Genomic DNA, 72,089 nt, shown 5'->3' with positions numbered 1-72,089 from the left:
GTGGACCGATAGCGGTCCTTACAGAACAGCAGACTGTACTGCACTCAGGCCTATGTACCGTAGCACCCTATACCAAGTTACCAGTCCTTATAAAAACTTTTGTGGACCAAGCAGGTTGTGTGTTAGTGTTTAGCAGACTGTGCGTCAGTCCCTATACCGCTGAAGGACTGCTGCAGTATAGGGCAGCGGTCAGCAGTAGTGCACGGCAACCCTATGTATTGTGGACCGATAGCGGTCCTTACAGAACAGCAGACTGTAACGCACTCAGGCCTATGTACCGTAGCACCCTATACCAAGTTACCAGTCCTTATAAGAACTTTTGTGGACCAAGCAGGTTGTGTGTTAGTGATTAGCAGACTGTACGTCAGTCCCTATACCAATGAAGGACTGCTGCAGTATAGGGCAGCGGTCAGCAGTAGTGCACGGCAACCCTATGTATTGTGGACCGATAGCGGTCCTTACAGAACAGCAGACTGTACTGCACTCAGGCCTATGTACCGTAGCACCCTATACCAAGTTACCAGTCCTTATAAGAACTTTTGTGGACCAAGCAGGTTGTGTGTTAGTGATTAGCAGACTGTACGTCAGTCCCTATACCAATGAAGGACTGCTGCAGTATAGGGCAGCGGTCAGCAGTAGTGCACGGCAACCCTATGTATTGTGGACCGATAGCGGTCCTTACAGAACAGCAGACTGTACTGCACTCAGGCCTATGTACCGTAGCACCCTATACCAAGTTACCAGTCCTTATAAGAACTTTTGTGGACCAAGCAGGTTGTGTATTAGTGTTTAGCAGACTGTGCGTCAGTCCCTATACCGCTGAAGGACTGCTGCAGTATAGGGCAGCGGTCAGCAGTAGTGCACGGCAACCCTATGTATTGTGGACCGATAGCGGTCCTTACAGAACAGCAGACTGTACCGCACCCAAGCCTATGTACCGTAGCACCCTAGACAGACCAAGTTACCAGTCCTGATAAAGAGCTTTGTGGAACAAGTGAGTTGTGAATGATTAGCAGACTGCAGCAGAAGGGCAGCAGTCAAGTATAATATTCTTTCTATATTTGGAAGAAAGAATATTATACGTGTACAAGCCTATTACCGTACCACTGATACCAGTCCTGAAAAGAACCTTTGTGGAACTAATAGTAACAGCAAGTCTTTAAAATTATCCTCACTGCCTGACACACTGCTTCCTGCCTGTCCCTATACAAATTGGCAAAAAAGAGTAGGCTGGAACGATTAGCTGGAACAGCTCTTTTGTGGACCTGATAGTAACAGCTAATGATGATGATGATGATGATGATGAAGAAAGACTAATCTGGCTGAGCTGTCCCTAAAATAGCAGCATACAGCGCTCTGTCCCTTTATCTAAACTGACAAAAGAAACTCAGGCTGCTGACCTAACACCTATACCAGTCCTGAAAAGAACTTTTGTGTACCAAATAGCTAGCGTTTTCTCTGTCCCTACTCCACACAGGATCCTTTCCCTACAGTGACAGAAGAAAGAATGTAAAATGGCCACCGGATCGGGTGTATTTATAGGTTAGGGGGAATGTCCAAGTGTCCATGAGCTGTCATGTCTCAATTGGTTGTCCTGTAACACATGATAAACGTGTCACGAAAGGTTAAAGTTCTTGTATACATTAAACACGTAAGTCCGCCGGGGCGAACGACGGAAAAAGGCGTTCGAACCCGCGGACGGCGAAAGTCGGAAATTCGCCGCGAAACGACCGCCGGGCGAACCGTTCGGCCATCACTATTACAGAATGCACCGGCAACATTCCAGCGGAAAATGGATAAGATTCTGAGGCCCCATCAGAAATATGCTGCAGCTTACCTGGATGATGTGATTATCCATAGCACAGACTGGGTCTCACATTTACCAAAAGTACAAGCAGTCCTAGACTCTATCTGGGAAGCTGGGTTTACGGCCAATCCAAAGAAGTGTACCATTGGACAGGAGGAGGCCAAATATCTTGGGTACACTATTGGGAGGGGGGTGATAAAACCCCAAGTCAATAAAGTCGAGGCCATACAGAGTTGGCCACGTCCCAACAGCAAGAAACAGGTACGAGCCTTTCTGGGAATCGCTGGCTATTATCGACGATTCATTCCCCATTTTGCTTCTCAGGCTGTGCCCCTCACCAACCTGACAAAAGGGAAAGAGTCTGTTATGGTTAAATGGTCCCCAGAGGCTGAAGAAGCATTTCAGTCCTTAAAAACAGCCTTATGTAGCCAGCCAGTGTTGTACTCACCAGACTTCTCTAAGGACTTCGTTGTACAAACTGATGCATCAGACGTTGGGTTAGGAGCAGTGTTATCCCAGGTCTGGAACGGGGAAGAGCACCCAGTCATTTACCTCAGCAGGAAGTTGAAGTCCCATGAGGTAAATTACGCCACGATTGAGAAGGAATGTTTAGCAGTGACGTGGGCTCTAGATTCCCTTCGGTACTATCTGCTAGGTAGGCACTTTGACCTGGTGACTGATCACGCTCCTTTAAAGTGGATGGCTCAGAACAAGGAGACCAATAGAAGGGTAAATAGGTGGTTCCTGGCCCTACAAGAATTTAACTTTACAGTTAAGCATCGCCCTGGTGTTAAAATGGGGAATGTGGATGCTTTGTCTCGGATACATGCGTGTCTGACTGCTTGTGTTACAACCCCAAGGTTGAAACAAGAGGGGGGGGTATGTGGCAACACGCAGGTAAAATCACCTGGTTGTATCCAGGATGGGAAATATGTGTGCCCTAGATTCAGGCTTTATGCAGACTTGTACAATTAGAGGGGAAGAGTTAATGAGCCCAGCTGAAGTAAGTGGGCTCATTAAGACCTCTACAAAAAACCCCAGCATGCTTAGGGAGATGCTCCATCCTGGAACCAGTTTAGTGTTGTATAGACTGGGGAGTGTGACACCTGTTCTGTGCGGTGAGTTAACGCCTGTGTGGCAAACCTCTACAACAGAGACAGGGACTGGTGCAGCACAAGGCTGCACTCAGTTGTTAGACAGGGAATCTAAGTGTGTAATTAGAGGTCAAGCTGACCAGGATTTATTTTCATGTTTTCATTTTGTTTGGCTGTTATATGTTTCACTGCATGTAGCATGAATAAACCGCATCTTTTGTTTTTTGCACCTACAACGCTGTCTGCTGTGCCTGATTTTGTGTTGTGAACCCATCCAGGGGGTCACACACACCCACTGCCGAGCGAACCCCTCACAATATATATATATATATATATATATATATATATATATATATATATATATATATATATATATATATATATATATATATATATATAAGGGACTCCGTACATAATTAAAAATTGATTGATTAATTGATTAGATCATGTTTTAAATAGTCCACTGTTTTAATGTGATTTTCAAATGTGAAATTAACACACAATACACCCAAGAGTCGTGGTTAAAAGAGATAAAGCCCTCCACCTCTGCACACACCGAATCCAAATGATCTCCTATAACAGGAGATCACACTTGCTTTTGGCTTAATACCCAGCCCGGGTCTTTTGAGAGATGGAACGGTGATCCCAGCGTCTTCACCGAATGTAATCTTTCAGGGGCACGTGTTGCCCATTGATCCCTAAAAAGACATAAAAGCTTCCATAGTGTAAAATCCTAGGTTACTTTATTTAAATAAGAAAGTATTGCACTTACAGTTAAAGCAATAAGAGATTACAGTATAAATGTAAATAAAGGCTCTCGATAGCAGCCCGTCACTCCGGGACCTGTGTGAACACGGTGACGTCAGCATGTCACTCCTCCCTACGCGTTTCATCACACCATTGTCCTGGAGCCTGTTGAATGCCACTATGTGTCCCACGATGGCTGTGTTCAGAGCTCACCCAGCGCCAGTCTTATTCACACAAGAAAGGAAGCACATTACTGATATTGCTTAATGTTACACTTGCACAAACATACATAAGGTTTTACAATGTTTTGTATTTGTACATCTAATCTATAATGGACATTATTTTTACTGTATTTTATTTTTTATATCTATCTATTGTTCCCGGGCAGCATAATTAAAGTCCTGTTTTTGTGCCTAAAGGGACCATAGCCCAAACAATGGAGAAACATATCTCCTATCCAGGACCTAACCTTGCAGCTATGAACCTCCGAGCCCATGTGAGCAGAACCTGGCATCACAGGCAATTCCTAAAATCTAAAATGATGATAGGGAACCTTTCTGTACGCAATGCAAAAAAGAAAAGCCTGCCTGCATCTCTGCAAACCATTTAAGCATCTCTTGGTGGCCTACAGAATTCCATACACTTGCCTTCAGATGAAATCCCGCAGTTGGCATTCCTATCAAAAGCAGAATCCAAGGCAGAGCTCTGGAAATGACTTAGATCATTAAAAAGGGAGGAGGCATTTGTGTTTGTAGCCATTCAACCCAGAGCCAGATTCATATTGTAGAGTATCAGCTCCTCACTGTGAGCAAACGACAGAGCAGAAACACAAAAAAAACAGACTCTATTATTGTTAAATGTTCATTCTCAATTTAAAGGGCTGGCAATAGAGGCGAGCATGAGGCCAAGTAAAGCTTTACTTCAGCCTATTGGCTCAGGTTCAGCAGATTTAATAACAAATAAAGCAGTTAATGCAGAGGGTGTACACAGACTGCTAAAAAGACATGGCTTTAAAGGAGAACTTTAAGAACACGTATATCTAGTCAAAATCAAAATTGCAATGTATTGCGTCTTACCAGTCCTTAGATATGGTGGCTGCATTTGTTTTCTTTCTTCATGTTTTTCTATTTATTTTCAGCTGGTGATCCTGCAAGTAACATGCTTCCTATTCTTATGCCGCGTACACACGCCCGGACTATTCGATGAACTTGGTCCGGCAGACAATTCGACAAACTTTGCAGCTGAGGTCCGCCGGACTTTCAAACGAATGGACTTGGCCACACACGATCACTTCAAATGTATGATGGATTCTAACGTGATGGCGTAGAATAAGGAAGTTCATACCCAGTAGCCAATAGCTGCCCTACACACAGACGACAAGATTTTTTGACCGGACTCGAGTCTGTCAGAAAGATTTGAAGCAAGTTTTATTTCTAGGTCCGCCGGACTTTTGGGAAGAAAAAGTCCACTGGAGCCCACACACGATCGAATTGTCCGTAGGATTCCAGTCAGCCGGACCAAGTCCATTGAAAAGTCTGGTCGTGTGTACGCGGCATAAGGGAAAAATGCTCAATGTCCTTTGTCTACAGAGGAACAGCATTGTCACCCTAGGACAGGACTGCATAACACCTCCTCCTCTTCTCATCGCCATAACTTGGGGGGAGGGGGGGCTAATTCTGTAGACTTTTTTTTTATTTAATAGGGTCCAGGGAGGGGGGCAGGGGAAGGTAAACTTCAATGAAAATCGGATGTTTCCAGAGAAATTTTGCCATTTTAACAAAATGTCAGGGAGAGCGAAATTAAAGGCGCACATGTACTTTCGTACAATTGTCCTTAAATAATTTTCTCCCCACAGATCTTTTTTGTTTTGTTTTGGCTTTTGTTACCCCAAAACTTCATATGGTGGTCAGTTCTCTAGCTATGCTGGAAACTCAATGTGTTCTCCTCGAATGATCAGACTTGTCCTGATACGTCCCCCAGCTGCACAGCCAATCACTGGGAAGCTCAGTGTGCTGTCACATTAGCGGGGGATGCTGGGACTGTGACATCATAAAGGGTGGGGTCCCCTGCCCCTTATGCCTATATAAGTCGCCGCACAACGCGTCCCTGCCATTACGGCCAGAGAGAGCGTCGTGTCAACATTGGAAGGAAGAAGAAGAAGAAGAAAAGAAGAAGAAGGCATCGGCGACAAGCGAGAAGACCGGGCCAACGCTAGAAAAGAGCTGTAAGAAGATAGCGGAGGCCCGGTAGAAGAAGCGAAGAGTGGTACAAGACCCCCGAAGTCGGAAGAAGACCCCCAAAGTCAGAAGAAGACCCCTGGACGGCGGCAGCGACAAATGAGAAAGTCGGGCTCCTCCGCTAGTAAAGGAGCAAGCGGTAAAAGAGCAGAAGATAGCAGAGGAGCCCAGCGAGAAGACCCCTGACGTCGGAAGAAGACCCCCGGAGCTGTCTAATAAAGTACTTTATAAACCTGTGTTGTGTTTTTTTTTATTAACACTTTTTTTCCCCAGGTGAATGGGTACGGGTACATTGTACCCCATATTTATTCACATAGGGTAGGGGGCTGGAATCTGGGGGCCCCCTTATTAAAGGGGGCTCCTGGATTCTGATAAGCCCCCTGCCCGCAGACTCTGACAAACAAAGGCCAGGGTTGTCAGGAAGAGGCCCTTGTCCTCATCAACATGGGGACAAGATGCTTTGGGGTGGGGGCCCCCCCTTCCCCAAAGCACCCCCCCATGTTGAGGGCGTGGTATGGTTCAGGAGGGGGGGAGCTCGCTCATCCCCACCCCCTTTCCTGACTGGCCGAGCAGCGTGCTCGGATAAGGGTTTGCTATGAATGAATAATTGAAATACTTGTATAGCGCACAATGCGAACTGAATTGCCTCTACATTGGGGAGACCCCCACGCCGTTTTTTCAGCGTAGGGGTTCCCCCTTAAATCCATACCAGGTGACGGGGCTTGCGAGGTGTCAATCTCGCCGATGGAGGCGGCGACATTCACTTCCTTCGCTAGTCCCATCTATAGAATATAAAAAAAAAGTCACAGTTACTTTGCTAAGTAACTAATTACTTTTCCAATGTAGTAACTGAGTTACTAACGAAATTACTTTTTGGGAGAAGTAATTTGTAACTTAACGAATTGCTTTTTTAAAGTAAGATGGCCAACACTGGTCGCTATCCGTATATGTATGACATGGGCCAAGGGAAGGAGAGGTGGAATACTTACAATGCCTTGGTAGGAAATAGCGACACACAGCAAGCAGTAAAGTAGGAGGCCATTTTTCCTTTTTTTGCTTCAACCATTTTGTTGCTCCCTGACTGGTTCTCAGCATTTCTATTGTTTTTGCTTTACTGTTGGCTGTGTGTCACTATTTCCTACCAAGGCATTGTAAATATTCCACCTCTCCTTCCCTTGGCCCATATCATGCATATACGACAAGCGTTGGTGTTTGGATTATGCATAATCTATGTACCTGACATTCAGTGTGTTTTTTTCTGCCTTGTGGCTACAGACCACACATTTTCATTGTATTGTATTTATTTTTACCAATATATATACCAATAAATATTTACTTATTCTCTACTTGTGTACATTCCTTGAGCCTTAAAAGCCCCAATCCTCCTTGGGGATTATCCTATTTTCTATCCATTAGGTACGTGTTTCATGTTGTAAACTGCTGCACAAACTGTTGGCGCTATATAAAACCTGTATAATAATAATGTGGCCTTTCTAAGCAGATTTGCATAACCTAGTTTTTCTTATGAATAAAGATAAAACAAAACCATTGCCAAAATCTCTCCAATAGCTGTGGAGACTGTGGACATGTTGCAAGAGAATGTCATAGAGTGGTCATCAACCCTGTCCTCAGGGCCCACTAACAGGCCAGGTTTTATGCATTACCTTGGGGAGATGCAGACTAGAATACTGCAATCACTGAGCATCAAATTATATCACCTGTGATGTATTTCAGTTATTCTGCAAACCCGGCCTGATAGTGGGCCCTGAGGACAGGGTTGATTACCACTGCCATAGACTATGAACATGCTATAGGAGTTATTGGAGATCGGGAACATGCTTCAGGAGACTGTCAGAGACTGGAGACATATTACATGAGACTGCTAGAAATCACTGCTATAACAGGGAAATAGGGAAACACAGATTAGTGTCTGCAGGGGCCCTGAGGGCTGCACAAAAACTGCCAAAGAGATGCAGGTTGGGCACCAAGGGGTTATGCCACACCAAGAAAACAGGGAAAGGGAAGCACAACGAAACATACCTAAACATGAATTTAAAATCTGTAATGGTAGCTGATTGGGAATACGAAAATACTTATTCATAGGAAGGGTTATCGTATTCTTTTAGCCCTTGTCCGATGGAAAATGTCCGATCGGACCGTGTTGTCAGATAATCTGACCGTGTGTGGGCTCCATCGGACTGTTTCCGTCGGAATATTCAACTGACAACATTTTAGAGCTGGGCTATAAAATTTTCCGACAACATGATCCGATCGGACTTTGTCCGATCGTTTGTAGAGAATTCCGATCAAATTCCTAGACCAAAGCTATTGGCTACTAGCTTGAACTTAGTCCCGTCGTAACAAAATAACGTCATCACGTTCTGAACAATCAGATTTTCCGACAACTTTGTCCGATCGTGTGTATGCAACAAGTTTCGGACAAAATCCATCTGACAAAATCCGACGGATTTGGTTGTCAGAATGTCCGACCGTGTGTACAAGGGCTTATATTTAAGGTCACATTATATAGACAATTCATAAAAAGTAGGGGTCAGTAGAGTTCTTTAATTTTCCATACAAATTATACATTTCATAAACAGGTATTTACACTTTTCTCCTTTTACAGAAGATTGATGAAAACAATATGGCACTGAAGAATGCATTTTGCCGGAGAGAAAAAAAAAAAAGTCTTGAATCGTCTGTTTCACCATTTACCTGTCACCCCCCAGCTTTGAAACAGTGAGCGAGCGAAAAATATGTTTTTGTTCTTGTCCTTTGTCTGGGAGAACATTAAAGTCTAGGGGTCAAGACCAATGTCAAATAAACAGTTTTACTGTTTTGCATTTTTTGAAGGTGGAAACTGTAGATGAGACGAATGTCTTTCTTGCACAATACGCCCTCTGGTTTCCCCCGGAATGATTGATGACCCGTCAAAACAATCTTTGTTTACACAGCTTTCCCCTGGCCGTTTAGTTTGAAGGTATCTTTGATTAGACAAACAGGGTGTAGGTAGAGATTTACATTATATCATTATACAGTGCAATATAGGAGGCTTACAAGGAAAGCAATGATGAGTCTAGTAAGCATGGCCATAGATGGACAGATATCTCACGGGGAACTACAAGCAAGGAAGATATCTCAAGCGCCTCAAGCTCAGCTCTCAACTGTCCATCTTTGGCAATCAAATCCCTCTCTGTTCCTAATACCTCCTCAGGTGTATCTTCTTTTGGTCTAATGTATAGACCTATATTAACCACATCAGCACAAGCCTGTAATACCCCTTCACTACCGGGCCATTTTTTTAGTTTTCAGAGCTGTGATAGTTTGTCAATTAATCCGTCATGCATCACTCTGCCTCAGCCATTCTTGACCAGGGTTCCTCCAGGGACAGCTGAGGGCTCCTTGAGCTGTGGCTAACTGACCTCTGATCTGATGTTGCCTGCATAGTTCCAGATCCAACGCTACCGGGTAGAGAGAGCACCATGACCACAATGGTTCTATTCTGGCCTCCCCTGTAGGAAGGCATGCTTCGCACTTACCAGCACCTATCTTAGGGGCATTTCCCCAATTACTTTTGATAGACAAATCTTACCAGGGGTTACCTGAGACCTGAAAACTATTTCAAGGATCCCTTTAGGGCAGAGGTCCCAAAACTTTCTGAACAAAGGGCAAGTTTATTGTCCTTCAGATTTTAGGGGGCCAGACTGTGGCCAGCAGGAGTGGAAATTTTCCTGGCATCAGTGAGGGTAAACATTTGGTATTAAGTGGAGGAATAGTCCCACCTTTGGTATCATTGGGAAAAATGGTTCCCTATTGTTGGTGTCAATGGGAAAAATAGTGTCCCATTGTTGATGTTAGTTGGCAGAATGGTGTCTCATATCAGTGGGAGGACTAGTACCCCAGGGGCCGGATAAAGACAAGCAAGCAGCCCTTGGGCCACAGTTTGGAGACCAATTCTCTAGGGTAAAAAGATTGAGAAGGGCTGCTCTACTCAAATAATTTTATATAATATTTTTGATAGATAGGGTGTTTTTTGGTAAAATTTAATAACCACGTTTTTAAGGTTTTCCTATACAATGAAAAACCCCCCCCCAAAAAATGGTTCCCTTAACTTCTGTTAAGAAACATACTAAATAAAGATGCCAAAACAATACGAAAGCCCACAAAATAAAGGTATTGAGGAAAAATAAAATATGGAACTTAGTAATAGTGCACTACATTAAACGTACAGAGAGGAAGGAGGTGGTGAAGGGGCTAACATACAGGTCACTACAGAGACAGGATAGAGCTGAGATATACAGTAGAGGTGCTGAAAGGGTAAAACACTAACCCACAATCATGGAGTCTGCTGATCTGGAAATAATTTATTCATTAATTCTCACTTCCTTCTCTTCGAGGAAGAGGTGGGCTCTTTGATGTAAACATTACACTGTTTACATTTGTGATCAGTGTGATTGGTCACTGTGCCTGTGCACCCATCTCTCTGATAATGACTTGGTTCACAGACATTAAAGTTAGTGTAAACTCCCATGCATAATTTTCACCTATAGGTAAGCCTATAATAAGGCTTACCTATAGCTACTGTAAATATCTCCTAAACATGCACCATTTAGAAGATACTTACTGTAGATAATCACTGGCGCATGTGCTCTGAAGGAACGGGCATCCCGGCCATTCCTTCAGATTCCTGTTTTATTAACAGTGGCTCCCAGGAGTGACGTCATCGCGGCTCCAGCCACTCACACAGCCGGAGTCCATGAACCCGGAAAGAAGACCGGGTGAAGATGAAAGCATGTCATTGGGGGGCTTCATTCTAAGGTACGTTTCACATAATGTGCTAGTATGCGATGCATACTAGCACATTATGACATTGCCTTGCAGGTTGCAAAAAAAAAAAAACAGTGGTTTACTACCAATTTAAATGGAACTGCAGAAATAAGCTTCTACCACGTTGGTGTTTAAAAGCATATGGCACTGCATAAGTGGTTAAAATGTCCTATTCAACTAACAGATGTACTGTACTACATTCATTTTTAATTCAACTTCTACATATAAAGGAGAGGTAAAACAAAAAAAAACAGATGATAACTTCCCTATTTACTATGCAGATTCCCCCCCCCCCCCCCATGACTTGAATAGAATTCACTAGTGAGTTTAGGTTTTGTGAATTCTAAACATGATTCTATGAGCCCCCGTTGAGTTGAACATGAGAACCTCTGAAGATCCATCCATAACTATTGCTTTGACCTCACTTGATACTTCAGTGCAGATGCTTGGCATTTTAAGGATCCACGGTGCCTGCAGCTATAGAGGTAAGTGAATTAGCAGTATAGCCAGTGTTTATCTGGCACTCCAAATGGAGTAATCCTTAGGGGTATAGTCTGTGGCTGTAATAGCTGGATGGTGATGTCTCCATGGGGTGGGTGGTTGGAAAAGAAAGGGGTATTAAGGGTTAAAAAGGAAAGCAGCCATCCTTTAGAGTGTGTCCAGAACTCTGCAAGACATGTAAGGAAAAAACAGGGAGGGGGAGGCACCGACCTGAGTGTAGTATTAAAATGATGACTTTAATAGGATAAGATTAAAAACACTTACAAGATGATATGCTCGTCAAAGTAAAGTGCAGTCCTGGCAGTCCTGGTTCCTTGCTCCTGGAGAAACACTGTGATCCATTCCAGCCAGCTGCCTAATCCTTTCTAGCTATCCGGAACAGCGGTGGGACCCGCAGAGCCATGTGGAAAGCCAGGACTGCACTTTACTTTGACGAGCATGCATCTTCTATCATCTTGTAAGTGTTTTTAATCTTATCCTATTAAAGTCATAATTTTAATACTACACTCAGGTCGGCGCCCCCCCTCCCCCTCCCTGTTTTTCCTTACAGAGGTAATTGAGGGCTTCTTTTAAAGCTTATTTACAGTTTAATATGACTGTGTCAATGTATGAATGCCCATTGCCTAGCCACAGTCCTATTTTAAATCTGAAGTTTAATTTGCTTAAATTGTGCCCTGTTTTTCCTGTTGGAAGGGCCCTTCAATTGTTTCTAAAGTCTAAATGTATTTTACCCTAATGCAGGGAAAATGTTAGCTACCTTTTCTCCCGCCTGCCTCTATACCAGTGGTCATCAACCCTGTCCTCAGGGCCCACTAACAGGCCAGGTTTGCAAGATAACTGAAATACATCACAGGTGATATAATTTGCTGCTCAGTGATTCCAGTATTCTAGTCTGCATGTCTCCAAGGTAATACATAAAACCTGGCCTGTTAGTGGGCCATGAGGACAGGGTTGATGACCACTGCTCTATACACTTATCTGGCTCCTCAGACCAATCCAGAGCTGTGCCTGCCAGTTCTTCTCTCCCCTCCCTGATACCCGGTTTAGCCGAAAATAAGACCTAGCATGCTTGTTGGTGATGGCTGCAATATAAACCATACCCCCCAAATAAGCCCTACCCTGTTTCCCCAAAAATAAGCCCTACCCTGAAAATAAGACCTACAAGAACTTTAACTAGGGCTTATTTGGGAGGTAGGGCTTATATTGCAGCCATCACCAACAATCACGCTAGGTCTTATTTTTGGGGGAAACAGGGTATTAGCACAAGCAAGCCATTGACTCCTGCTGCTGTCAGTCAAATCCTGTGAGGAGGGAGCAGGAGGGTGTGGCTGAGCTGTGCTGCGTGTGTTTATGAATGCACACAGCCCAGCTCGGGACTGTGGCTGCACAAGTGCCCCCACAGCAGCCGGCTTGCTATGGGGGCATCCGCAGGGAGAAGATGCGGGCAGTGCCATCGGGGGACAGCTAAAGAAAAGGTAAGGGGACACTCTGTGCAAACTCACTGCACCGAGTAGATAGGTATAGAAATAAAAAAAACTTTAGGATCACTCAAGTTGTACCCAGTTCCATAATAAATATAAAGGGAGTGTTAAAACACATTTATGCTGCTGGTGGTATTAATATTGGAGCAGGGGTCAAGTGCTGGGGAAAAAAGTGTGGGAACTCTCACCCAAGATCCACTCCCCCACCAAAAAAATAAATAAATAAATAAAGGTACGCTCATATGCATATATATTTCACAGAAAATACAGTACATATATAGTAAAGTGCCAGTTTACAAATACAAAATAAGTTAACTTGTCAAACAGAATAATCAACACAATGGGTGATGATCTTTCCCTCGCAGGGAATTTCTAACACAAATACACCCTGTTCCAAATTCAAATACAGCAAATTAGAAAATATCACACAAACTGGAATAACGTTGCCCTTGCCGTGCAAGATTATTGGCAACGGATCAAAAAACTCATGGATCGGATCATTCCTTGGATCTGAGTCACAGATCGGATCTTTTTTCGGATCAGCAAATAATAAATTTGCAAAAACCTGTGAAAAATGTCACCACCATATAGTCCCCACTGCAATATACATCTCCCCTACTGTAATATCCACGTCATCTCCCCCAATAATATTTTGGCTGAGCATGGATGGGTATGGCTGGGTATTAGCAGAATATGTATTGGCAGGGTAAGTATTGGCAGGGTATTGCAGAATATTGGCAGGATAAGTATTGGCAAGGTATTGCAGAGTATTGGCAGGGTATGGCAGATTACTGCTGGGTATTGCAGATTATTGGCAGGGCATTGCAGGGTAAGTATTGCAGAGTCTTGGCAGGGTAAGTATTGCAGAGTAAGTATCGGCAGGTTATGTATTGCAGAGTATTGGCAGGGTATAGCAGAGTATTGGTGGAGTAATGCAGAGTATTGGTGGAGTAATGCAGAGTATTGGTGGAGTAATGCAGAGTATTGGCGGAGTATTGTTGGAGTAATGCAGAGTATTGTTGGAGTAATGCAGAGTATTGTTGGAGTAATGCAGAGTATTGGCGGAGTAATGCAGAGTATTGGCGGGGTATTGCAGAGTATTGGGTAATGCAGAGTATTGGCGGGGTAATGCAGAGTATTGGCGGAGTATTGGTGGAGTAATGCAGAGTATTGGCGGAGTATTGGTGGAGTAATGCAGAGTATTGGCAGAGTATTGGTGGAGTAATGCAGAGTATTGGTAGAGTAATGCAGAGTATTGGTAGAGTAATGCAGAGTATTGGTGGAGTAATACAGAGTATTGGCGGAGTATTGGTGGAGTAATGCAGAGTATTGGTGGAGTAATGCAGAGTATTGGTGGAGTAATGCAGAGTATTGGTAGAGTAATGCAGAGTATTGGTGGAGTAATGCAGAGTATTGGCGGAGTAATGCAGAGTATTGGCGGAGTATTGGTGGAGTAATGCAGAGTATTGGTAGAGTAATGCAGAGTATTGGTGGAGTAATGCAGAGTATTGGCGGAGTATTGGTGGAGTAATGCAGAGTATTGGTAGAGTAATGCAGAGTATTGGTGGAGTAATGCAGAGTATTGGCGGAGTATTGGTGGAGTAATGCAGAGTATTGGTAGAGTAATGCAGAGTATTGGTGGAGTAATGCAGAGTATTGGCGGAGTATTGGTGGAGTAATGCAGAGTATTGGTAGAGTAATGCAGAGTATTGGTAGAGTAATGCAGAGTATTGGCGGAGTAATGCAGAGTATGGGCGGAGTAATGCAGAGTATGGGCGGAGTAATGCAGAGTAATGCAGAGTATTGGCAGAGTAATTTAGAGTATTGGCGGAGGGGTAATGCAGAGTATTGGCGGGGTAATGCAGAGTATTTGCGGGGTAATGCAGAGTATTGCAGAGTATTGAGTGACTAACCTGGTTTACTAGTCTTCTCGCTCGGGATAGAACTGGGTAGAGGGGAGGGAGGAGACAGTCCGTATGCCAGCGGCGTGTGTCTGCCGCTGGCTGCTCTGGAGGGCGCATGCGCACTGACTCCAGTGCGTGCCCGCGTGTACGGCCGATGTCATGTGACCGGTTGCTAGACGCGGAGCGGCCCTAGCCTAGCAACCAGTCACTGACTCGGGCGGCAGAGGAGCGGCGGGCTACGCACGAGCAGCAGGCTCCTCCGGCTGCTAATGGGAACGGCGTTCCCGTTGTGGAAATAGTACGGGAACGCCGTTCCCATGCGTTCCCGCAGGACTCGAGCCCTGTATTGGAGGCATTATTGATGGTGGTGTTAATTTTGGTATCAGCAGTTCATTTACATAATGTTAACTTATATTCTAGATGGACTGGTAATGTACAATACCATACTAATGCGTTCATTAATAAGAGCATCTCTCTAAGTTCATCATGATATCGTTCTGCGTTATTTTCCTTCTTCTGAAGGCCTTATTCGAACCAATGACTTTGAGTGGCATAGGCTGCCCCCCCCCTCCCCCCGGTGCTATGTGCCCCCAGCTACCATGCAGCCTGCCCCTATTGTAATCTGCCACTATACAAACAGGCCATTGTCTGCCAATCCTTTCAAAGCCTTCAAAGAAGGAATGATGGCCACTTTGAAAAAAAAAAATCCTTTTCTTACTTATTTCAAACCATAATTATTACTTCCCGTATGCAAAATAGGGTCGCGATGCAAACCTTGAAGAAGGTCAAATATTTCCGAGGCTCATGCATGCCGTTTTATCTGAACTTTGTACCGACAGCAATATGTAATTATTCCCACTGAAACAGCTAAAAAGGGCTATTTTGAATACAAAGACAGTGTGGTAATATGTTTCTTTCTTTTGTGTGTGTTTTATGAAGATTCGTATTGTTTCTTGGACAGGAAGCAGAGCATTAGTATATCAGGAGCTGCGGGTATTGTCTGTCTTAAAGAGGACCTGTTACTTATATATATATTAGGCAGTGGAAATGGTGAGCAGACATAAGGAGGGGTACGTAATCTCAAAAAAGTGAGTACACCCCTCACATTTTTGTAAATATTTTATTATGTGACAAAACTGAAGAAATTACACTTTGCTACAATGTAAAGTAGTGAGTGTAACAGCTTGTATAACAGTGTAAATTTGCTGTCCCCTCAAAATAACTCAACACACAGCCGTTAATGTCTAAACCGCTGGCAACAAAAGTGAGTACACCTCTAACTGAAAATGTCCAAATTGGGCCCAATTTGCCATTTTCTCTCCCCGGTGTCATGTGACTCCTCAGTGTTACAAGGTCTCAGGTGTGAATGGGGAGCAAGTGTGTTAAATTTGGTGTCATCACTCACTCTCTCATACTGGTCACTGGAAATTGAACATGGCACCTCATGGCAAAGAACTCTCTGAGGATCTGAAAAAAAAAGAATTGTTCTACATAAAGATGGCCTAGGCTATAAGAAGGTTGCCAAGACCCTGAAACTGAGCATGCCGCACGGTGGCCAAGACCATAGAGCGGTTTAACAGGACAGGTTCCACTCAAAACAGACCTCACCATGGTCGACCAAAGAAGTTGAGTGCACGTGCTCAGCGTCATATCCAGAGGTTGTCTTTGGGAAATAGACGTATGAGTGCTGCCAGTATTGCTGCAGAGGTTGAAGGGGTGGGGGGGTCAGCCTGTCAATGATCAGCCCATACGCCTCTTCTAAATGTGATGCACAAGAAAGCTTGCAAACAGTTTGCTGAAGACAAGCAGACTAAAGGCATGGATTACATGGATTGATAGGAACTTGCCACGAAAATTTGCCACAGATTAGAAAAAAGTGTCAACTAGAACTTGTGCTTCAAGTGCTCTGCAAGTGTACAACTTTCCAGTGAAGATGTGCAGCAAGTTAACAGACTTAGGCCCCTTTCACACATGTGGACTGTATGTCTGTATTTCATTCATCCGTTTTCAGATGAAATACAGACATATATTCATCTTTATGGGATCGGATGAACATTCGCTGACACCCGATATCGTTCGTCTCCGCTATGGTCCAATTCTGCAGATGGAAGAAGTTCCTATTTTTCTATTCGTCTGCAGAGCGGATCGGATGAACGTGGACAGACGATCCGTGTTCATGCGATCCCCCATAGAGGAGAGCGGAGATCTGACAGGGCGGTCCCTGCACAGTGTCCGCCCTGTCATCCGCCGGCTCAGCGGGGATCAACAGAGCGATCCTCGCTAAGCAAGCAGATGTTCAGGAGGTGGATCATCACGGATCCGTTCCGTGTGAATGGGGCCTTACAATTCAAAGCTGCCAAAAATTTGTGGCAAAAATTGCTTGCTATCTGGGAGCTGAAGTATATACTGTATACGGAGCTGCTTTTTTTAGAGGAAAGTTAGAGAAGAGAAGAAAGATACTTTGAGTTTGCCCCCTACGGGGCGAGATGGGGCCTTCCAGGTAGCTATGTAGTAACCCTTAAAGAGGAAGTAAACCCTGATGGGTTTACTTCCTCTTTGATTCCCTGCAAAGGTAAAGCATAATGGACTACTATGCATCGCATAGTAGGCCATTATGTGCCACTTACCTGACACAGGAGCCGGCGAAGTCACCGCTGTCCCCTTGTGTATGGAGCCTCCATCTTCTTGGTGGGTCTCGCTGCTCCGGCGCTGTCATACGACAGAGCCGCGATTAGGTCACTCCCGCGCATGTGCACGGGAGCCGCCACTCGCAGCATATCGCCGTTAACAGCGGCGTGCGCCGTAGACAGCGGTGCCTGTCTTTTGGCAAATATCTCCTAAACCGTGTAGGTTTAGGAGATATTCCTTGGACCTACAGGTAAGCCTTAATCTAGGCTTACCTGTAGGTCAAAGTGGTTTGTAAGGGTTTACAACCACTTTAAAGTGACTGGTGTTCCCTTGCTGGGGGATGCCTGGGAATCCTGATTCCTTTAGTCAGGCTTGATCATGGGGAGAGTAGGAAGGTTGTCCCTAACTGGTAAGTACTGACAGCTGTCTCTGGAGAAGGTTAAGATTGTTGCTGTTATTTCAAGTAAAAAGTTGAAACCAAGCTTGGACTTGTTTCCTCTTCTTATAGGTGGTCAAAGCTAGTTCTGGGCTTAGCTGGGAAGAGAATCAGGGTGACGTGTTATGACACAATGTTTATGGACTGGTTAATTATTGTCCCCTCAGGGAACACACATTGATGAAAGCATAGGCTGGAGGCCTGAACACAACCCATAGCCAATGTTTCTTGGCCTCATCTACACGCAGATCTATTATAGAACTGGTATTAAATGGTTCACATGGAGTAACGACTTAACAGCAGTTGCTGAGTACAATGGAGCTGACAAATTGTACATGCATCAGAAGCCCCAGTGGTTTTGTTGAAGGCTGCAGTTAATTGCTACAAATATACAGTGAATTTAGGAATTAACATACTTATATATTTAAAAGAAAGAGTCATTTATTTTACATATATTATTACCTTATCTTGTAGATGTCTATCCCTGTTCGAGGTGCAAAAACACATTTCCTGGAGAACTTAACTGCTAAATTATGTACAAATGTGTCATACTGAGCTATAGGGCAGCTTGGGCAATTAAAAGGGAATGTGTAGGGGTCAGGAATAAAAAATAAAATGAAAGAGCGTTTTTGTTTTTACTATGATAAATACTAAGACTGAACTTCAGACAGAATTAAAAGACACAAATGCAAATTATTAAAATGTCATTGTTATTTTTATATTTACAGTATAACTAAAGGCAAAATGAACCAATGGTAGGGTATAACCCTTGTCTTTTTTTCCCTACATAGTTCCACAAGCAGAAAATTACATGTAGCACCCTCCTAGGTAGGTGCTAGAAGAGAGTATCGTTTTTGGTCTTTCTGCTTACCAGGAAGATCGACAGGTACATTTTGATGCTCTCTACCCACCAGGAAGCAGGGATCCATTGGTAGGGTCTGCTCATGGTGCTCAGATGCTGCTCATGTTGTCTGAATGTTTTACACTGGTCCAATAGGGGGGCATATTGGACACTGGGATTAAAACTAACCAATGAGAGCACAGGCATAGTTACAGCCCTGTTGATTTGCCATGGAAAGAGCCTCAGTGCATGCTGGGTGACTGTATATTTGCCAAGGGCACATGTGCTTGGGGTCTTCAGCTAGAGAGTGGGGTCCCAGAAAGAGAGGGTGCTACCCCTCCTCTGTTGAAGCTGCCATGGGGCCTCAGGGGGTTGACCTGAGGGCCTGCATTGGAGTATAGCTGCAACCCAGATGTCCTGCAGAGCTGACTGGAAGGGAGACATGCCAGGAAGGATCTGTTCTGGCCTACAGTGAGTACAGATCTGTAAGGGCCATTCCTTCCGCTAGTAGAGTCAGTGGATTGGTGTCAGTCAAAGGGGATGCTAGTGAGTGTCCTGAAGATAACCAGTTTCAACCAAGTCTGCTGCCAGAACAAGCCAAGGACTTGTCCTTCCCATACAAGAGAACTATGGTATAACCCAGGCATGTCCAAAGTCCGGCCCGCGGGCCAATCGCGGCCCGCAGTCCGGTTTTGAACGGCCCGCCTGCTGTGCTGCGGGATCAGGGCTGTCAAATGAGCCGATCCCCGGCACTGTGTGAAGCTCCGTCGGCTTCAAAAGTGAAAGTAAAGTGCAGAGGAGTGTGCTGTGCTCTCTGCTTCCCCCTACAGTGCAGTACCCGGCTGAATGAGGAAATGGAATGGAAAGGTACTGTACTACAAGCTAGATTCGTTTTAAAAAGGCTTTATTTATGTGTATGTGTGTGTGTGTGTGCATGTGTGTCTGTATGTATGTATGTGTGTACATGTGTGTCTGTATGTGTGCATGTGTGTCTGTATGTATATGTGTGCATGTCTGTCTGTCTGTATGTGCATGTGTGTCTGTATGTGTGTGTGTGTGCATGTCTGTCTGTATGTGTGTGTGTGTGCATGTCTGTATGTATGTATGTGTGTACATGTGTGTCTGTATGTGTGCATGTGTGTCTGTATGTATATGTGTGCATGTCTGTCTGTCTGTATGTGCATGTGTGTCTGTATGTGTGTGTGTGTGCATGTCTGTCTGTATGTGTGTGTGTGTGCATGTCTGTATGTATGTATGTGTGTGCATGTCTGTATGTATGTATGTGTGTGCATGTCTGTCTGTATGCATGTGTGTGCATGTGTGTCTGTATGTATGTATGTATGTATGTATGTGTGTATGTGTGTGTGTGCATGTGTGTCTGTATGTATGTGTGTCTGTATGTATGTGTGTCTGTGCATGTGTGTGCATGTCTGTATGTATGTGTGTGCATGTGTGTCTATATATGTGTGTGTGTGTGCATGTCTGTCTGTATGTATGTATGTATGTGTGTATGCATGTCTGTCTGTATGTATGTATGTATGTGTGTGTGTGTGTATGTGTGTCTGTATGTGCATGTGTGTGTGTGTGTCTGTGCATGTATGATTGCATGTGTGCGTGTGTCCATGTATGTCTGTATGTATGCGTATGTGCATGTGTGTCTGTATGTATGTGCGTGTATGTCTGTCTGTATGTGTGTGCATGTATGTGTGTTTGTATGTGTGTGCAGCATGTGTGTCTGTATGTATCTGTGTGCATGTATGTGTGTGTGTGTGTATGTATGTCTGTATGTGCGTGTATGTCTGTATGTATGTATGTGTGTGCATGTGTCTGTATGTGTGTGTGTGCATGTGTCTGTATGTGTATGCATGTGTCTGTATGTGTATGCATGTGTCTGTATGTGTGTATGTCTGTGTGTATGTGTATGCATGTGTGTTACTTTTAATCCAGACCCCCCCCCCCCCCCATTCTTGTACCATCAGAACTGCTTTTGTGGTGCTTGTGTGTGTGATAGCAGCCAGGATTGCTGCTCCTCTGAAAAGCAATCCATATACAGATCGCTTTTCAGAGGCATTTGAAAGGTGGTAAAGAGGCATTATGTTGCCTCCTCACCACCTGTTTTAAGCCCGTAAATGTAGCATCACTATACCGCAACTGTGCAGTCTACACAGTTGCGGGGTAGTTGCAGTGCAGGCCCATTCACCCTGAGCATACCTCCAGCTGCAGCCACAGCATGTGTACACCCCCAGCTGCTCCCTCTGCAGCTAAAGGGGGAGAAGTTGGGGGTGGTAAAAACAGCTTAACCATGTAGTTTTACTGCCCCTCCAATAAGCCCTTGGTTCACATCTGCATGGCTGCATGCTGTGTGTAGGGCAGCCCATGCATTTCAATGGGCTTCCATACCCACAAAAATGCAGGGAAAGAAGTCCCAGAGCTTTTTTTTTTTTTTTAATTGCGCTGCACCAAAAGCACCCCATGTTTCCAATGTGTGGGGTACTATTAAGACTTAACGGTACCCCCAAAGAACAGAGCATTCGTCTGTGTGTCAGGCAAACGAGCGCGACAAAGGCACGAGAATTTTTGTTGGGCCAGGTATGAGTGCTCGAATGACCGAATTTTAATGGTTCAAAGAATGTCAGGCAAAATGGTCGGCCCTCACACATGTTCACTTCATCGAATCTGGCCCTCTTTGAAAAAAGTTTGGACACCCCTGGTATAACCGAAAGTCTGTTACCACAATTAACCTGGTGAGGCAGAGTGAGAGTTGTCCTCATCTGTAGTTAGTTCCAGTTGGAGTATCCCACTATTCCCTTCTCCTATTCAAGTTCCAACAAACCCCCCCCCCCCCCCCCCCGAAACCCCTGGATTGATTACAGCAGTCCCCTAGTTACAAACTTACAAACGACTTTTAAATGACTCCTACTTACTACTTACAAACGGAGGGAGACAACAGGAAGTGAGAGGAAATCTTCCCCTAGGAAGGGAAATTCACTCCTGTAAGCCCTTGTGCAAGCCCTTGTGAAAATGTCCGATCAGACTGTGTTGTCGGATAATCCGACCGTGTGTGGGCTCCATCGGACTGTTTCCGTCGGAATATCTGACCGACAAAGTTTTAGAGCTGGGCTATAAAATTTTCCGACAACATGATCCGATCGGACTTTGTCCGATCGTTTGCAGGGAATTCCGATCGGACAAAGTGCCACGCATGCTCAGATCAAATTACGAGACCAAAGCTATTGGCTACTAGCCTCAACGTAGTCCCGTCCTAACTAAATAATGTCATCACGTTACGAACTATCGGATTTTCCGACAACTTTGTCCGACCGTGTGTATGCAACACCAGTTTTGGTCAAAATCTGACGGATTTTGTTGTCGGAATGTCCGACCCTGTGTACAAGAGCTAAAGAGTTATTATGGGAAAAAATGTACCTCCACTGATGCTCTATCACCTAGGCTTGTTTCCACAAAAAACCCACATTTTCAAAATCCAATTGTTATTGGGACAGAAAGTGAGGTGAAATCTTCTGAACAGGGGCACAGACAGCAAAACAAACATTGCAGGGGTGTTAACCCTTCCCTATTCTATCCAAAAAGCTTTTGGCTGGAGCTACACATAAAAAATTAACCTGTCCCAACTTACAAACAGATTCAACTTATGAATAAACCTACAGTCCCCATCTTGTTTGTAACCTGGGGACCGCCTGTATTAAAAACAAGGGGATGAGAGTGTGGGCGGTTGTGTGCAAACCCCTGGTAACTGGCTGCAATATCGGAAGGGTAAGCCCAGAGAAGTCTACACACAGCAATCCCTACGGGGGTAGTGCTACATACATTTATGGGAGTATTATGTATGTACTAGTGGTTCTCAACCCCAGTTCTCAAGTACCCCCAAGGGGTCAGGTTTGCAGGTTTTCCTTTATCTTTCACAGGTGCTTTAAATCAGAGTCAATGGCTTGGTATTTTGGACAGCTACTTTATCTAGTGCCGCGTACACACGGCCGGACTTTCCGGCAGACTAGGTCCGACGGTCTTCCAGATGGACTTTCGGCAGAGTTCCGACTGACTTTCCAAACGAACGGACTAGAATAAGGAAGTTCATAGCCAGTAGCCAATAGCTGCCCTAGCGTCGGTTTACATCTGTCGGACTAGCATACAGACAAATGGATTTTTCGACCGGACTCGAGTCCATTGGAAAGATTTGTTCTAAATCTAAAGTCTGTCTGATTTTTCGACAGCAAAGGTCCAATGAAGCCCACACACGATCGAATTGTCTGACGTATTCGTTCCGTCATAAGAGATATTCCCAAAACATGTCCTGGTGGGAGGTACTTGAGGACTGAGGTTGAGAACCACTACTGTACACTAACTGTGTGCATAATGCCTCTAGGCTGCCATATTGCAATGATTTTTTCAGAACGCTACAACAGCTGCAGATTGAAAAGTAAAAGTATTTTTTTATAATATTAAATTATATTGTAGCTTCTATAGCACTTGTATATGATATATATATATTTTTTTTCTATATTTTTTCCATGATAGGGGAGTAAACACCCTGAAAAAAGTCCCCTCCCGCCCCCACATTTACGAACATATGAACTTAAATGCATGCGCTGTGTGCACAAGCAAATAAAAATGACAATTGTGCCATACATAGTAGGTATCGCCTAGTACGCTAGAGTTAAATTCCTCAGCTCTAAAGGCTTGTAAAGCATCATCTATAGCAGCCTTTTTTAACCAGGGTGCCCAGGCACCCTGGGGTGCCTTAAGGTTTCTTCAGGAGTGCCTTGGCAAAATGCATAAAAATTGCCCAAAAATTGTATAGAGGCTAAAGTGTGGCTGAAGGTTTCCTTTTTAGTTACACGTATGCCGCATACACACGATCGGAAATTTGGCCAGAAGAAGACCAATGAGAGCTTTTGGTCAGAAAATCCAACCGTGTGTAGCTCCATCGGACTTTTGCTGGTGGAATTCCAGCTAGCAAAAGATTGAGAGCAGGTTCTCAGTTTTTCGGTCGGAAAAAGTTCTGATCGGAAATTACGATCGTCTGTACAAATTCTGATGCGCAAAATTCCTACGCATGCTCGCAAACAATACTGCGCATGCTCAGAAACAACACGACGCATGCTCGGAAGCATTGAAATTCATTTTCTCAGCTCGTCGAAGTGTTGTACGTAACTGCGTTCTTGATGGTCAAAAGTTCAGGGAACTTTTGTGTGACCGTGTGTATGCAAGACAGCTTGAGCGGAATTCCGTCGGAAAAACCATCCAACGTTTTTTTCCGACAGAAATTCCGCCCGTGTGTACGCGGCATAAGTCACAGATTTTCATTGTGCACCTTTACAACCTTCTATCTCCTTATTTGACCCTACCCTGCTCCTCTCCATCACCATTGGAGTCACATTAGCTGAGTGATAGAGAAAAAATGAGGGAGAAGAGAAACATTGGAATACTAGTCAGTACCAGTTTGCAAAAGTGTATTTGCTTTGGAAGAATAAATCACCTCTAAGGTTGAGTGCCCTACTTTTTGTGGATATTGCTGCATTATGTAAAACTATTGCAAGAGCTTTTACATTTTAGAATGGGGTGCCTTGAGATTGTCTAAAAGTTTTAAGGGTTGCCTTGAGATTTCCCATCATTTTTAAAGGGTGCCTTGACTGAAAAACACTGATCTATAGACACTATTGGGTGCTGTCATTTTTCTGCATTAATCCGGCTTGCGCAATTTTGAGGCTTAATATATTTGGTATCTAATTACTCAACCAAATCACATCTTTTATATTACTGTGCAACATAAAAAAAATGCAACTGGCACCATGCAAGGCTTCTGTATATGAAGATATGTGGCGCCGACACAAAGAAATTAATAAATAATAATAAAAATAAAAACACACTAAATAGATAGCACTTCCAAGACCGTGCTAAAGCTGTATGCTGGATGATCAAGTGCAAACAATTTTCAACATAATAAGTAATAATAATAGTTCATATTGCAGAAAAAAATAATAAAATGCAAACATAGAAATGAAGTGCAAAAAATATATTCCAAAAGTGCAATAAAAGTCCAGTACAAAAGGAAGTAAAAACCCCAAGTCACAGTTCATAAAGAAAAAGTGTATATGCAGAGCAACCAAACAAAATCCACTTCATCCAATTGAAATTACCATCCATTGTGTGCCACTCATTAGCCCCGGCCTCTCACCTCATAAAAAGACCCCTACAGGTCAAATCAAGCCTTGGTATGGATATACACTGGTTCCTTGGCAATCGATCGACTCCCACTGATATCCACAGCAATGCTGGGACCAGGATGAATTTCAGGCTCATCAAATGCAGTATAGTCATGCAATAAATAAGGGGGGGGGGGGGGGGGCTGTCCATAGTGTAGTAATTCAATCCTATTTATTATATAAAAAAAAATTCAAAATCGTAGGTACAGCTATGTAAGGTACTTCCGGTCTCGGCCATGGCCGGAAGTCACGACACCTGGCTCCTCCCTGACGCGTTGTGTCACTGAACACGTGACTTCATCAAAGGTCTACAAGGCTTCAGCTTTCAGACAATATATAACGTTTTGTGGCTTTTATACAATTTTCAGGGTCACGATGTACATTTTTACATGTGTTTATGAACTTTGTATTTAGCATCTTGGATAGAGTAGCCTTTTAGTAGCTGAAAGGAAAAAAAAAGATTTAAAGCATTTTTAAATGTTAATTTTAAATCAGCTAAATACATTCCTTGTATCACTGTTTGAAAGTAGCCAAGGCCTGTTCCCTGCCTGCATGCTGCAGAAAAGGACCCTTGCCCTCTGTGTGGAAGCAGGGGTCTCTCTGAAGAGGTCTGACTAATTCCATGTTGAATCGGAGTTAGAGATCTCCAGTCGGCAGGAGGTATTAGCTTTACTGATTGATGCAACAATGGTAGAGGAATCTCTGCATTACCAAAGTTTGCATCCCACTCCTGGCAGCCATAAGCCAAATATTGAGTAGACAAGCCTGTCCATTGCCTACATGCTGCAGAAAAGGACCTATGTTCTCTGTGCGGAAGCAGGGGGTCTATCTGCAGAGGTCTGACTACTTCCCATTTAAAATCAGAGCTAGAGATCTCCAATTGTCAGGGAGTATCAGCTTTACTGTTGCAGATCTGTAGCCTTGACTCAGCAGGGGGACTGTGAGACTTCTGTAGAGAGACTACTGCTTCCACACAGAGTTCTTCTTTACAACATGTTGGCAGGTGACAGGATTTTCTACTCTGTGGCTGTGACTGCTTTCTAAAGAAAATGAACTGTAAGACTTTAAACACCTTTAGTTCCAAAATGCACCTGGAACGTGCTTGAAAAACCATTTGCCATTGATGCAGTAAGGACAGAGGGATCTCTGCTTTTCCAAAGCTTGTATTGCATTCCTGGCAGCCATAAAAAGCTATCCATTTCACAATGCTTTTCCCTTTTTTTTGGCTACTTAGATACACTATACTGTCAATGGTATCAGGGTGCCTGCCTTTACATGCACATGAACTTTAAAGCGGAGGTTCACACAAAATTTGAACCTCCGCTTTTCGTAACTCTCCCCCCCCTCTGGTGTCCCATTTGGCACCTTTCAGGGGGGGACGGGTGCAGATACCTGTCTAAGACAGGTATTTGCACCCACTTCCAGGCATAGACTCCCACGAAGGTTTATGTCTCTTCCCGTCCCACCACGCTGTCTGCTGGGACACACACGGGTCCCAGAGACAGCGTGGACCATTTACATTGCGCTTGAGCGACTCGCGCATGCGCAGTAGTGAATCAGGAAGTGAAGCTGCAAGGCTTAATTTCCTGATTCCCATAGCGAAGATGGCCTCGGCAGCATCCGGGGACCGAGGGACGGTTCGGTCTCGGGTGCCGACATCGCTGGACCCTGGGACAGGTGAGCATCCTTATTTTAAAAGTCAGCAGCTGCAGTATTTGTAGCTGCTGACTTTTAAAAAAAAAAATGTTTGCGGGTCTCCCGCTTTAATGGCATCTCAGTTTTATTTCTTAGGGTTCAGTATTGAGTTGGCCCACCCTTTGCAGCTATAACAGCTTCAACTCTTCAAGGAAAGGCTGTCCACAAGGTTTAGGAGTGTGTCTATGGGGATGTTTGACCATTCTTCCAGAAGTGCATTTGTGAGGTCAGGCACTGAGGCACTAATGTTGGATGAGAAGGCCTGACTCAAAGTCTCCACTCTAATTGATTCCAAAGATGTTCTATCGGGTTGAGGTCAGGACTCTGTTTAGCTCAGTCAAGTTCCTCCACCCCAAACTCGCTCATCCATGTCTTTGTGGACCTTGCTTTGTGCACTGGTCCAAATCATTTGGTGGAGGGGGGATTATGGTGTGGGGTTGTTTTTCAGGGGATGGGTTTGGTTTCTTAGTTCCAGTGAAGGGAACTCTTAAGGCATCATCATACCAAGAAGTTTTGGACAATTTCATGCTCCCAACTTTGTAGCAACAGTTTGGGGATGGTCCCTTTTTGTTCCAACATGACTACGCACCAGTGTAGGAGGAGGAACTTGACTGAACTGCAAAGAGTCCTCAACCCGATAGAACACCTTGGTATGAATAAGAGTAGAGACTGCGAGCCAGACCTTCCCGTCCAAATCAGTACCTGACCTCACAAATGCACTTCTGGAAAGAATGGTCAAACATTCCCATAGACACACTCCTAAACCTTGTAGACAGCCTTCCCAGAAGAGTTGAAGCTGTTATAGCTACGAAGGGTGGGCCAACTCAATATTGAACCCTACGGACTAAGACTGGGATGCCATTAAAGTTCATGTGTGTGTAGGCAGGTGTCCCAATACTTTTGACAATATCGTGTATATTTAACATTTCTGTTCTTGCTATCACTGTACGATATTTTAAAAACTACAAAGCAACACCCTGAAAACTCCCCAACAACAAGAGTTCTTCCTTTGTTCTCACCGCAAGGAGAATAATAGGTTAAACAATTAAAAAAATATGTATTTGTGATTAATTCAAAGCCATTAGGCTTATTGCCGTCGTACAATTACCTATAGAATCTCGCTTGCATGGTGTTTGAAAGATCAAAGTTAGCGAAGAGTCAGCATGTAATTAGTTTCCTGCTTTGGAGCATTAGGTAGAATTACTGCAAAGAGGCAAAACTACCATTTCATGGGGACCCTTAGGGGATTTATAATGATCATAGACAAATATATGCATACAATATCAGTTGGTGTGCTAAAATTAAATTTTAGTGAGGAAACTCGGTTGAGGATGATCACAATACATGGGGATGTTCTTATTTTAATATTTGAGGATGTTATTATTGGAGAATGGTATCAGAGGATATGTCACCAGGGAGAAAATATCATTTATAAATCACTAATGAGTTGAAAACTGTTTCGCTTGAAGGTAGAAAGACATTATCTGTCCTCAATACGCATTGGTTATCAAACCACAAAGAAATGATTATTAAAAAAAAAAACACACACATTCAGATCGCGTTTTGTGTCCTTGATAAACAACATTTCTAATGGAATAAAATGGGAGCATGAAAAACTAAAAGGGTACAGAGAAAACTGATGCTTGTTGTGATTTTGAAAAATTAAGTTATGGAGATGTAACGAATAACACGGTGATATTGGCTTTCTTGTTCCACTTGAAATCATAATGTTCATAAAGATCCTGAAGGGGGCAGTGTTGGAAGCAGCTGCATAATGGAATAGAATGGGGCATTAGTGAGGGGTATTATTATTTACAGATATTTACAGTATATAGCTGTAGCGCCCTGCTCCTGATGAGCAGACGCTATTGTTTTTTTTTTCAAATTTAATTATCTGAAGCTATAGTTTGGCTAAGAATAATTTCTCTAAAAGTTCTGGTTTCTGTACCAGTCCAGTTGGGTTGCACTGACTCCCACCTGACCGTAGGTGTCACTGTCACCGGCAGTGGGTGTGGGACAGCAGCAGGCTGGATGTATTGAATACCGCCTCTTGCTCGGAAATGGTTCAGTGGGTGTGGTTTCCCTGCTGTGCATTCTGGGAGAGGGTATTTAAGGTACCAACGCCATTTTTCTGGGTTCGTTTTCTGGGGTCCGTGATACCAACCACAGGGCCCTCCTGGCCTGGGGTCTGTGTCGTGTGGTCCGGCTGGCCTGAGGCATTCGCAGCTGAGAGTGTAGGCCCAGGAATGCCTTAGGGCCTATTGATCCAGGGGTGGTCCGGTGCTGTCTCGCCTGCAGGGAGAAGCCAAGGAAAGCTGAAGGATCCAGGGAAGGACTTTTCCAGTGAAGGACTGAGCACAAGGCTGGTGTCTCTGGAGGAGCCTGGAAACTCAGTTTGAAGATGCATCTGTGTCGCATGGTCTTGCGCCTCGAGGCCAACTGGCCTGAGGCTTCGCAGCTGAGAGTGTAGGCCCAGGAATGTCTTTGGACCTGCTGATCCAGGGGTGGTCCTGTGCTGTCTCGCCTGCGGGGAGAAGCAAAGGAAAGCCAAAGGATCCAGGGGAGGACTTTTGCAGTGGAGGACCGAGCGCAAGGGTGGTGTCTCTGGAGGAGCCTAGAAACTCAGTTTGAGGACGCATCCCTGGGGTCTGTGTCGCATGGTCTTGCGCCTTGAGGCCAGCTGGCCTGAGGCTTCGCAGCTGAGAGTGTAGGCCCAGGAATGCCTTGGGGCCTGCTGATCCAGGGGTGGTCCTGTGCTGTCTCACCTGCGGGGAGAAGCCAAGGAAAGCTGAAGGATCCAGGGAAGGACTTTTCCAATGGAGGACCGAGCGCAAGGCTGGTGTCTTTGGAGGAGCCTGGAAACTCAATTTGAGGACGCATCCCTGGAGGAGCCTGGAAACTCAGTTTAAGGACACATCCCGGATCAATATCCTTATAGTATCGCCGGGTCGGCTGAAAGAATCTGGTACTGTATGGTTGTTCTTCCTAAAAACTCTCAAGAATCTCTACGTTCGGTTAACAAGTCTGTAGCAGAGACTTTGTTACGCATCTACTTTCAAGAACCACTACGTTTAATTAACAAGTCTGTGGCAGAGACTTTGTTTGGCATATCTTCGGCTGCTAGGTCAAGTGAGAGGGGCCTATCCGGTGACTGCTGGATCCAGTCTGTGGAGCTGTTTGTCCTCTGGATCTGACTAATACCTTTAACCCGTAATTACCAGGTGCCTGAACTCCCCTTATCCTCTAACCATCTATTGAAGGACTGTGTCTTGTGTCTTTTTTTGGTATTACCCCTAAATAAATCTTCAAAAAAGACCATGTGTCTAAGCCCTTGTACACACGGTCGGACATTCCAACAACAAAATCCGTCGGATTTTGTCCGAAACTTGTGTTGCATACACACGGTCGGACAAAGTTGTCGGAAAAGCCGATCGTTCAGAACGTGATGACGTTATTTCGTTACGACGGGACTACGTTCAGGCTAGTAGCCAATAGCTTTGGTCTAGGAATTTGATCTGAGCATGCGTGGCACTTTGTCCGATCGGAATTCTCTACACACAATTGGACAAAGTCCGATCGGATCATGTTGTCGGAAAGTTTTATAGCCCAGCTCTAAAACTTTGTCCGTCGGAAATTGCAACGGAAACAGTCCGATGGAGCCCACACACAGTCGGATTATCCGACAACACGGTCCGATCGGATATTTTCCGTCAAAATGTCCGACCATGTGTACAAGGGATAATATATCTTCACTTGGGCTACTTTCCACGGGACCTCCCTAGGATGAAGAGGCGAGCAGAAGAGGCAACGATAAGCCAGAATAAAACCAGCAGCTCCTTTGGGGGTTAGTGCTACATAGCAATGACAATTTACGCAGCCCTTATGTTCTGTACATTTATATCAGTCGATTCCTTCAAGGATCTAACAATCTAGTCCCGATCTCCCATGCATACATACACATACTAGGGCAAAGTTCCCGAAGAGGAGGGTAAGCGTAGAGCCTCATCTTTGCTGGACATTCTCGCATTTACGACCAGATAGGCAGGCCACATTTGGTCCCCTCTCAACAGACACTGTCATTCTGGCTGGAAACTACTTCTGTCACGCTACCGAACCGTTTCGCATTTCTTCAATATAAGTTTTATTGCACCAGCCTGTGTGAATTATTGACTCCGCACCACGCTGCACCCCGCCTACAAGTGCGATCTGATTAAACAACCAACAAACAGTGGATTTATTGTGATAATAATAATAATGTGGCAGGTTTCATCCATCTGCTGGCTTGTATACATTGTTGGGCAATGTTTTCGGCATTTTGCCAAGGCACCCCTAAAGAAACCTCAAGGCACCCTGGTTGAAAAAGACTGCTCGAGATTATCTGGATTCCAAGTCGTGGTTTTTAATCTATAAAAATCTTCCCCCTTTCCCCAAAATTTTGCTGTGACAAATATGCAAGAAAATTACTCTTTAGTAAAGTGGTTGAAAGCACAAAAGTGAGTACACCCCTCACATTTTGTAAATATTTAATTATATCTTTTCACGTGACAACACTGAAGAAATTACACTTCGCTACATTGTAAAGTAGTGAGTGTACAGCTTGTATAACAGTGTAAGTTTGCTGTCCCCTCAAAATAACTCAACACACAGCCATTAATGTCTAAACCACTGGCAACAATAGTGAGTACACCCCTAAGTGAAAATGTCCAAATTGGGCCCAATTAGCCATTTTCTCTCCCTGGTGTCATGTGACTCGTCAGTGTTACAAGGTCTCTGGTGTGAATGGGGAGCAGGTGTGTTAAATTTGGTGTCATTACTCACTCTCTCATACTGGTCAGTGGAAGTTCAACATGGCACCTCATGGCAAAGAACTCTCTGAGGATCTGAAAAAAAAAGAATTGTTGTTCTTCATTAAGATGGCCTAGGCTATACAAAGGTTGCCAAGACCCTGAAACTGAGCATGCCGCACGGTCGAAGTACCAATATTTTGTGTGGCCACCATTATTTTCCAGCACTGCCTGGGCATGGAGTTCACCAGATCTTCACAGGTTGCCACTGGAGTCCTCTTCATCTCCTCCATGAGGACATCACGGAGCTGGTGGGTGTTAGAGACCTTGCGCTCCTCCACCTTCCATTTAAGGATGCCCCACAGATGCTTAATAGGATTTAAGTCTGGAGACATGCTTGGCCAGTCCATCATCTTTACCCTCAGCTTCTTAAGCAAGGCAGTGGCCATCTTGGAGGTGTGTTTGGGGTCGTTATCATGTTGGAATACTGCCCTGCGGCCCAGTCTCCAAAGGGAGGGGATCATGCTCTGCTTCAGTATGTCACAGTACATGTTGGCATTCATGGTTCCCTCAATGAACTGTAGCTCCCCAGTGACGACAGCACTCATACAGCCCCAGACCATGACACTCCCACCACCATGCTTGACTGTAGGCAAGACACACTTGACACCATCTGAACCAAATAAGTTTATCTTGGTCTCATCAGACCACAGGACATGGTTTCTGTAATCCTTGTCCTTAGTCTGCTTGTCTTCAGCAAACTGTTTTCGGGCTTCCTTGTGCATCATCTTCTGGGACGACAGCCATGCAGACCAATTTGATGCAGTGTGCGGCGTATGGTCTGAGTACTGGCAGGTTGACCCCCCCCCCCACCCCTTTAACCTCTGCAGCCATGCTGGCAGCACTCATACCTCTACGCTGAGCACGTGCACTTAACTTCTTTAGTTGAACATGACGAGGCCTATTCTGAGTGAAACCTGTCCTGTTAAACCACTGTATGGCCTTGGCCATCGTTAAGTAACTGTTTTAGAAAGCCAACCATGTTAACCAAGTCACCCTTTCCTCCCATGGTGTTAAGCATATGAATGGGATAAAGAATATGGGAATGGCTCTGTATGTGAAAGGGGTAGTTAGCCTGCCATAGGGCCACGACTGTTGCAGTATGGAGTAATTGCATTTCCCTTTCACCTGAACTGAGCCAATAGATCTTGCTTGGGCTATGGTGTTTCAATGACCCAAGGTGTTGCAGTGGGATCGCAAAACAACAGCCTGGAGTTAACAGGGAAAGAGAGGCATCCCAATGAAATATTTCCCTGTGACAGCACTCGAACTGTAAAGTAGTAAACTTTGAGTTATAGTTTACTTTTGGTGGGGGGGGGACTCAGATCCCTATAACTGGAGCATATGAAAGACATGCGTGTAGGCTGAGGCTAAAGAGACCCAGGTTCCAGTCCAAAGAGTCCCAGCATCACTTGTGAGTGCAAACGTAGGTGCTGCTGAAGCAACCAAGGTTTTCGGTAGACATCCAAGGCATGGACAATGCCGTTATGGACTCATGGAGGTTTGCGTGGGCACCTATAATGTTCCAGTTAGGATCAGGGAAAGGACATTGCTCCTATTGAACTGTTATTCTGCACTGCTCCAGTAAAGTTACATTAACAGTTCTGAGGCTGGTGTGGAGTTACTCCAAGGGTTGCATGCTGGTTTTGGCATATCTACAGAACCTGGATCTGTAAATGCATTACGGTTTATGAAGTAACACTACTACAAAAGGTTAACTCGGCAGGACAAGAGGGGAGAGAAGTTGTTATGGGTTACAAAGTGAAGGAACAAGCTACAAGCAACCGGTCATTAAGCGTGATACCTGGTAAGGTCCTCTGGTAGCAAGGATGTGCTATTATGCTACCTCCCTATCAGTCGGTATCCATTACCAACTGGATCCAAACCCGTATTACAGAGATCTATGGCCCGGACATAAGGTACGGGAAGGAAGGAATTAAGTGAGAGCATGCACGAGGTCCATGTTATGTGCCAGGTGGCATCCCACTTTGTTACTGGGAGTGAGGTAACAGAGGTACACTGCACTGGTGGAGTGGGTGCAGGCTCAGCATGTCCCTCCTAATGCAACCAACATACATCAGTTACAATGTGTAGTGACATGGGACAAGTCGCTTTCAGAGGAGTTCTGCCCTTTAATTGCTGCACTCAGTGAAAGCTCATCTTGGGGAATTGCCTTAATGTTTGATTATTCACAGGATCACAGTCTACGCCTGGTCCAGGGCATTGATGAGCATGCTCATCATGAAAGGTACCCCCACATGCATAGGCGCAGGTGACCTTTTTCAATAAATGCAGCCTAGGAACAGGGGTTGCTACAGAGACAGAAGTTGACAAGCTGGTAACATGTGACATAGTCACATGATACTGGGAGGAGATGTAGAAAATAATGACTTGGTTTGTAGAGTCCGTGCTGATGTCAATCAGCCTCTGTGGGCAGAGAGGCAGGTAGGCATTGCTATCCTACTTCCACTGTACCCTCTGAGCCATGATGGTCCCACAAGGGACACCATCAGCACCATTTTATTGTTATTCAGATTGGCAGAGATATAATGAGTGCAGAGCTATAATGTAAAATGTAGCAACCTTTTATAGGTGTGATAATTGCTGAGGGCCCATTCATACTGTTGCAGTTGTCCTAGGAACTAACATGTTTTTTATTTTTATTTTTATATTGTCATGCATTGAGTTAAGGTCACCCATTCATTTGCAAAGGGCTGTCAACACACGCACACAATGGCAATGTACCACAATGCAGCATTTACATCTGTTCTTTATGGGGTGCTATAGCACAGATGTTTTTAAACTTCAGTGTGTTCAGTTGCCATTTGAAACAAATGGCATCATGGCGCAGGGCACATATACCCATGCATTAACATGAGTTGCAGTACCATTTATGTTAAAGCAGAACCAAACCCTCCTAACCTTTGCAGCTATGGAAGCTGCCATCTAGCCTCTGTTACGGCCCGGTTCACACTGATGCGACAATCACTCGGACTTTGGAGCACTTGTCGCATCAGAAGTTGGATCCCAGGTGGACCCCATTCTGTGCAATGAAACCCCTCTAATCGGCGCAACTTGAGAAAAAGGTTCCTGCGCTACTTTTGGTATGACTTTGGTACGACTTGCATTGAGAAGTCACATGATGCAAGTCATGCTGAAGTTGCGCTGGAGTCCGACTTCAAAGTCATGTGGAAGTTGGAGGCAGTGTGAACCCGTGCTTAATCTGTAACTGCCATGGGGCTGTACAAGTGATCAGTAATGACACCAGCCATTTGATGGTTTGACAGTTCCATTGAGGACACAAGCAAATGTGACAGTTAAATTCCTGAAACGTAATTGTTTTTTGAAACTGTTTTGTTCCACTTAATATACATAACTGTAAGGCCGCGTACACACGCGGGGACTGTTCGCTCAACTTTGTCCGTCAAACAGTTTCAGCAAACAGTCCGCTCAAAATTAGCATGGACGGACTTGCCCACACACGACGAACGAACAGTTTGCTGAAACCGTGCGCGATGACGTGAACGGCACGTACGACGGGACGGAAAATACAACGTCCTATACACTGCATTACAACTTTCGGCGTGTAAATCCTTACTGAGCATGCGCGGAACTTAGTTTGACGAACAAGCCTACACACGAGGGAACTGTTCGCTGAAACCAAGTTTCAGCGGACAGTTTTTCGGAAATTCCGAAAAACCTTGTTCAGCAAACTGTTCGCTGAAACTGTCCGCTGAAAGCCCACACACGGGCGGACTGTCCACCGAAACACTGTTCAGCGGACAAAGTTGGGCGAACAGTCCCCGCGTGTGTACGCGGCCTTAGACAGTAGTTGATTGAAGTTAAAAAAAAAAAAGTACCTTGACTTCCACTTTAGAGGGCAGAGGTTTTAGGGGCAATGGACAGTTATTACAACAGACACGGTTTGGACTTTTTAACAGAACTGTCTTCTCCCAACTTTTCCCAGGCTTTCCAAACGTAGCCAGTTTTTGTTATCCTTCATCGAATATAATTCCCTTTACTTCTTCCTTACTTGGAAACAGGCTTTTACCGTGTTCTGTAAACACAGATGCAACATACTGTACAGCTATTTATGTTCCCTGTAAAGCTATTTTAACAACACATGCTCACATACGGACAGCGATCTACGCTTTGTCAGTTGACAGCCCTGTGCGCTGTGGGAACGTTTGGTGCTTTGGGAGGGGGTGCAGCTATTGTTAAGAAACAAAAGGACTAATGTAAATCTGGCTTAAAGCGATCCTCCAGACTACAAATGAATAAAAATATCAGCCAACCATAGAAACCATATGCTGCCGGCAAAACCTTTTTCATCACCTACCTATATAGCGCCAACAACTTACCCAGTGCTTTACATATTGTACATTCCCATCAGTGCCTTCCCACAAGCATCTTATAATATAAGGACTTACCATCACCTGCTAAAGCCAATTTAGAACCAGTTGACAAGAATTTGCACAAGAATCGGTTTAACCTTAAAGCGGAGATCCACCCAAAAGTGTAACTTGCACTCATTTGTCTCCTCTCACCCCCCACAATTGGCACCTTTCGGGGGGCGGGATCCAGTTCTCACTTCCGTGAGTCCGGGCCACAGCCCGTGACATCATCGTGGGGCTCCCTCCTCGTCCCTTCTCCTCTCCCTGTCACCAGGCCAGTAGGAGAGAGGAGCGGGGCTTTGCGTATGTGCAGTAGGGTTCCCGGCATGAAGCCGTAAGGCTACACTGCTGGGTACCCTTACGCGTAATGGCGGCGACAGCACCTGACAGCTGATGGAAACATCAAGTGTGGTGCCAACATTTCTGGACTCCAGGACAGGTATGTGTCCTATTGTTAAAAGCCAGCAGCTGCAATATGTGCAGCTGTAGCAGTATGTGTAGCTGCTGTTTTTTTGGGGGGCAGAACACCGCTTTAAGCAGCGAAAGGGGTTCTTTACTGCTAGAGCGATAAGGATGTGGAACTCCCTTCCACAATTGGTGGTTTCAATGGGAAGTTTCAACGTTTTCAATTTAAAAAATCTTTAAGGTCATCTTATCGAACACAAAATACAGAGATATGGGAAGTGGTAGAGGCATACACACACACACACACACACACACACACCTACACAGGTTGAACTAGATGGACTGGTGTCTTTATTCAACCTTACCAGCTATGAAACTATGAAATTATGACCTACCTGCACATCTTTGAAATGTGGGAGGAAACTCACACAAGCACAAAGAGAACATGCAAACTCCATGCACATGTCTTCAATGGAATTCAAACAGAGGACCCCAGTGTTGCAAGACAGAAGTGCTGACCATTGTGGTGCCCACAAAGATGTTGCCAATACTTTCTGTCCCTTATGCTACTTCACATTAGATCACAGCATCTGTCTCCTAAAATATGTCTTTATCCTGTGTACAGCCAACCTCTCTTCTTCTCAATTAATAAAAACCCTGGGGTTGATTAAAGCCCAACTCCGGAAAAAAATGTGCTCCTCCACATCCAGCGATGGACTGTTCCTGACGTCTTCATGTCCAGAGACAGCCTATGGGCGGAGGATGTCCTGGAAATAGCTGTTTCCTGCTATCGCATTTGTTTGCACAGTCTCTGGATATCTTAAGGTGGCCGCCTATATTGTATACAATGCTGGTTTTACCTGTACTAATGTATGTGCAATACTCGATATTAAACAAACCTTTTGGGATTTTACACTATCTGGTGTCTCTCTCATTTTATGATCAATCTGATCATGGGGTGGAGGGAGTTTGGTTGGAATATCCTGCTTATGCCCTGTTTGATCTGAGGACACAACTCCAGCTGATGACCCCTGCAAAAATTGTTACATCAAGCCTGTTAGACCCTTCAAAATAAAGGGTCCATGCTCTCTGGTAAGAGCCTATATTGCCTGTGGTGATGTGCACGCACGAAGTGGAGTTTATTTTTTATTCAACTACTTATCACAGATTTGTGTTTTTTACAGTTGGACTTATATGAGAAGTTTGTTTAGTGCATTATTTTTTCTACATGTTGTTTATTGTGATTATATCTCACTTTTGTGGTGCTGCTGGACAATTTACACTGTAATGGTAGTGATTGACATTATCTATTTTTAGGTTTTTACAAATGTGCAGCATTTTTATTTTATATAAGAGAGGAAAGTGTGACAGACCCAACCGGAACAGGGGCTTTTGAAGGGGACTGCAAGCTAGCTTCTTGCTTACGGACTATGGGCCCTGGCTATTGAGGGGGCTCTATTCTTTGGAAGGTGTGTGCCGGGGGGACATTTGGAGTGGTTATGCTTTGGATTCGGGTCCATTTCTCTCTGAAACTCAGACTCTAGAAACCTAGGACCTGGTAACAGATTTGGGGCCTCTATGCCCAAACCAGCATTGACTGCCTTCAACCCCATAGCTTCTTACCGAACCATTGTGAGATTTTTAATGTGTTTATGTTTATGTTAGCTGTTCATTAGGTGTACTGATATTACGGTTTACAGTTTGCATTGATTACCTGATTGTGTGTGGTATAAATTCTGTGTGAATTTACAATAAAGTCAGTTCCAGTTTGCACCTAAGCTAGTGACATCTAGTTTTTTGGGTACAATATTCAGCTATAATACCTGGTTCCTGGTTCAAGATTGGAGGAAGCTGCATCTTGGTGGAAGCACCCAGGCTTGGTGCCAAGTTGTCCCTCGTAGTAAGCAAATCAACTATTCTGTTGTAAGGACTCTCTTTTTGGAATTCTTTCTGTGACAAAGTGAGAAGGTCATTCTAAGCGCTAACCCTAAATCTAACTTGATATTACCCTTAAACTACACCTTTTTTTACGCTGAACAAACACCTTCATATGCTCACCTTTTTCTGCCCACAGAACGACTGCTCCATATTCTCCTAGCCACCTCCTGTCTACATGCACTGCAGCCATGGCTGCATGGTATTCCAAAAGACGGGCTTCCTCATTGTGACAGTGGTGGATCATGCTTGCATAACATGTGTTGAAACAGCCACCTGTCATCTCCAGGTAGAAGCCTGTGTGACAGGATGACAGCACAGTTCATGGAAATATTCCCAATGCACAAATTCCTGGAAATGGCTATATGGTAAGTAGGTGCTACAGCAACCACGGGCTGGGAAACGGCATTGATTTAAATTTAAGGGATATATCGCCAGCACACCAAGGATCTTTGATATAGCATCCAGAAGTATTATGAAGCAATCACATCACAACATACAGTAGCAACGTTTCAGGACCACACAGGACCCCTTCTTCAAGCATGTGACAACCACATACCTGAAGAAAGGGTCCTTCAAGACCCCAGAACATCACTGCTCTATGCTGTGATGTGATTGCTTCAATATATTTCAAGGTAACAACATAGAAACACAACTAAAAAACAGGGACAGGTTGTTGTCAGCCTAAAAAAGGAACAGCCTCAAAAAGAAACTGCATGGCAGGATCACCAGATACAATTGAGTGAATGCTACAGATCTAAAAAGATTGAAAATGACTTGAAATTACATTAATAGAGCCTATATGAGATTTTAATGATTGTGTTTCCATATTCTTTAAGGAATTAGCTTAGCCCCTCCCCCCATAGAGTCTAACTTTTCTTGATGCATTTTCGTAATATAAGATACATGACTAATCTTACAGGATACAATAAGCCCCTGTGGTGCATGATGACCTAAGAGCTCAGAAACAGACACCACACTCCTGACAGATATAAGGAGCTGGAATGTGATTCTTTCCTCCAGGCTTCCATCCAAAACAAAAATGTCACTTTTCAATGGATTGGCTTACTAAGAATGATCATTCCAGCTTATTGCTATGAAGATCTGCATCAGTATGGAAGTTTCAGAACATAGCCCCCCCGTACCAGCCCCCAGAAGAGATACAATCTCCCCTCACGTGCTGCATTTTGAGCAGCAAGACTAAAAAGTAGTTTTAATTTTAATTAAATGGCTTCACAGACAATATTACCTCCTGTGTCACTCAACTTTCCTATTATGCTCCAAGCTTGGACGTCTATATTTAAATCTAAATGATATAATTTAAGGAATAATATGGAGCGGGTGCAGAAAATAAATGGTTCAAAGCACCTGACTTCTGCTTTAATTTTATCAAACATGAATATTTTCACTGATAGCGATCAGCGGAGAAGAATAACAAATACCATTTATGGTTGCAGCATAAGGAAGTTTGTTCTTTAATGAGAAAAAGACAATTAATTCATTTTTGTGGTTGAATAAGTAAGCAAAAAAATATGTTGCGCGTTATTACTATATTATGCGGAGAGACAAAAAAAATATATAATTTAGTCTTTAAGAATGTCTAGTTTTAATCGAGATTCAAACTTTATTAGCTTCCACAGGCACATCTTTACCAGCAGTAAAAAAAAAAAAAAAAAGAAGAGTAATATTCTCGTACTCAAAGGACAGGACAGACTAAAGATGATTCAAGTCTGAGTGTCCGTCTTTCAAAGAATGATCATGTTTTAAGTGATGTGAGGGTAAAAGCACATTTCAACTGCTAAAAGTTGACCTTAGTGAACAGGGTACAACCTTCTAGATCTTAAAGTGAAGGGCCACCCTAAAATAAAAAAAATGGCATTAAAATTCTTACATTTAAAAAAATATATATATATAAAAAAAAATGTTTTTAACTTACCTGAATCCGCTGTTGCTAGGCAGTCTTCCTAATCTGCCTCTTCTTATTCTGCGGCGCTTCCTACTCTTTGGCAAGCGGCCCCATTGCCTTCTGGGACATATGCGAGTCCCAGAAAACAATGGGGCCATTCATAAAGCGCTGTGCGACTCGCGCATGCGTAGTAGGAAACGGTCAGTGTAGCTGCAAGGCTCCACTGCCTGTTTCCCTTCGTTAAGATGGAGGCGCCAACAGCCGATCCGATGGACGGATAGGCCTCGGGCAGCCGACATCGTGGGCTCGCTGGACAGGTAAGTGTCCTTATTAAAAGTCAGCAGCTACAGTGTTTGTAGCTGCTGACTTTAAAAAAAAAAATTGCGGCCGGAGCGCCCCTTTAAATGCTTTCAAATCAAGATATTTTGGTGCCCAAGATGAAGCGAAGTATGGAAGATACTGAACATCAGCTGAAGATAAATAATATAACTTGGTTTGAGAATCCATCATGATCACTAGATCACAAAATGGGCTTCATATTTTCTTAAAGTTGGTCCAAAACTAGGAGTTGCTAACCTATTTAAAGTTTTTAGACTTTGACTAATATGTCCTCATATCCACTTCAGCAGATTGACAGCATCACCAGTCCTATGGCATGTACAGTATACACACACCGGCCACATTATTAGTTACACGTTGCTAGTACCGGGTTGGACCCCCTTTTGCCATCAGAACTGCCTTAATTCTTCATGGCATAGATTCAACAAGGTGTTGGAAACATTCCTCAGAGATTTTGGTCCATAGTGATATGATAACATCACACAGTTGCTGCAGATTTGTCGGCTACACATCCCAAATGTGCTTTATTGGATTGAGATATGGTGAGTGTGGAGGCCATTGGAGTACAGGGACCTCATTGTCCAGTGGTGAGATGATTGGAGCTCTGTGACATGGAGCATTATCCTTCTGGAAGGAGACATCAGAAGATGGGGACACTGTAGTCATAAAGGGATGGACATGGTCAGCAACAATACTCAGGTAGGCCGTGACATTTAAACAATGCTCAATTGGTGCTAAGATGCCTAAAGGGTGGCAAGAAAATATTTCCCACCTTTGATAACACCTTATCTTCAACTCGCTCTCCACCACGGGGTCTATACAGCCCCCTTATTTTGTTACCTACGTAGCACAGGGCACAAGTTTCCCTCTTACTCCTCATACTCGTATTTCTTTTTTGAATTCAGTGGGATGGAAGAAGTGATATATTCACCCACCAACCTTCTCCCTATGGTATAATTTGAAAATAGCCTTTGGTGGCCAAGGCCACACTTCACCCCGGCTACTCTATGCAGAGGAGCCCTTCTGAACAAATTATTGTGAATGTTCTTAGGATCAGTTAATTTACTGTTATTTAAAAGTTAACCGCTCCTGCGGTCCTTCAATTACCTTCTACAATAGAGGCCTGCCTTTTATACGATACAGGCCCCCTAAGCCATACTGCTCCTCTTATTTCAAGGTCTTCTCCTGTTTTATACAGACAGTTGTATGTTCATGACTTGCCTTTTTATAATTGTACAACTCTTTCAATGTATTGTATTGTATTGTACCAATAAAATACTTGAACACAGAGGCTATTGGGCTATAGCCCCGAATCTGGGACCCATAGAGAGTTTCTTTCTGCAGGGTCCCTGTCTAACCAGCGGGCTGCGGCTGCGGTGGGCAAGCTGGCTGCATGAGAGAGGCGGAGGAGAGGAGGGAAGTGAGTGGGTGGGTGAGCAGAGATGACATCATCTCTCCCTGACTGCTCCACATCAGCGCTCTTCACAGCCAGGCCTCTTCAAGGTGGGAGCGAGGTGCAGAGAAATGACATCATATCTCTCTGCCCACCACACATCAGTGCTCTTCCGCCCTCACAGCACAGTGGAGTGGAGGTCACGTGCTTCCTGTCATCAGTGGAGCTCCACTCTGCAGCCAGACCCCCTTGCTTCAATGTCGGAGGGGTGGCGGGGAGCAGCAAGATGATCTCGTCTCTCACTGCCCGTCCCGCATCACTGTTCTCACTAAATGGACCAGTGCTGCCAGCCTGCCACCAATGCAGAGACAATGCACATTTGGTGGCACTGGCTGGCATAGCAAGTTACAATCCACAAGTGGCAATCCACATCTTGTGCCAGGTGACGTGGCAAGTGACAATCTGCAAATGGTGGCAGGTGATGTGGCAATCGGCAAATGGCGGCAGGTGATGTGGCAAGTGGCAGAAATGACAATCTGAAAATGGTGAAAACATTTTTTAATTAGACCCCCGCGCTTATGGTGAAAAGGAAAAATGAGGAGCTGCAGCCTCTATCAATAAATTCACCCAAAGGTAAATCTAAAAGAAATGTGAAATAGAGGGGATAGGTATGGTGTTGCTCTTATTAAGAGGTGACCTACAACCTCTAAATACTTGAGTGGTGTGTCACAGGTGCATTTAGTGCAAAAAGTGACAAAAAGTGCAGAAAATAAATATTTGTATATTCACAAAAATCCACAAAAAATCCTACTGTGCAAACTTCCGAACTGCTTATATATAATGCATATTATCATGTTCAAACGAAAATAAAATAAACACAATCCTGTGCAAAACCTTCAATTCAAAGTGACATTTCTGTGAAAAAAAAAATCCAACATATATGACTGATGTATATTGCTGTGAAACTGCGTTCAGAAATCTGCATATACCGTCCTTAAAGAGGAAGTAAAGGCTATTAAAAAAAAAAAGGCAACCTGCAGGGCAAAGGCACAATGAGCTAGTGTGCATAGAATACTAGCTCATTATGAATAACTTACCTGAGAACGAAGCTCCCGAAGTGGTCCTCCGTCTTCATCTTCGCCGCTGCCATGTATCCCGGAGTGACTTCCGGGTCTCGCTGCTCCGGCGCTGTGATTCGCCGGAGCCGCAATGACGTCACTCCCGCGCATGCGCACGGGAGCCGACACAATCGGCATATCGCAGTGATCTGCGGCCGGCTCAGTGCGCCTGTGCGCCGCTTTCTATGGGGCATGCCCCATAGACAGCGGTGCCTGTCTTTTTGTAAATATCTCCTAAACCGTATAGGTTTAGGAGATATTTCTTGGACCTACAGGTAAGCCTTAATCTAGGCTTACCTGTAGGTCAAAGTGGTTTGTAAGGGTTTACAACCACTTTAAACCCTGATGTATAAAAAAAAGTCCAATAAAGTGACAATGTGCTCCTTCAAATTGTTCTGTGCTTCTTGGAAAACAGTGCCCATAAGAAACGCACTGACTGCTATTTTTCACTCCACAAAAAGGTATTTCACCTTCACAGTATGAGCCACTGTGTAGCCTGTGGCATAGGAAAACTTCCTGTCCCGTGTTCTCCAAGTGCCTCCTTGTCTGCGATGTAAGTGGTCTCCTCACTGTTAACTTCTTAAGACAGTGGCAAGTGACATGCCTAGGGTTCCCACTGATTCTGCATTATGGTGAGTTGAACCATTTGCCTACCATCGGTGTGCCCCCCAGGCCTGCAAAAAGGTTGGTGACCGCTGCTATGGGCTCTAGCCCCAGATCTTTTGCAGACCTAGAAACGCCCCTGCTTGAACAATAAGAAAATATTCCCCACACCATTACACCACCATCACCACCAGCCTGAATCGTTGATACAAGGCAGGACGGATCCATGCTTTCATGTTGTTTATGCCAAATTCTGACCCGACCATCTGAATGTCGCAGCTGAAATGGAGACTCATCAGACCAGACAACGTTTTCCAATTTTCTTTTGTAGAATTTTGGTGAGCCTGTACGAATTGTAGCCTCACTTTCCTGTTCTTGACCGACAGGAGTGGCACCTGGTGTGGTCTTCTGCTGCTTTAGCCCATCTGCTTCAAGGTTCGATGTGTTGTGCATTCAGAAGAGATGGTATTCTGCATACCCTGGTTGTATCGAGTGGTTATTTGAGTTATGCCGCGTACACACGACCGGACTTTGAGGGACTAGGTCCGACAGAACTAATCCACCGGACAATTTGATCGTGTGTGGGCTTCATCGAACCTTTGCTGTCTGAAAGTCAGACGGACTTTAGATTTAAAACATGTTTCAATCTTTCCGACGGACTCGAGTCCTGTCGAAAACTCCATTAGTCTGTATGCTAGTCCGACAGATGAAAACCGACGCTAGGGCAGCTATTGGCTACTGGCTATGAACTTCCTTATTCTAGTCCGGTCGTACGTCATCACGTTCAAATCCGTCGGACTTTGGTGTGCTTGTGTATGGCCGAGTCCGTTCGTTCGGAAAGTCCATCGGAACTCTGCCAAAAGTCAGTCGGGAAGACCGTCGGACCTAGTCCGTCGAAAAGTCCGGTCGTGTGTACGCGGCATTACTGTTGACTGTCTATCATCTCAAACAAATGTGCCCATTCTCCTCTGACCTCTGACATAAACAAGGCATTTTCCCCCACACAATTGCCACTCACTGGATATTTATTTTTTTGATCATTCTCTGTAAACGAGAGATGATTGTGTGTGAAAATCCCAGTATATCAGCAGTTTTTTAAATACTCAGACCAGCCCCTCTGGCATTAACAACCACGCCACATTCAAAGTCACTTAAATCCCCTTTCTTCCCCATTCTGATGCTCGGTTTGAACGTCAGCAAGTCGTCTTCACAGCGTCTAGATGCCTAAATGCATTGAGTTGCTGCCATGTGATTAGCAATTTGTGTTACCAAGCAATTGAACAGGTGTACCTAATAAAGTAGCTGGTGAGTGTATATCCAACTCTTGACAATTCTACGGGCCAACTATCTGAGCACCATGTCTAATATGTTTAAAACCTTTTTTTCCATAGCTTTACCTTGGAATATATTTGATGTGATAGGTCGCCTCAACCTTCGCCAGTTGAGGCAGGTCATAAGGGATTTTTTCAACCCTACAAAAATACTTAAAGCCGATTCCCACCCAAAAACGCAAATTCCGCTTGTTGTGCTCCTTCCCCCCTCTGGTGCCACATTTGACACCTTTCTGGGGGAGGGGGGGAGGGATACCTACCTTTCACAGGTATCCTGCTCCCACTTCTGGTAGCCTCAGCCACGGGTATTGATGTCACCGCCCGGGCTTCCTCCTCCTTCCCCAGCCACCGGGCAGTAGGGTTCCCTACTCGCAATGGAGACAGCATGCACCCAACAGTTTATGGAAACATCAGCTGCGGTGCCGACTGGACTCCAGGACAGGTAAGTGTCCAATTATTAAAAGTCAGCAGCTGCAATATGCATAGGATGCTTTAAGGTGAAAAAACACAAGGGTTTTCAACCCCTTTAAACTCATGCCTTCTGTATCTTATAAGTTCAAATCTCCCTTAATATGGCATATTAAGCCAAGGGGAGGGCAAATGACCTAACATTTAATAGGATTTGAATAAATGGTAGGACTACAGTGTGTATTATTTAATACTCTGGACGGGGACCCTTAAATCTCCATGAACCTCCAGACAAACTGGGAGATCAAAGTATACCAGTCTCTACCACTCAGAAATTGTGGCACCATAGAAAAGAAGACTCAGCAAAATCAACATCAAATAAAAAAAAAAGTGGTGTCTCAATAATATGGCAGATAAAAACATCTCCCACATCACAGAAATAGGAGGCCACATAAAAATACCACTTGGCTGTATACTTTAAACCTGGGCTCACTGTGATCAGGGAGTCCAAGTTGTGTAGGCTGCAGCGGGGTTGCTATATTTAAAGTAGAGAAATGTGCAGGTATACATTTTAATTTTATAACATCAGTATTGTAACAACAATACAAACGATAGTTATGTAGCACTGACCCCCGAAGGAGCTGCTGGTTTTATTGGGCTTACCGTTACCTTCTTGACCGCTTCTCTGTCTAGGGATTCCCATGGTAGATGGCCCAAAGAAATGTTGAAACTGACACTGAATCTTCTTTTGGGTTTTTTTTTTGAAACAGAAACAGAGTCTCTCAGTTTAGGGTAGAGGGTTAGGAGTAAGTTCAAGTACTTTAGACTGCAAAAAATGGAAAGTCACTTATAGGAAAAATCCAGAGAATAGCAACCGTTTCCCAACTGGATTTTACAACCCCTGGATAGACCTCCTCTCACTAGGCCTAGCAGCTGGTAGGGTGTTAGGTAAAGTCTCTGCCACAGACTTGAGCGTAGGATATTTGAGAAAGTCTCTGCCACAGACTTGAGCATAACTGAGCGACATAGACAAATTTAAAGAGCTATCATACGGTACCAGTATCTCTCAGCCGATCCGGCAATAACATATGAGTGTAGATCCATGTAGTGTCCTTCAACTAAGCCTCCAGGCTCCTCCAGAGAAGCCAGCCTTGCGTACGGCCTTCTCCTAAAGAGTCCTCCCCTGGGGTTTCTCCAGTTGCTGGGCCTCTCCCTTGGATGAGACGGCACTGGACCACCTTTGGATCAATAGGCCCCAAAATCCATTCAGGCCTGTCCCTGCAGTTGCGTTGCCTCGGGCCAGCCAGCCCTGAGACTCGAAATGCATGGTTCTGCACCCCAGGCCAGGAAGGCCATGGGGCTGGGTCAGGAGGACCACCCTGAACCGACTGGCAGAAAATATTCTCTGGAACAGAACAGAACCCGGAAGCACGTGATGTCAGTACCTTAAATACCACCTCCAAGAATGCACAGCAGGAGAACACTCCCACTGGGCTGGTTCCAAAAGAACAGTGGCATTCAATACACCCAGCTAGACTGCGTTCTTACTCTTGCCGGCGGTGACAGCGACACCTGCGGTCAAGGAGAACCCAGTGCAACACAGCTGGACTGGTACTGAAACCAGAAATTTAGAAAATTAGCCCCAAAACTCATCTGTGGTTTCAGGAAAATTTACTTTGAAAAATATATAGCGCCTGCTCATCAGGAGCCAACGCTACAGTTATTTTTTACAATTCGGTATAAGCTTACTTGAAAAATCTCCTTTCATGTTATGAGCACTGCTGATCTTCTGACCATCCTTTTCAAGAACTTCCTGGATTCCCTGTATGCTGTCACACTCTACTCTACTGTTTACTTTCAATTTCTAAGGACTACATATCCCATAGTATCTTCCAGCCTGCAAGCTGTGATTTCTGTACTGTCTCCGCCTCCTGAAACTCCTCCTCCCAGCACCTCTGTATATCAGAATGCTGGCTCTGTGGAATGTGTGACACAGCAGTGCCTACCCACAGGGCATAGTGACTACGGGTCACAGAATTCAAGGGAGTAAATGTGTGGGGATCTTCACAAAGTAAGTTTACAAACTTCAAGATTATGCAGAGTAAAAGGATTAGGCTAGAAATAATTGAAATACAATGTGGAAATGAATATCATAATATGATTTTACTTTTTAACCATAGATACGCTTTAACTAAATAGTTTTTTTCCCCTAGACTTAAACGTTAACTCTTCCCACTCACGCTATAGCCAAAAGACAGCTACAGTGTGGGCTTACATTGCCGGAAGGGCATCCATAGATGTCCTCCTGTGATAACGCTGCCTGCTTGCCCCCTGCGGTGCGTACCCGGTGTGCTCTGCGATCACTGCGTCCTTAGGACACAGCTGAACACAGATCAGGGTAAAGGGCCAATCACAGTGGCCCTTTACCATGTGATCAGCTATGTCCATGACAGCTGATCACAATTTAAACACAAGCCAGTTATCGGCATTCCTTTCCTCATGCTGTGAGAAGAGCCCATAACTAGCTTGTGTGAAAGGGACAGCTACACTGATAATCAGGGCACTGATTATCAGTGCAGTCTCAACAGTGCTCACCAGTGCTGCCTATCAATGCTCACCAGTGCTGCCAATCAGGGCACATCGGTGCTGCTCTTGAGTGCCTCCTCATCAGTGTAACCTATTAGTACCCATCAGTGCTGCCTATCAGTGCCACCTATCAGGGCCCATCACTGTCACCTATCAGTGCCCTTCAATGCCAACTATCAGTGCCCATCAATACAACTAGGGATGAGCTTCGTGTTCGAGTCGAACGCATGTTCGACTCGAACATCGGTCGTTCGTGCGTTCGCCGAATTGCGAACGTTTGGGCCGTTCGCGGCAAAATTCGTGTGGCCCACAATGCACTGCGATGGCGCAATGCATTGTTTTCTCACGATTGGCCAAGCATGCACTGTGACCCCGCATGCTTGGCCAATCGCAGCGCCAGTAGCGAGGAGAGCAATGGTTGGCCACAGGCATCCTGCCTGTGGCCAATCATAGCTCAGGCTGTGTAGTGCACGCCCCACACTATATAAAGCTGCCTTTCAGGCGGCCTCGTGTAGTGTTTGTTAGCATCTGAAGCAGTGGGTGTTCTGTGTACCTTCAACACAGTTACACACCAATCGTTTTTGGCTGATTTACTATTTTGCTCTTGTGTAGTGGTTACTGTCTGTGCCCTGACCGCAGTATACACCACTATATTCACCTCACCTATATAGCTAGTGATCTAGCTTTAATAATAGAGCTTGCAGTCAGCAGTGTTAGTGCGTGCTGTCTGCGTGCTCTGTACCCAGTACATACCACTATATACACCTACATAGCTGTTCTCTATTTGAGCCCGATTGTCATCTGCGGGAGTTATTGGAAGTTGTGTGTGCTTCCAGCACAGCACAGTATACATCTGTATATACCCCTTTAACTCTGCTGTTTTCTGGTTATTGTCTGCGTGCCCTGACCGCAGTATACACCGTGATATTCACCTCACCTATATAGCTAGTGGTCCATCTTTAACAATAGAGCTTGCAGTCAGTAGTGTCACTCAGGAGATAGTGCGTGCTGTGTGCGTGCAGTCTGTACCCAGTACATACCGCTATTATCCACCTACATAGCTGTTCTCTATTTGGGCCCGATTGTCATCTGCGGGAGTTATTGGAAGTTGTGTGTGCTTCCAGCACAGCACAGTATACATCTGTATATACCCCTTTAACTCTGCTGTTTTCTGGTTATTGTCTGCGTGCCCTGACCGCAGTATACACCGTGATATTCACCTCACCTATATAGCTAGTGGTCCATCTTTAACAATAGAGCTTGCAGTCAGTAGTGTCACTCAGGAGATAGTGCGTGCTGTGTGCGTGCAGTCTGTACCCAGTACATACCGCTATTATCCACCTACATAGCTGTTCTCTATTTGAGCCCGATTGTCATCTGCGGGAGTTAATGGAAGTTGTGTGTGCTTCCAGCACAGCACAGTATACATCTGTATATACCCCTTTAACTCTGCTGTTCTATAAAAAAGGCATCTGCAGGAGTTAGTGGGTGTTGTGTGCCTCCAGCACAATATAAACTACCCAACTACTGTTTTACCCAACTCCCTTCAGGCTATTACCATGTCTGGAAGGCCAGCAAGGAGAGGCAGACAGGCGCGAGCCGATAAAAGAGGGCAAGCAGGCTCTGTGTCTAGAGACAACAGTGCTGGTCGTGGACGCGGTGCATTGTCATCAGCACGTGGCCATGGGACATGCTTGTCCTTCTTTTCTGCAGCTGGACATGTTGAACCGCAACATGCCAACGACTTGGTAGAGTGGATGACCAAGCCCTCTTCATCCTCCTCATCCTCTCTCACCCAGTCTCAGGGTAGTAGAAAAGCAGCTGCCAACACATCGTCGTCCCTCCTCTCAATGTCATCATCAGTGACTCCTTCCCTAGACCCACCACGTCCTCCTGAGGAGTCTCCTGAACTCTTTGAGCACAGTGTTGGGTACATGCACCAGGAGGATGCCCAGTGTTTGGTGGGCTCTGATGATGACACTCAGCTAGAGGAAGGCAGTAGCGTGAGCGCAGAGAGAGAGGATGCTCAAGAAGCACAGCAATCTGGCAGTCATGTTCCACAAGCTGCAGCATACTGCCAGGTTTGCTACAGCGATGAAGAGGGAGGGGATGATGAGGGCACTGACTCCACGTGGGTGCCTGGAAGGAGGGAGGAGGAGGAGGAGGAGGCACATGTCCAACGAGGCAGGATGCCCTCCGGGGGCCAGCTTAGGGGCAGCACACCGACTGAATCACACCGCAGAGCTCCGCCTGCGCAGAGCGCTTCCTCTGCGCGTTATTCTAAAAGTTCTTTGGTGTGGGCCTTTTTTGAGACGAGTGCATCAGATCGCACCGCTGCTATTTGCAACATATGTCTCAAGCGTATCTCACGTGGCCAAAACATCAGCCACTTGGGCACCACATGCTTGACCAGACATATGTTGACCTGCCATGCAGCTCGTTGGCAAGCATACCTCAAAGACCCACACCAAAGAACAAAGCGGACCTCTCCTTGCTCCTCATCAGCTGGCATCTCCAACCCCACTAGACCTTCAGTCCTCTCTGAAACCTGCTCTGAGAGGAATGAAGGTGTAGAATTAGGTGTGTCACAGCCAAGTGCTTCCGGGAACTCTGCTAGTGGTACATCCACGTCCGATTATAGCAGGCAAATGTCCCTGCCCCAGCTGCTGGACCGGCGGAAGAAATTTACTCCCAGCCATCCACATGCCCAGCGGTTGAATGCTAGCTTGGCTAAATTGCTAGCACTTCAACTGCTGCCTTTTCAGTTGGTAGACTCGGCCCCCTTCCGTGAGTTTGTACAATGTGCGGTTCCTCAGTGGCAGGTCCCCAAACGCCACTTTTTCTCACGGAAGGCGATTCCGGCTCTCTACCGGCATGTGGAAGGCAATGTCCTTGCCTCGCTGGACAGGGCGGTCAGCGGTAAGGTGCATATTACCACTGACTCATGGTCCAGCAGGCATGGACAGGGACGTTACCTGTCTTTCACGGCCCATTGGGTCACTCTTCTGGCTGCTGGGAAGGATGCAGGACAAGGTGCAGTAGTGTTGGAGGTTGTTCCGCCACCACGCCTCCAAAATGCTACTATTGGTTGTGACACACCTCTCTCCTCCACCCCCTCCTCTTCTTCTTCCTCCATGGCCTCTTCCAGTGCTCTGTCCTCAGAACCAGCGGTGCTCCGTAGGCGTTGCAGGGGCTACGCAAGTACGCAGGCAAAACGATGCCATGCCGTGCTTGCGCTGGTTTGTTTGGGGGACAGGAGCCACACTGGGGCGGATGTTTTGTCAGCTCTGCAGGGGCAGGCCGAGAGGTGGTTGAGGCCACGCCAGCTTAAGCCAGGAATGGTGGTTTGCGACAATGGCACCAACCTCCTCTCCGCCCTCCGACAGGGACAACTGACCCATGTGCCCTGTGTAGCTCACGTCCTTAACCTGGTGGTGCAGCGGTTCTTGGGCAGGTACCCCGGCTTACAGGATGTCCTGAAACAGGCCAGGAGAGTCTGTGTGCATTTCCGCCGATCATTTAATGCCTGTGCTCGGCTGGCTGAGCTTCAAAAGGAGTTGAACCTGCCCAAGAACCGCCTTATATGTGACATGCCCACCAGATGGAACTCAACATTGGCCATGCTGCAGCGGCTGCACATGCAGCAGAGGGCCATCAATGAGTACCTGTGCGACTACGGCACCAGGACAGGGTCAGGGGAGCTTGGTTTTTTCTCACCACGCCAGTGGGGCATGATCAGGGATGCATGCACTGTCCTGTCACCGTTTGAGGAGGCCACAAGGATGGTGAGCAGTGACAGTGCATGCATCAGTGACACTATACCTCTTGTCCACCTCTTGGAGCATACGCTGCGTGGAATAATGGACAGGGCACTTGAGACAGAACAGAGGCAGGAAGAGGAGGACTTCCTTGCCTCTCAAGGCCCCCTTTATCCAGACAGTGTTCCTGCTGTGCCACCCATCACACAGGAAGAGGGTGAGGAGGAGGAAGAGGAGGAGGAGGATGATTGTGTCAGCATGGAGGTGGAGGCTGGCACTCAGCATCAGCAGCAGCAGTCTTATAGGGATGATTTACAGTCCCAAGAAACACGTGGACTTGTACGTGGCTGGGAGGAGGTAGCTGCGGATCATGTTGTCCTTAGTGACCCAGAGGACTCCGGACCGAATGCCTCAGCTAACCTACGCTGCATGGCCTCCCTGATCCTGCAAAGCCTGCGGAAGGATCCTCGTATTCTTCGGATCAAGGAGAGGGACCATTACTGGCTGGCCACTCTCCTTGATCCACGGTACAAGGGTAAGGTTGCCGACCTTATCTTGCCATCGCAGAGGGAGCAGAGGATGAGACATCTCCGGGAGGCCTTGCAGAAAGGTCTGTGCAACGCGTTCCCAGAGACTGGGAGGTCACAAACTCCTGGTCCTGGACAACGTGTTGCTGAGGCATCAGTCAGAAGGAGCGGTGGAGAAGGTGGCCGTCTGACTGATGCTTTCAGACAATTTTTTAGTCCGCAGCCCCAAGGTATGATTGGTTCCAGCACCCATCGCCAGCGTCTAATTTACATGGTGCAGGAATACCTAGGGGCAAGGTCAGACTTGGACACCTTTCCCACCGAAAATCCTCTGGCTTACTGGGTCTTGAGGATGGATCACTGGCCAGAGCTTGCACAGTATGCAATTGAGCTACTGGCCTGTCCTGCATCCAGCGTTCTTTCGGAACGCACCTTCAGTGCTGCTGGTGGCTTCGTTACCGATCACAGGGTGCGCCTGTCCACCGAATCAGTTGATCGACTGACCTTCATCAAGATGAATCAGTCTTGGATCACCCACAGCTACCAAGCACCTGAAGCTGATGTAACCGAATATTTTTTTTTGAAATACCACATCCCTTCAAGACTGCCTATGCTGATGCTGAGTGACTGTCCTGTTATGTTGATTGTCTATCCTCTTCCTCCTCCGCTGATATGTTGGAAGAACATTTTTGGTTCTGGGTGATGCCAGCAGCCCAATTTTTCTGCCCCTGTTTTACAGGGGCGTTTAAGTACAATTTTTGATGCAATGCTTTGCAGCAGGGCTAATTCCTGCAATAAAACTAGAGTGTATGGCAGAGGTTGCAGTGTGATGGCACCAGTGCCTAAGGCCCAATTTTTCTGCCCCTGTTTAACAGGGGCGTTTAAGTACAATTTTTGATGCAATGCTTTGCAGCAGGGCTAATTCCTGCAATAAAACTAGAGTGTATGGCAGAGGTTGCAGTGTGATGGCACCAGTGCCTAAGGCCCAATTTTTCTGCCCCTGTTTAACAGGGGCGTTTAAGTACAATTTTTGATGCAATGCTTTGCAGCAGGGCTAATTCCTGCAATAAAACTAGAGTGTATGGCAGAGGTTGCAGTGTGATGGCACCAGTGCCTAAGGCCCAATTTTTCTGCCCCTGTTTAACAGGGACATGTAATTACAATTCTTGATATAATATTTCACAGGAGGGCCCCTTCCTGTGCCCACCCAGAGTAACGGTGAGGACTTATAGTGTTGTGGCACCAGCACCACAACCACCAAAGGTCAATTTTTCTACCACTGTTCAACAATGGCATGTAATTACAATTCTTGATATAATCGTTCACAGCAGGACGCTCCAGCGCCCACCAAGAGTCACTTTGAGGGCTTACAATGTTGTTGCAAAACCAACACCTTGTTCCGCCATTTCTGCAGAGCATATAGGGCAGGCCCCTACTTTCAAACATCCAATTTACAAACATCTCCTACTTGCAAACGGAAGGAGACAACAGCAAGTGAGATGAAAAAAGATGGACGACAAAACAAATTATACAGAGGTGATAACCCTTCCCTATGTTTTCCAAAAAGCTTAAAAATAGTTTTTTTGACTGGAGCTACACTTTAAAAATGTACCAGTTGAAAATTACAAACAGATTCAACTTAACACAACAAACCTACACAGTCCCTGTCTTGTTTGCACCGCCTGTATACTGCTGTTCTGAGTATATAGGGCCTGGGGGCCACACGCATTTCCTTTTTTTTTAATATGGGTACGGGGTTCCCCTTAATATGCGTACAAAACCCAAAGGGGCTGGTAATGGGCAGGGAGGGCTACCCATGCCATTTTTCTGAATGATTTTCAACCATATTGCAGGAACCAGATATAACATTAAAACCGCAAGCAGTTTTAAATGGTGTTATTTCCGTTTAATGTCATTTTGTGCAGGGACTGTTCTAAACACGGGAAACACGTGGCACTTCACAGGCATACTACAGACACCCCCCAGGCACCATATTTAAAGGAATATTTCACTTTTTTTTTTCACTTTAATCGTCATTAAAATCAGTGCTCCCGCCAAAACGGTAGTTTTTAAAACTTTTTTTTGCAGTGACCCATGTCCCCTGAGGCAGGAGGCAGGTCGCCAAACCCTTTTTAGGACACTATCTTGCATATTAGCCGTTAAAATTAGCACTTTCCAATTCGAACGTTCGAGTCCCATAGACTTCAATGGGGTTCTAACGTTTGTACCGAACGCGGGGGTCGTTCGCAAGTTCTGGTGCGAACCGAACCGGGGGGTGTTCGGCTCATCCCTAAATACAACCTATCAGTGTCCATCAATGGCACCTCATAAGTGCCCATCAGTGCAGCCTCATCAACGCACATCAGTGGAGGAGAAAAATTACCTGTTTGCAAAGGTTTATAACAAACTATGAAAAAGGTTTTTCAAAAATGTTGGTCTTTTTCCATTTGTTTAGCAAAAAATAAAAAAAACCCAGTGGTGATTAAATACCACCAAAAGAAAGCTCTATCTGTGTAAAAAAAATAAAATAAAAATGTCTTATGAGTGCAATGTTGCATGACTGCGCAATTGTCATTTAAAGTTTGACAGCACTGAAAGCTAAAAATTGGCCTGGGGGTAAAAGTGCCCAATAGGCAAGTGGTTAAAGCTGAACTTCAGCCCAGCCTTTAGTCTTATGCATTTGTGCCAGCTTACCTTCGGAATTACTCTACTCTAATTTCACCGCACACTGTAATCTTCTCACTGTGGGCATCATAGAGGCTCAGCATCATATGTGGGAATTATCTAGGGTGGTCTGCATGCAAATACATCCTAGCTAGGAATGCTTACTTCTCCAGACTGACATCCATCCATCAAGATCTCTTGATATTTTCATAACTGCTCCCAAGTGCCAACCCAATGTTTTCATCAGGGCTGAGGGCTCTTGAGAGGCAGGGTGCTGTGATGTTTTCAGGAAGCTATGTACAGCACCCTGACCATTCCCCCAACTATGATCTGCCTACATTTGCATAGAGAAGCGCAAAGATCCAATGAAGACATACTGGGTCCAAAAATAAGGTGTACAGTATAATAAAAATGAAAGGACAGGTAGCCCTGGGACTTTAAATGAGGTGGGAGAGATTGGCACACGTTCGCAAAAAATATAATGAAATCAATTTGTTACAAAATGCTGCGTAACCAAGTGGGAACAGCAATAATTTTGTGTTGCCCGGCATAGTGGCCAAGTTAGCAGCAAAAGTAAAAACAGATATCAGTTCATTACACTTAATAAACATCCGTTAACCAACAACAAAATTCATTATAAATTGCTGCGCCAGTGGATATACATACATCATAAGTGAAAAATTGTACATATAAAAATAAGGCAATATATGAATAATGATGCAAACAAAACACCCAGCAGTATGGACATACAGATGGCATTGATGGTGCCCTATGCGTTTCGCTAGTCTCTGCTCGATCATCAGGGGCAGATGCATGGTTATTATGTCTGGAACAAGAAGTAATGGAAAAAATGGTTGTATGTTAATAGATAAAAAAGTGGGGGCAGGGGGAGTGGTTGTCAAGAGAGGTCAAAGAGGAAGGGACCTCATACTTACCGATCCACTGGGTTGGGTCACCAAGCGCTGGTGTCAAGATGGAGGCAATAAAAAAAAGTATATTAAAAATGAACCACTTGCTTTTAACCACTCTACGACTGGGCCATAAACAAATGACAGCATGTGGAATATCAGAGTTATGGCTGCAGTAATGTGCCATAACCCTAGTATTGTTTTTCTAGTCAGCGATTCTCTACAAGATAAAAGTGGATCACTTTAAAAGCGGCGGGAGGGGTGCACCCGCCACCTCTTCCCAGTGGTTTACCTGATGATCAGTGAAGCCCGGAATCCACCCAGCGGTGCAGATGGCTTGCAATAGAGAGGAATGAAGGCAAGATGACCTCCGCTCATCTCCATGACCTTGGAGGGCTAGAGCAACGTCATGATGTCACATCTGGTTCCCCTGCAAGTAAACATTGATCTTTTGCTTTTAAAGGTAGAGGAGAGATTTGGGGTCTTATAGACCCCAGAACTCTCCATGAAGAGGACCTGTCATGCTGGGATTTTTAGGTACCATAGTTTGAAACCAAGTGTGTGCAATTTTACAGCATGACTTTTTAGGTATCTATTTACTCGGTGTAACATCATCTTTTATATTTTACCAAAAACTGGGTTATATATTGTGTTTTGTTAGATTTTCAACTCAAAGTGTATTTTTTCCTAAAAAAATGCATTTAAACAAATATCTGTGCAAAAAGCATGTGACGGAAAAAATTGCAACTACCATTATTATGTTTTCTAAGGCCTCTGCTAAAAAATATATATATGTATGTGTAGATATATAATGTTTGGGGGTTCTAAGTAATTTTCTAGCAAAGAAACATAGATTTTTACATATATAATATATAAAAATTCCATTAACATGTTGCCAATGGGGGAAGAAAAACTGATTAAGCTTCAGCTTTAATGATGCTTGGGTCCAAGTTTAAAACATTTTAAGTTTATTTTTTGGAAACTGTATCCCTTTAACTGGGTGTGTTGGTGTGACGGACAGCGAGAAGTTAGAATAACAAGTTCTGCTGTGTTACATGGAGCTCATATCTTTACGCAGTCAGTGTTTATTATAAACAACTCCTGAGTGAGATTTGGCCTTGGCACCCTGTGTTCCAGCGCTGAATTGATGAACTTGTAAAATGATTTGGCAGCAACATCGAGTAGATCCACCTCATAGATTTGTTTTGCATTAAATAGCTGCCTGAAAGTCTTCAGAAACCCCTTTCCACCGCAAACACAACAAAAGAAAACAATTTGACGTTTTTCAAACAAGCGTTCCAAGTGGTGATTGGCAAAAGACGCCTACCAGATGTCTCTGGAACCAGCCAACGGGCCGATATTGTTGTTCCGCCATCCGGCTTCCCGCATAGCTTAATTTCACATCTGATTCGGCTGCACATTTACACGGTCGAATATTAAAATAGTGACGTTACTATCGCTCCGTGTTGTTAAGCGTTCTCTCCCTTGATCGTAGCTCTTTGACCTCGCTTCTTCAGAAAATTGCCCCGTGGTAATTTATTGACACCCTGGCGGTTTTTATTATGACTAGGGAAGCATCTTACCAAAACTGCGTTAGTTACTAGCCTAGAAGAGTAGTTGTTAGAAAACATAAATTGGACTTGGATGCAAAACAAAGGAAGCTAAATAGGTTTCTGAATTAGAAACAGCTTCACAATTATTAGACAGGGTGATAGGTCATCATCTACTCAGCCAATGATTGTCTGTGGACTCGCCAGGATCATTGTGTTGCTGCCAATGTTGATTTAGCGGGTAAGTGCTACCGCCAAGCCCTACCGAAATTAGTGATCTGCAAACGCTGGAGCTGAAGGGAAGGGGAAGGAGGGAGGTGGATCAGTTAATATTAATCATTTAAATCTTTTTAATTTGCAGTGAGCATATATAATTAGGGATGAATACATTGATTAGTAAGAGTCAGTCATCCAGGAAGAGGTTTGCCAGAATTTATTTTGCCAGTGAACCTAATGTGCTCAGTAAAAATGGTCCAAAAAAAAAGAAACGCTACAAACAACGTAAAAAACCCAATGAGGTTGCCACTTTTAAGGTAACAGGGTGGGAATATCTGTTATATCAATAGCCAAGACAGGATATAATATAGTATGTCCTACTTAGAGCAGTGTTATCACAAAGGGGACACCTTCTGTGGGATACCAATGCCCTAATCATGACATACTCTATTTCCTTATTAGGACAACACCTAATAAAGAAGTATATAACTCACATATGTCGTGCTGTATAAAACTAATATAAAGTGTACAAACTGTAAATCATAAATAAATTAAATAAGTACACTGTGTCTATTAAATCAATAATTGCACATGGTCATTGTGTCACAAAATCAGCCGCGAGTCCATGTATTTGAATACAAATCACCAAAAGTGTCCAAAAATAAATGGAATTATTGTGCTCCCGGTGGGTTTCGCCACCATTCAAGATTCTTACCAAAATTTCAGATCCCAAATTATAGGAGGTCTAAAAAGTGATTGGTACAGCAAGGGTTAACTCAGGTTACACTGCTCAGAATGGATCTGACATGTAAATGGATGGACGGGAACCACAGAGCTCACCGGGAGGGAAATGGCTCAACAGTGAGTTCCACCACCATTCATGAGAAGTCTCGGCCCCCTACCAAAATTGCAGACCCCAATTTATAGGAGGTCTAAAAAGCATTTAGTACCTCAAAGGTTAACTCAGCCACATTCTGGCCACACCACTCAGAATGGATCTGACATGTAGATGGATGGATGGATGGATGGGAACCTCAGAGCTCACCAGCAGGGGAAATGGCTTTTCCCCCAGGAAAAAAAGCTCATAAGACCTTCAAAGTGTAAACTGCTAGAATGATTTATTAACCAAAAGGACTGTATTCACATAATAAACATATAAATACGAGCAACAAGACAATTCAATGTCATCAGCATAAGCCCCGCCCAGACACAATTTGTCCTTGAGAATGTCTCTGTGGATGAAACGCGTCAGCCTGGGGCTTATGCTGCTCATATCATTGCCTGACAGGCCAGCACCGTACTTTGTGCTGTTGCTAGTGTTTATAGGTTTATCATGTGAGTATTGTCCTTTTAGTTAATAAAACATTTTGGCGGTTTACACTATGAAGGTCTTGTGATCCTTTTTTCCCAGTGTTGAGCCATTTCCCTGCAGGTAAGGTCCCCATCCAGCTACATGTCAGATCCGTTCTGAGTAGTGTGGCCTGAGTTAACCCTTGATGTAACAATCACTTTTTAGACCTCCTATATAGAGATGGCCTTGCGGTTCGCCCGGAGGTCGGTTTGCGGCGAATGTTGCTCGTTTGTGATTCGCCAAACCGGCAGACTTCTGACGCTGTTCGCCCGGTGGACATATGCGCTTACATTGTGAAGAACTTTGACCCATGATGACACATCCGTCATAGGGTACAGGACAGCCAATTGAGACATTTCAGCACATGGACAATTGGACATACCCCCTACCTTATAAATAGACCTGATCTGGAGGCCATTTTACATTCTGTCTTTTGTCAGTGTAGGGACAGAACGCTGTGTGGAGCAGGGACAGTCAGTTTAATCACTAGCTATTACTATTAGGTCCACAAAAGTCCTTTTAAGGACTGGTATAGGTGTACAGTATATAGGGTTGTAATACACTTATAATATACTTTCTTTCAAAGATACAATGTATATTCTGGTGCACTGCTGTGCTGCTGAGTGCACTGCTGACCGATTCTGCAGCTGTCTTTTGTCAGTGTAGGGACTGAGGGACAGTTTGGTGTTTGGAGCAGGGGCAATCTGCAAATCACTAGCTACTAGGTCCACAAAGGTCCTTTTATAGGTGTACAGTATATAGGGTTGTAAACGTATATATATATATATATATATATATATATATATATATATATATACACATATACACTTTCTTTCAAATATAGAAAGCATATTATATATCACGGCGCTGGTGTCAGTGCTCTCTATCTCGGTGCTGGTGTCAGTGCTCTCTATCACGGTGTGGGTGTCAGTGCTCTCTATCACGGTGCGGGTGTCAGTGCTCTCTATCTCGGTGCTGGTGTCAGTGCTCTCTATCTTGGTGCTGGTGGCAGTGCTCTCTATCTTGGTGCTAGTGTCAGTGCTCAGTCTCTATCGTGGTGCTGGTGTCAGTGAGGGAGATAGCAGCGGAGAAGCCAATCAGCAGGCAGTGCCAGCACCATGGCTGAGGATCAGCACTGGACTGGCACCTCCAGACTACCGCAGTGGAGCCCTGCATAGGTGGGGGTAAGGGCCGGGCAGAGGGAGGGGTTCAAGCACAGGATGGCACACTGGGACACTGGCACAGGACTGCACTGCCCTCACTGTGGCACTGATATCTCCTTCACCCCCTTCATAGCCTGCCCTGACCTTGCCTCTCCTCCATGGCCTTCATGCGCTACTGAGTCCTGAATTGTCAAAATTTCACAGATAAAAAAAGAATGCTTGTTGTTGTCGATCCCAGATTCCCTTAATACTTTTTTTATGTCAGTGTCCATGTGGTGGGACTATGTGTGCACAGCTAGTAAGAATTTTGTGGCTGAAAATATGACCTGGAGGTTTTTAAGGTTCGCCTGCCATTAAAGTCAATGGGGTCCGCCGCAAACTTTTGGCCGCGTTCGCGAAACGTCCTGCCGGAAGTTCGTCCATCACTACTCCTATAATTTGAGATCTGAAATTTTGGTAAGAATCATGAATGGTGGTGGAACCCACTGGGAGCACAAGAATTAAGTTTATTTTTGGACACTTTATTGGTGATTTATATTTAAATATATGGACCCACGGTTGATTTTGTGACACAATGCACATGTGTAAGTATTGATTAAATAGACACAGTGGACTTATTTCATTTATTTATGATTTATGGTTTGTGCACTTTATAACTGTTTTATACAGTGCAACATGCTGTATGTGATTTATGTATTTAGTTACACATTTGTTTTGGGTGTGTTTTTGAGTGCCCCTGTGTTATTGATTTGTTGCTGCTTTACTGCATATGGCTTTGCATCAACTGCAGTTTTAGAGAAATTTTCACTTTTATTATAAAGAAGTGTGCTATTTCCTTATTACTGGCACAGGGGCCACATTCAGCCCTTTGGCACTTACGGTATGACCCTCAGGGTCCCTGCAGACAAAGCTCCTTTTTGGTGCTTACTCACAAAGTTAATAGTTTGATTTGTGTCTTTCACAATATCTTACTTTTTTGGAGTTGTCCATCCCTTTTCTTTTTTTGAAGGCTCTGGGGGTTATGGGGTGAACATACCTATTACCTCAGAGTCCTAATAAGGATATAATATAGTATGTCCCACCCTCTGTGGGACATCATTGCCCTAATTAAGATTTACTGTATCTCCTTATTTGGACATCACCTAATAAAGCAGTATGCTACTTCCTTATGACTGTAGGCTCTCTGTGTCAAACCTGTGGCCCAGGTGCCGCACAGAGCCCTTACTATGTGGTCATGGGGTCCCTCCAGACAAGGATCTGTTTTGGTGCTTACTCAAGAACTTATTGGTTTGATGTATTTCTTTTACTCTTCAACATCTTGCTTTTCCTGTGCTGTCCATACCTTTCCTCTTTTTAATTTTTTTCCCTCTGATCTTATGGAACTAGCTAATAGAAATGTCAAATGTGGCACATCATTTTTAAGAAGTCTGTAGGGATAACATATGTGGAACTTTTGTTATAGCAATGATCTCTAGTAGATTCATAAAAAGTTTCTCCATTCTATGACTGTCTCCTGAAGCTATTAGCTTAGCTAGTCTTCAACAACTCCTGCAGCATGTCTGTGGTCTTTAACCATTTTCTGTTGCACATCTTCAGTCTTGAAGAAGTAAGTTGACCACCACTGCAGTAAGTCCATGATCGTGAGGAGTATGCTCCTGTAACTTCCTTTGGCAAGTTTGATCCCCATTGGACCCACCAGGTTAACTAAGGCTTCATATTTTTTAGCAGCTACATCCTCTACTTCAATAGTGCACTATAAAGTGGCCCATTCTGTGCCAGCTAACTATTACACCAGTAGAACAGAACAGAAGAGGGAAGAAGGAATTATGGAACTTGCTCCAACAAATTACTGGTGAATAGAATTTTCTATTGTTCACTCATCTCTATGCATAAAAACATGCTGTTTCCCCTTAGTATTTAATTGACCTAAATGTAAAGCCAGGTTCACATGGACATTCTGATCAGGTCTGCCTGTCAGTTTTTCAGGTAGACCTGATTGGAAGGTCCATGGAGCCCAATGGACAGGAGGATGTAAATGGACTGATGTCTTTTTACACCCGCGGTGACCCACCTACTTTCAGGTTCGTCTAGGTCTGGAAAAAAAGAGCAGAAAAGGACGGTGCCTTTTTTTAGTTTTTGCTAACTAGATTAGAGTTAGCCTGACGTAAAGGGACAGCAGAGTCCATTTACAACTGGCCATCAGCTCGGCTCCCATCAGCGGGGGATTTGCTCACAGATCTCCTGCTATTTGCTGAAAAAAGTTCCATAAGTTCTTATTGTAACCAGAATTGCTGTTACTGAATTATGCAGAGCCTTAAATTTATTATTGTAAATGCAATTCTTTTTTCCATCACAAGATGGAGCTAGTAGAGGCCTTGGGCTCCTGGTTCTGAAATATAGGACACTGAATGCTGGGAGATGTAGTCTGAGCCATAAGTGGTGCCATTACAGTCACTGGAAAATAAACCCCAATGTGCATGGGGACAGGAGGAGTCCTACAAAGGGAGTATAAATGGAAAGTCCCGGGAAAGAGCAGGGGTGGTTGAAAGACTGTCGCCAGTCAGTGCAGAATGTGGGGAGCTGCTGTCAAGAGAGAAGAGAGAGAGAGAAAGTTGAGGAACAGTTTTTGCCTGTATCGCTGAGCATTTGGTGGGTCTGCACTATCTGGAGAGCCGGTCACTATTGCTTCAGATCCATGGACTGAGACCTGAAAGGGTCTGCACCTGTCTGCTGACACCCAGTTCTTCCCTGAGGCCTGTCCACCTGCTACAAGGGGAACCAGGGCATAGTGCTCATCATAGTGATCTGGTCCTCTGCTCCTCAGGTTTGCTTCAGAGGCGCCGACTAACTATTACTGTGGCAGTAGGATCGCCATTCACCAGATCTCTAAAAAAAGCCACTGGGAATCATCATCAAGCCAAAGGGGGGCCCTCCAACAACACTGTCCCTGGTGGTCCTTAGCATTTGTCACTTGTGTTCCCTGGTGGTCCCTGGCATTCGGCATTTGTGGTCCCTAATGGCCCCTGGCATTCTGCACTGGTGGTCACCGGTGGTCCCTGACATTCGGCACTGGTGGTCCCTGACATTCATCAATTGTGGTCCCTAATGGTCCCTGGCATTCGGCACTGGTGGTCCCTGGCATTCGGCACTGGTGGTCCTTGGCCTTTGGCACTTGTGGTGAAACAAAATGTGTAGCGCTGTGTATGATGTGAAAGTGGAAAAAATACAAATCGGATCGGAATATTAAACAATAAACCCAAATGCTCTAAATAATGCAATATAGATATAAATGATAATCCGTGTGGGTGAGTGAAAGTCCGTGAAGGTCAAAAAACAATATGACAATATTCAAGCTTCTTATTGATGTCCAATCAGTGATGGAAAACAAGTGGCTATAGTGAGGGGAACCACCACCGATATACAAGAGGCTTACCAAAATGTTTGAACCCAAATGAACATACATTCAATAGACACTTGGACTTTCCAAATCGTTAGACCGGGAACATCCGGATATCCACCAGATAGAGGCAATCCTTGCAGGAAGGTTTCATGGGAGGCATAGGTCAAACTGTTTATGTGTGGTATTTTCTTCTCTACATCCGTTCAAAGTCCAGATATGATGCAATCACTGTTTTTTTGTTTTGTTTTTTAACACCTCCCTGCCAGAAAAGATGATGCATTTTTTGAATTGCAGAGCTGACTTCCTGAGAATTCAATCACAAATATCTCTTAAACAGTTAGAAATGTCACAAATGTAATAACTGTTTAGTGTTTTGGGGGTGAACTAATGGGGGATTTTTTGAAAATCCCGAAGTTCTGCTTTAAGTATCTGAAGAAACCCTAGGTGTTTTGTGTATGTTGTTATACTTTACATTGTAATACCCTGATCTGATAATTACTCGACAATACACTCTGTTATTTCCTACAAACCCTTGAGTCTAACTTCAGGGTGACCCCAAGGTATTAAAAAACTGCTAAAATACACCTGCTAAAGAAGTGTACCCTCAAGGGGTCAGTGGGGTGGACTCCTCAGGGTGTCGAGTTGATTTAAGAGAATGTGGCATAACTAGCGGCTCCTGCGCGGGTAGCGCTTCACAATATTATATTTTATATTAAAACTGCCCTGAATGGTCAAAGATATACATTCTTATAATAAGACCCCTTCTGGAAGCACTTGGAAATACACAGTACTTCTGAGTACTGGAGAGCATACAAACTTTTCCCCTTGTGATGAAGGGTTCAGTCCCTAAACTAAGAATTGCTGATCCCAAAATTGTCACATGGGGCCAGGGGTAAGCAATAGGTAGCCACAGGCTGTCCAGGGAGAAAACAGCTTGGTCATGGGACAGATGAAGGGCTGTTTATTAAAAGTCAGCAGCTACAATTTAGGTAGCTGATGACTTTTAATTTTTACATAGAAGACTGGAGCTCCTCTTTAACCCCTTGCTTACAGGGCACTAAAACTCCCTCCTGCCCAGACCAATTTTCAGCTTTCAGCACTGACGCACTTTGAATGACAATTGCACAGTCATACAACACTTTACTAAAATTAAATTTTTATCATTTTTTTCACACAAATAGAGCTTTCTTATAGTGATATTTAATCACAGCTGGGTTTTTTATTTTTTGCTAAACAAACAAAAAAAGATGGAAAATTTTGAATAAAAATCACATTTCATAGTTTGTTATAATATTTTACAAACAGGTAATTTTTCTCCTTCATTGATATGTGCTGATGAGGCGGCACTGTTGGGCACTGATAGGCTGCACTGATGGGTACAGTTAAGGCAGCACTGATAGGCACAGATAAGGCAGCGCTGATGGCCACTGATAACATGGCACTGATGGGGGGCACTGATAGGTGTTACTGATAGGTGGCACTGATGGGCGCTGGTAGGTGACACTGATGGGCATCACTGTTGATGAGGCACTGAGTGTGGGTACTGATAGGTGGCACTGATAGGCACTGGTAGGTGACACTGGTGGGCAGCACCGTTGATGAGACACTGATTGTGGGCACTGATAGGTAGCACTGTGAGCACTGGTAGGCCGCACTGTTGTATACTGCTAGGTGGCACAGGTGGGAACAGATGAGCTGGCGGCAGCCCTCCTTGATTGGGACCAATGTCCCACTCACAGCTGCCAGTGATCGGTCATCTGCCAGCGTGAGGAGAAAAAACAGCCGATTACCAGCTCTGTTTACATCACATGATCAGCTGTCATTGGCTGACAGCTGATCACATGGTAAGGGGTCAGGATCGACCCTTTACTCCGATCTGCCGCGTCTCATAGACACGCTGATCACAGAGAGCGCACGCCCTGCAGGGGGCGCGCAGGCCACGTGGGCACAGGAGGTCATCAATAGCAAAGTAGGTCCACGCTGTAGCCGTCGTTCGGCTATAGCGCGGATCTGAAGCAGTTAAGTGCTGAAAAGCAGAAACCTTTATCCAGTCATTGTTCAGAACACTAACATGTTTTTTTTTTTAGGTAGGAGTGACAGAAAAACACGGGAAACATAGCAATACATTTGTTTTTGGGTAGTCAGTAATGTATTTTTTTTTTTTTTTTTACTTTCTACTCAAACCTGGAGTTCTCCTTTAGCATGATCTAGCTTCCCGTGTCATGTTACTGGATTATTATATATTTTCTCAAACATTAAAGCCAATTGACAAGATGGCACTGAAACTTTCATATTCCTCTTTATGAGTGTTCATTTTTAATGTAGGCATAAAAGAATTCTAAATTACACATAAACACCAAATTGCATTCAAAGATGAAAAAGAAAGTTTAAAAAGGGTGCTTTTTTTTTTTTTTGCACAGCTTTGGCATATGCAAATGATTACATTTTTATTACATTTCATTATTTGTATGACTTGTAGTGGTACAACGATGAAAGAAAACATCATATTAGAGCTGCTGACAGTTTTCACATTGTATTATCAATATATAGAAATAATTGTCTGCTCTGGGATTCAATTACATTATTGTGGATCTTTTTCATGCCCTAATAAATAATGATTGATGGTTTTTATTTTCATCACCACCTGCAACCATTTAGCCACCCCTTGATTGCAGAAGACAATAATAAAAGGATTCTGTTATGTTGCTTGCAAGCAAATGTAATCCGCGCGTGCACTTGCCTGCATGTGCTCTTTTGTGGGCTAAAGACCCGGGATGAGTTTTCGGTAACAATACTCTACCATATAAAAACGACAAAAGAAAAGGAAGAATAAAAAGGAGACCTGAAATAAGCTTTTCATTTTATAACAGGTGACGTTTAACCCCTTTATGATTTTGTCTCTTTATGACGGCGGGAATTGCTTTATAGTCACAATGGACTCGGGTACAATATGGTGGCCCATCTCTCTATTTCAAATGAGGCAATTGTATGTAAACCCTGTCAATGAATGTCTCTTATATACCCCCATTTCATCCATCAAATATGTCCTTGAAAGTGTTTTTTTTTTATATCTGTCTGCGCAAACTAATATCTGTTGATCTTGGCAAAAATTAAGTGAGCTCCTAACTTCCTGTGCTCTTTACCTGTGCTGCACTGAAATCTAACCTAGTTCACAGCTATGAATGTAAAGTCTATTTCATCCCCCTTGGGCTGATCTATGCACATTATGGGGATTTTAACCTCTTCACACCAGCGCCTCCCGACCTGTTAAGAGGTTTATGATGCTGGAAGGTGGGGCGGGGCTTAATATCAAGTGACCACCCTGATTGGCTGTCACGGAGGTCACATGATCTGAAAACAGCCAATCGGGAGCTTTTGGTTAGGCACTGGTAACTGGGAGCGTGCAGCGTACAGCGTGCTCTCAGCACAGCTGTAGTGACAGCAATTCACGCAACTATGTAGCCTCTCGGCACCAAGGACCAGGCACAGAGAGGCTTCATATTTGTGTGTGGCTAGTGCCAAGGGGTTAACAAACTTAGTAGCAGAGTCCTACATTTCGCAGAGAAGAAATAGCTGTATGCTTGACCAAATGCTGAATGGGAGGGTCTGGTTCATTGTAATCATCTAGTGCACGCTCTGTATTCTGATCAGCAGTGTCTGTATCTTTTAGAAGTATTAAACCCTTGGGAAGTCCCTCCAAAACTTAAAGTGATTGTAAACGATCACCTTGTAAAACAACCCATTCAATTTAAAATAGAAATGAAAGGTAAAACATTTTTGTATAGATATAAAAAAACATTATAAATACCTTTTTTCCCCCTTTTTATAAGTGATCACACCTTCTGTGCTTAGCTGCATAAGAGCTGATGCTTCTCCTCCCCCAGCTCTTATGCAGCTGAGAACAGAGGAAATGTGATCACTTATAAGGCCTCATACACAAAGCTCAAAAAGTCACGCGTAGAACGGCGTTACCATGAGGGGAAGAGTACTCTTTACCCTCTAAAATAACTGCGTTAAGTAACTCCGTTTATTTTAACTGAGTTACTTACATTACTGCTGGGGATAAAGGTTCACCATCTCCTGTCCATAGGACGAAGATGTTACCGGTGCTGGGCAGAGGCTAGCAGAGCTCTCCCCTGTTGATAGCACTTCAGTTTGAATGAAAAGTCAATTAAGTCCATACTTCCTGTGATCTGTGGCTGGGAATTGAGGACAGTTTCCTCTGGTTGCTGGACACATTCCTCCATCCAACCTCATCTTGTGCAGAAACGGGTATATCTAGACGAGTTAAAACTTGCTGCATTCCGCCATAAGAGCTTCGCTTCCATAGCTGGAGGTGAGCAACCCCCACTGTTACTCTGCCCCATTGCCAACACTTCAGCCGTGATTTCAGGACTGTCGGCTGGTATTTCTGAATAGTCCCAGGCAAAGGGAGCCCCGCCCTGCTGCTGTGCAGAGTCTAGCAGCTGCCTGTAGGTGATCTCCAGCTCTCATTACTGAACGGCCAGAAACTCCAAATCTTCCTGTGCCCAGAGCACTTCCGAGACATTCGCTCTCTGTACCCCATTATTTCCTCCAACTGCCACTCCAGATCACTCCCAAAGTCAGGGTCCTTGGACAACAGTCTCAGGCCACTGTAGTCAAAGCCTTCTGTGGGGCTATCATCTGCTGGGCACACTTGGGCTACATACCACTGGATGGCTCTGTAGCTCTCATCCAAGCGCATCTCTGCCCAGATCAGGCTGCTTAACTCAGCTGTCCACTCCTGGTTCGGTTGTTCCCCCAATAACAGCACTTGCACGTCATACTGCGACCATTAACTTACATGGATGGAGGGGAGAATTTTTCGCTGGCGATGCTGCTCGAGAGCTAGCACTTTCTTCGGGAGTTGCCGGAGGACAGAATCATACCATCCCAGCAGGACCTGCACTAATACTGGACCCCTGTGCTGTATCCGCATCCCTCGCAACTTCCTTTGGAATTCCTCTTACATGATGGCTGGTATCTGTACCTCTCCTCTCCTGCTATCTGGACCTTGGATCCAGGTGGTGGTTTGGATGTGTTCACAGCAAGGAAGCACAACCCCACCACTGCCACCAATGTGAGGAATGTCAGATACCCTGTATGGGCACCAGAACTGTGTCTCCTTTTCTCAAAATGCACCTCAGTCGGCAGACCCGCCATAACCAGCCCTTAATCCCCAATCACGAGGTAAACCACACAGATGTTGAGGGTTAAACCTGCAGAGCATAAACTGTTTATTAACCACTTAAGGACCAGGCCTCTTTTTCGGACTTGGTGTTTCCATGTTTAAAACAGTTTTTTTTGCTAGAAAATTACTTAGAACCCCCAAACATTTTGTCCGGTGGCGGTCATTGAAATACTTTTTTTCACACCGTATTTGCGCAGCGGTCTTAGAAGCGCACTTTTTTTGGAAAAAATTCACTTTTTTTAATAAAAAAATAAGACAACAGTAAAATTAGCCCAATTTTTTTTTATACTGTGAAAGATAATGGTATGCCGAGTAAATTGATACCCAACATGTCACGCTTCAAAATTGCGCCCGCTCGTGGAATGGCGTCAAACTTTTAGCCTCAAAAATCTCCATAAGCGACATTTAGAAAATTCTACAGGTTGCATTTTTTGCGTTACAGAGGAGGTCTAGGGCTAGAATTATTGCTCTCGCTCTACCGATCGCGGTGATACCTCACATATGTGGTTTGACCACCGTTTTCATATGCGGGCGCTACTCACGTATGCGCTCGCTTCTGTGAGCAAGCTCGTCGTAACGGGGTGTTTTTAAAAACATTTTTTTTTTTTTCTTATTTATTTTAATTTATTTTATTTATTTTTACACTTTAAAAAAAAAAAAAAAAAAATGGATCACTTTTATTCCTATTACAAGGAATGTAAACATCCCTTGTAATAGAAAAAAGCATGACAGGTCCTCCTAAATATGAGATCTGGGGTCAAAAGGTCCTCAGATCTCATATTTGGGCTAAAATGCAACAAAAAAAAAAAAAAAGAAAATCTGACATTTAAAAAAAATATATACCTTTAAGAGGTATGGGCGGAAGTGACGTTTTGACGTCGCTTCCGCCCTCCTATGGTATAGAGATGAGTGGGGGCCATCTTAGCCTCACTTGTCTCTATGCCCAGCCGACGGAAGGACCCGATCGCCTCCGCCGCTACCGACGGCTCCGGTAAGCGGCGGAAGGTGCGGGAGGGCGGCGGGAGGGGAGGTGGCACCTCTCCCGCCGCCGTTAGCGGTGATCTCGCGGCGAATCCGCTGCGGAGACCACCGTTATCGTACAGCCGACCGCCGCCTGAAGAGATGGATATCTCGGTTGTGGCAGCAGCTGCTGCCGTTACCGAGATATCCCTCTTCAAAAAATGGACGTACATCGTCGTGCGGCGGTCGGCAAGTGGTTAAGTACAAAACATACATTTTTAAACACAGTTAATGACACTCCCCTTAGCCTTGTTATAAAGGGGGTAGGGGACAAGGAAGAACCAATGGGGACTCGACACTTGTACATTAAAACAGAAACTACAGTTGAAACACATAAAGGGATTATGATAAGCAAGCAGCCCCTCCTTACACATCCCCCACCGGGATGCATCTCCACACCTTTTGTCTACGTGCCATGACCTAACATAATTAAACACAATAACAAGAGGGGGAGGATGGGGAGAAGGGATGCAACTTATATATGGAGATAAATTACATTATCCCTGGCCATTTTGTCCCCAAGTCGTTCTCTACTGGGCCATAGTCTGTGGGTAGGAGGCCAGCCCACAGCCCCCTCCAAAACACACAGTGACAGTGGGTTCTGTCACAGAGGATATGCAGATAGGCATTTTTGAAAATGTTGCCGAAAATGAACTCACACTCTAAAGGCCCGTACACATGATCAGACTTTTTGACAACAAACATGCAAATTAGCTGTTTTGGAGCAACATCCGAACGTGTGTACGCTTCATCGGACAAACTTTTTTGGTTTTCATCTGACTATTTGTTGGCTGTGCGAACAGACAAACTTTCTGGTAACAAAAGTCTGATGGAGCAAAGTCTGATCGTGTGTACAGAAAACCATAGGACTTTTGTACAAAGTACAAACAGGCATGCTCAGAACCAATGCAAAAGATCAGACAACAATACAAAAGTTGACCAAAGGTGGCGGTAAAGAGCAGAAAAACCACATGATTTGGTGAAAGTTGGCTGAAAAAGTCCTGCTGTGTGTATGCAATACAAGTTCAGGGCCGACGCCCTTTGTACAAAAATCCAAGGGAAAGTTTGTACAAAGTCCTATCGTGTGTATGAGGCTTGAGAATGTATTAATGTTTACGAAATTGCATTCATTTGTGTCTTTTAGATCTACCATTAATACATTATTGATATCAGTTATGAAATCCTGTAAATGTGCAATAGGCAGCATCATCACACCAACTTCACTCCTAGTTGATATGGGTGAAGCTGTACTTTGGTCTTAAAAAGAAAATTAAATGTCATCAGCTACAAATAATATAGCTACTGACTTTTAATAAACATGCACTTATCAGCCCAGGGATCCAGGACTGTCCTCACAGTCCGGTTCTTCATTGGCCTCCAGTTGGATGTAGAAAGCGGCTGTAACTTTCTAATGCTTTACAGATGGCTCCTCACTACGCATGTGTAATACAAGCTGCACTCTGTCAATGGTCCCACAAGGTGGGAAGGTGTGTGTGTGTGGGGGCAAAGGAATTTGGAGCGGGTACCTGCTAGAAATAGGTATCTGCTTCCAGAAAAAAAAAATTGGGAGCCGAAGGGGAGAGGAGGTGAAAAAGTGGAACTTCCCTTTTTAAGTAAAGTTCTGCTTTAACCACCAGGATCAACGAGTACCAGCTGATGACTAAGGACCCTTTAGTGCAAACCAGAGGTCTGAAAACTACAGTTGAGAACTACTGCCTTGGTCCACACTTCCTTCCCTATTTGCTCTACACCCCCAGTTCACCTTCTCCCATGATCTAGCCAAGCACGACTAATCATTTGAGGAAGGATTCCAATGGCATTTGAAATCTCTCCCACACCCGATTCCTGCTACGTAAGCCAACTGGCCCTATTGCCTCATTAAATTATTAAAGAGGAACTTCATTCCTCCCTGCTTTTACCTTCCAATCCCTCTTACCTGTGATGATGGACCATCATCAGATAGAATACTCACCTGCTCAGCAGGTCCAGTGTTGTCCTGCTTTTATTCAATGACTTTGTGTTTTCGCCATCTTGGTGCACTCAGTCATTGGGAACCTTCGATGTCTCTTTCAGATCCAGGCAGCCAGGCGCCAAAGTGACATGCACCAGCTTTGCCCACCTGCCACTCTGTGAATGGGCTCCCATAGCCTCTTGGGATATATAAAGGAGCTATCCCTGTAAGCTGCAGGAGTAGGACACATCATAGGTAAGAATGACTGCTGGGGGTGGGGAGTAAGAAAAAAAAAAAAAAATCTGAAAAAAATTAAAATTTTATTTAGATCGTTGACAGGATGGCCAAGATAGAGACTAATGCCGCGTACACATGAGCGGAATGTCCAACAGAAAAAGTCCGACCAAAGCTTTTCATTGTATATTCCGATCGTGTGTATACCTCACCGGGCTTCTTTTTTTTTTTTACGAAAATTCTGACTGACCTAGAAATAGAACATGTTTTAAATATTTCAGACAGAACCAATTCCTATCGGGAAAACCGCTCATCTGTATGCTGTTCCAACGGACCAAAAATGCATGCTCTGAAGTATGAGGCGGAAGCTATTGGCTACTAGCTATTGAGCTTCCTTTTTCTAGACCTGTCATACGTGCTGTATATCACCATGTTCTTAACAATGGGACTT

This window comes from Lithobates pipiens, unplaced genomic scaffold (assembly GCF_037356315.1).
Source record: "Lithobates pipiens isolate NorthernLeopardFrog02 unplaced genomic scaffold, aLitPip1_a1.2 Scaffold_23, whole genome shotgun sequence".
NCBI lineage: Eukaryota > Metazoa > Chordata > Amphibia > Anura > Ranidae > Lithobates > Lithobates pipiens.
Note: the sequence above shows the minus strand (reverse complement) of the source record.